General features: G+C 36.2%; 1 protein-coding gene across 1 annotated transcript; it reads right to left on the bottom strand.

Moving 5' to 3' along the window:
* Positions 1 to 10,606: 10,606 nt before the first annotated feature.
* LOC113614839 (sodium/hydrogen exchanger 2-like) lies at positions 10,607 to 36,985 on the bottom strand. Its single transcript, XM_027096691.1, is given in 5 exon segments — positions 10,607 to 10,681; positions 13,538 to 13,624; positions 32,519 to 32,773; positions 33,294 to 33,757; positions 36,811 to 36,985. Coding segments are annotated over 5 exon segments (1,056 nt in total).
* Positions 36,986 to 70,671: the final 33,686 nt, after the last annotated feature.

The following is a 70,671-nucleotide window of genomic DNA, read 5'->3' as shown; positions in this document are numbered from 1 at the left end:
ATACTATAACAAATACACAAAAGACAAAGAGAAGAGAATCAAATCATATCACTACAAAAAATTGTCAAACCACAAATAAAGACAGCAAAAGAAGAAGAGAAGAATAAGAGAATTACAAAGCAGATGGAAAATAATTAACAAAATGTCAATAGTAAGTCCTTAACTATCAATAATTATTTTAAATGTAAATGGGTTAAACTCACCAATCAAAAGACATAGAGTGGCTCAATGTGTAAAAAAAAGACCAAACTATATGTTGTCTATAAAAGACCCACCTTAGATTTAAGGACACATATAGGCTGAAAGTGGAAGGATGGAAATATATATTGCAACTCTTAACCAAAAGAGATATGGGGTGGTTTTACTTATATCAGCAAATATAGACATTAAGTAAAAAACTGTCACAGATACAAAGAAGTTTATTACATAGTGACAAAAGGGTCAATTCAACAAGAAGATATGACAATTATAAATATATATGTACTCAACATCAAAGCACATATGTATATAGCAAACAGTGACACACCTGAAGAGAGAGAGTGACAGCAATACAAGAAAAGTAGGAAACTTCAATTCAATACTTACAATAATGGACAGATCACTGAGACAGAAAATCAATAACTAAACAGCAGACTTGAAAAATACTATAGATCAAATGGCCCTAACAAATATATACAGAACATCCCACACAAGAGTAGTAGAATACAACTTCTTTTCAAGTGCCCATGAAATATTCTCAAGGATAGATCACATGCTAGATAAAAAAAACATGTCAACAAATTTAAGAACATGGAATATATTTTCAAGTGTCTTTTCTGACAACAAGGAAATAAAACTAGAAGATTATAACAAAATAAATTGGACTATACCAAACAAAATGGTATATCTGACAAGGGGTTAATATCCAAAATATGCAAAGAACTCATGCAAGTCAGCATCATAAAAACAAACAACCCAATTAAAAAAATGGGCAGAGGACCTGAATAGACATTTTTCCAAAGACAAACAGATGGCCAATAGGCCCATGATAAAGGTGCTCAACATCACTAATCATCAGGGAAATCTAAATCAAAACTGCAATGAGATATCACCTCACACCTGTCAGAATGGCTATTATCAAAAAGACAACAAATAACAAGTGTTGGTGATGATATGGAGAAAAGGAAATCCTTTAGCACTGATGGTGGGACTGTAAATTGGTGCAGCCACTATGAAATACAGTATGGAGATTCCTAAAAAATATTAAAAATAGAACAACCATATGATCCAGAAATTCCACTTCTGGGTATTTATCTGAAAAATAAAACACGAATACAAAAAGATATATGCACACCAATGTTCATTGCAGCATTATATACAATAATAAATATATATATTGCAGCATTATATACAATGGAATATATATATATAATGGAATATTGCTTATCCATTAAAAAGAATAAAATCTTGTCATTTGTGGCAACATGGACGAACCTAGAGTGTATTAGGCTAAGAGAAATAAGACAGATGAAGAAAGACAAACAGTGTATGATTTCACTTATATGTGGAATCTAAAAAACAAAACAAATGAACAAACATAACCAAACAGAAACAGAGTCATAGATACAGAAAACAAGGTGGTGGTTGCCAGAGGGGAAGGAGATGGGGGGAGGAGAGAAATAGGTGAGGGAGATTAAGAGGTACACACTTTCAGTTACAAAATAAATGTCATAGGTATGAAATATACAGTGTGGGGAATATAGACAATAGTATGTAATTTCTTTGTTTGGTGATAGATGGTAACTAGACTTATAATGGTAATTTTTTTTGAAATGTATACACATATCAAACCACTAATTTGTGTATCAGGAACTAACATAGTGATGTAAGTCAATTATACTTCAGAAACAAACAAACTTATAGAAAAAATGATCAGATCTGTGGTTACCAGAGATGGAGGTGGGAGGAGGGGGAATTGGATGAAGGCAGTCAAAAAGTAGGAACTTCAGTTGTAAGGTAAATAAGTACTAGGGATGTAATGTACAACATGATACATACATATTGCTGTACCTTATAAAGAAAAGTTGCTGAGAGACTAAATCCTAAGAGTTCTCATCACAAGGAAAAATATTTTTTCTATTTTTAATGTAGTATCTATGTGTGATAAAGGATTATTAAACTTATTGCACTAATCATTTCATGATGTACATGTCAAATCATTATGTTGTACAGCTTAAACTTATTCAGTGCTGGATGTCAATTATACCTCAATAAAACTGGAAAATGAACTATACACAATTCTTTAAAATGAGTCTGACTTAATGAAGAGTATAGACAAATTTGTTTACAACACAGTGAACGTTATAATTACTTCATACTCTAATGTAATAGGTAGTATTTAAAAATAAGAAACCCAGGGAACAAAGATATTACATTGATATGCCAATTTGAGAAAATAATTTGGATCATGTGCAAGCTTGTGTTAAAAGAGTAATATTCATTTGTTATTATTAGACATTTATTGCTCTAATTATTTTCCAGCTTTTTCCTCAAGAGCTCAAAGTGCTTTTCATATCTATTGAGCTTTATTCTCTAAGACTCTCCACCACACAGTAACTCTGTTATCCAGCATACTACTAAACAGAATGCTTTTGACATTTATGTTAACTGGCATTTCCATTACATTTCTTTTTACAGGGTTGCAAAATGCACACAGGCAAAAAATTGTTTTAACATCAATGACTTAAAAATATACAAGTTTAAATTGGGCTGTTTTTAACCTAAAAGCCAACTTTTACATTTCAAAATGAGATTGCACATACTAATCTGCAGACAAGATTTTTTTTCATTGAATAAGGAAAAAAGATAGGATTCTAATGTGCTTAGAAATTTTCAGATTTCTGAATTATTCAAGGAATATTACATACTCTCAATCTAGATGTATTAGGTCTATTTTATCATGTCTAAATTGTTTAAAATTTGGAATTTGGCAGCTCTCTAGTAACGAAAAATAATTTGCTAACTAAAATACCCCATTTTTGTAATATGCTAAATAGAATAGGGTTTACTGTCAAAAAAAAAAAAGTATACTTAAGAAAATGCCATCATCTCTCAAGACTCTTGGACATCATGTAATGCACTGCACTGGCAATTAAATAGAAAATGTTAAAGGACTTTCCTATGAATAACAAGTTGGAATGTGACTTAAACACTGACCTGTCATTTCGTTTACCCTGCTAATATTTCTGTGACATATATGGGGGCAAGTTTCATTTGGAACTATAAAATGAAAAGAATATAGATTTATTCCATTTGTGTGACAAATAAAGTAGTATGTACTGAAAAAGATCTTACCACTCCTTGATTTTATAAAGGTTTATGGTCAGTATTTCTTGAATATTATCCATAAGATCTTGATCCAGAGGTGTTGGGGATGGGGCTGACTTGGCTGTTCCATGACTGTGGCTTCAAGAAAATGTACCTGGATTTATTATGTGCATGCAACACATAAATATAGAAATTCCATAAATGAATTCATGAAAGCTAAACTATCAATAGATGCATTATGAAGGTGGTCTGAAAGGCTAATTGAAGGTGGAGTGGAGAGGAAGGGTGTAGAAAGGCTCATTGTAAAGAAGAAATCTGAACTTTAAGGGTAGCAAATTCAGACATTCAGGGAATTTCTAATTTTAAGTCCATTTATCTCAATATTGGGCTAAAAATATTTCAAAGGACAGTTCTCTTTTTGAGTACTAAAATTTTTATAATTCATACCTCTGTTTACTCTATATACAACTACATAAGTATTTATACAGTATTGATAGTACTTCCTCAAAATGGCTTTAATAAAGATATAGATTGAACACCTGTTGAAATTTAAGTTAAAGTACTTATTCAATCATTATGCAAGGAAAATGGTAAATCAGTTTAACTTATGATGACTGAAACCAGGCATCAGAATTACGCTGTTTCATACTAGCATTTCAAATGGCTTTTGAGATTTTTCTTTTACTTTTTTCATTTTAAGCAGTTTTAAAGGTACAGTTCAGTAGCATTTAATATATTCACAGTTTTCTGCAACCATCATCACCATCCATCATTAGAAATTTTTCATCTTCCCCAACTGAAATCGTACCCATTAAATTATAACTCCAGATTCTCACCTTCCCCTAGCCCTGGAAACCACCGTTCTGCTTTCTGTCTATGAATTTACCTATTTTAGGTACCTCATATAAGTGGAATCATACAGTATATATCTTTTTGTAACTGGCTTATTTTGCTTAGCACAATGTCTTTGAGGTTCATCCATGTTGTAGCATTGTTAAAATTTATTTCCTTTATAAGGTTGAATAATATCCCATTGTATGCATATATCACATTTTGTTTATCCATTCGTCAATATCCACTTAGGTCACTTCTACATTTTGCCTACTGTAAATAATGCTGCTATGAATGAGGGTGTACAAACATCTGTTCAAGTCTCTGCTTTCACATCTTTTGGGTAAATACCCAGAAGTGGAATTGCTAGATCATATGGTAATTCTATGTTTAATTTTGTTGAGGAATCACTGTATCATCTTCCACAGCAGCTGCACCGTTTTACATCCCCAACAGGAATGTACAAGTGTTCCAATCTCAGCACAATCTGGCCAACACTTGCTATTTTCTGTTTATTTATTTATTTATTTTTAAATAGCCATCCTAATGGGCATAAAGTGGCTTGAGATTTTTCTTAAGTATGCTACCATCTATTAATAATTGAATTGACTTTTCCTATATATACAAGCCTACAACAATATTTTTATGATAATTATGCAATTAAAACATTAGTCTCCATCTAAATTCTGACATATTATCATTAATAAAGGCTTATAAATTCTTAAATATTTAGTATGCTTCTTATCCTAATATTAATGCCAGATTTATACTATTACATCAAAGGGAAATGTCAATATTTCTGTGGTCATTTCAGACAATGATGAAAGCCAGTTTGTGTGATCTACATAAAATGAAATTCACATTTAGGGTCCTGAATTCATCAGAATTGCTATATATATAACTCAAATATATCAAATTTATACTTAGCTCTCAACTTTGTTTTGATTACATATACCTGGCTTAATAAAAAATTACTAACTTTCCTAATAGGTCCAAAGCCTACTCTATTCAAGGATTTACAGCATAAAATTGTTACCCATCTATCTGTCCTTCTCTGTAGCCAGTATACCCTTACCTGATACAGAAGATCCAGCTAATAGCAGAAATACTTTATAGCAGAAAATACTTCAGGAGGCCATCTGGTGCAGTTCACTTTAAAAAGTCAAGTCAAAAACTCAACAATAAAAAAAAATATGTTCTAATTAATAACCTTTTTTTTTTTTTTTTTTTTTTGGTACGCGGGCCTCTCACTGTTGTGGCCTCTCCTGTTGCGGAGCACAGGCTCTGGACGCGCAGGCTCAGCGGCCATGGCTCACGGGCCTAGCCGCTCCACAGCACGTGGGATCTTCCCGGACCGGGGCACAAACCCGTGTCCCCTGCATCAGCAGGCAGACGCTCAACCACTGAGCCACCAGGGAAGACCTCTAATTAATAATCTTTTAAAACAAAATTATTTTGTACTATATTTTGATATCCTATTCCAGTGTTTATTTGCTAACTTATTCTTGAAAAGGCATCCCTTAAATTTAGTCAATTGTTTGGAACCCAGAGGATTTGCATTCTTCAACTGCGGAGTTTGGGATTTTTTTTTTTTTTTTTTTTTTTACCTTAAGTTCTGTTTTGCTTTTGATTTTGAATTTCCTTTCCTGGATGCCTTTACATTTTTTTTCTGGTTATAAAATTAATAGATACATACACAAAAAATATAAAGATAATACAAAACTCAAGTAATTACTTAGAGACAATTACAATTAACTCTTGGTGTATACATTTTTAGAATTTTTATGCACATATACAGATGGAGGTATATAAATTATATTTTCTACAAAAAATGGTCATGCTATACTTTCTATTTTTCAACCTTCTTATTCTAACCAACATTGTGTCCTGGATATAGTTCCATGTCAACACATACCATATATATCTAAGGGCTGCAATAGTGTTCTAGCTAATTACTATTAAACAGTGGCTAAACTTTGAGGCCTTGACTTCTGAATGTAGAATAGAGAAATGAGTTATCCACTGGTGAAATGTATTCCTGTCAAATCAAGCACTTGCTGATTGAGAATGATGGGTCCAAGCATAAGTTAGTTAATCTTTTTGTCCTAGGCTAAATACACAACTACAGTTACCTCTTACCCATTAAAACAAATTATTCTGGAAGGATTTTTAAAATTCTATAAAAATTTAATAAAAAGAACCTCCCTGCCTCAAAATCTCATGATGCAGGAAAACACCAATTCCTACTCAAACACCAAATACAGTAAATAATTATTTATAGTAACAATTTTTCTTCCTTTATTACTTTCCCTTTGTTATATTTTCCCTTTCCAAGATCTCTCTACAATTGTCTCCTAACAATTGTCTGAAGACCTACATCAAGGAAAACTCCAAATTATATTTTTGTGTATTGACTTTCCCCAGCAAAATAATAATAAAAAAACTAAATACATTTTAATACTCAGTTCAGTCCTTAATCAACAAAAGTTAATGATAAATTATTTTACCTAACACGAGTCTTTAAATGAAATAAAAATACAAATGTACTTCTTGGAAGATAGATAACTTTTTTAAACTTTTAGAAACTAAAGTTTCATAGACAGAGTTTATTTAAGTTTCACAGACAGAGTTTATTTCATTAAGCTTTGTTCACCACTGTATGCTAAACAATGCAGCCTGTGGTACTCAAAGAAATGTTCTCCATTGTATCTAAGCTCTTCTTAATATTTTCCCAGGAGGTGATGCAAGGAAAGACAACTGTGCTTGAAAGGGAAGGAACTTTAAATAATTCTGTAATTTTTTGTGATATCTCATTAAACAAATGAAGACACACAAACATGCACAAACACATGGGTGTGCACATATACACACACACACACACTTACAGAAAAGATGTACTAGATGGTGTGTATATTAACTGGCCTGTTTCTGCTAGTTCAATGGCATGTTTTCTTTCAAGCTTTTCATAAAGAAGCACAATGCTTGATTTGGGCTGGTCATATTATCTGAGCAATATCTTCTGCAGATACTTGCTGTTGAAATACTCCAATCAGTTCAAGAAGCATATAAAATAAAAATTCCAAAAAATTACTGCCATTTTTTTCAGTACTTTTATACTCTAGCTAGAAGGTCCCAGAACTGGTTCACCCACTGCCTATTCCAAGTGTGCTTTGTTTAAATGGAAAAAAATAATCTATGGTGTAAAGAGAAAATAACTTATAAGAAATTTTTACTTAATTTCAAATACGTCTTTATTAGGAAATTGAAATTTTAGGTTTATCCCATTAATGTCAACCAAGCCAAGGGAAACACAGACTATGAAGATAAAACATTTGCACCAAAGACAGAAATATTGGCCAAGTAGGGTCTATATTTCAGAGAAGACCATTGAAGGAAGAGGGCTTATATAGTTCATGTCAATGAATGGGAAAAGGAATAGAACAACTGTGTTAAATGTTTGTTTAGGGAATCTGAATTTAAACTCACACAGTAAACTCACAAAATGAAAAATAAATCATGTTAAACCACAGTTTCATAACACCTGAGTGAAAATGTTCAGCTAAATATAAACTTATTGTCAATAAGTTGATATTTTAAAAAAACATACACCATAATCTTGAATACTTTCCTGAGGTCTACTTCTTTTTCAAATGTTTACATATTAAAAGGCACTTTCTCTGCACTCTTATTCTATAAAAACAGAAAAATTGGAAACACTCATAATGCCTAACAATAAAAAGTGGTTAATTAAGTGCACTACAATTCCTTCATGTCAGGAAATATTTTAAAACCATTTAAAATGATTTTCATTAAGAGTTTTAAGAATTTGTCAAAATGTGCATAACTATTCTAAGTGAAAAAGAAAAGCAAAATTATATATATGGCATGAGCATAATAATAATAAAATAAGCATAGGCAAAAAGACTGGGAAGTATACCAAGTGACTGTTACTTAAAAATAAGACGATATTTTCTACTTTTCTGAATTTTTAACATTTAAAACAACAAATCATATTTTATTTCTATAAAGGGAAAAATAAACTGTATTACATTTAAAAAAGGCACTTTCTGATGCTCCAGGAGTTTAAGGTCACCTTGACTCTATGCTCAAGTTGTCAACCTGAAATTGGCTCAAGAAGACAATAGTTGGCAGTATCAGAAAAAAAAAAAAAAAACTGTAGAATGTTAAATAGCAATTTTTATCAATGAAAAAAATCAGACCCAGAAATTTATGGAGCTTGGTAGAGATGCTATTTTAGAGGAAGAGGATATTTGTGAGAATAGGTGAGAGCAAAGGGAAGAAGAAGGAAAGGAGATGACCAAATCTATGTAACCATGAAGTTTTTTTTTTTTTAACATCTTTATTGGAGTATAATTGTTTTACAATGGTGTGTTAGTTTCTGCTTTATAAAAAAGTGAATCAGGTATACATATACATATATCCCCATATCTCTTCCCTCTTGCATCTCCCTCACTCCTGGCCTCCTTATCCCACCACTCTAGGTGGTTACAAAGCACCGAGCTGATCTCCCTGTGCTATGCAGCTGCTTCCCACTAGCTAGCTATTTTACATTTGGTAGTGCATATATGTCCATGCCACTCTCTCACTTTGTCACAGCTTACCCTTCCCCCTCCCCATAGCCTCAAGTCCATTCTCTAGTAGGTCTGTGTCTTTATTCCTGTCTTTCCCCTAGGTTATTCATGAAGTTTTCAAAGTCTGTGTGTGTAGCTCTTCCACAGACAAAAGTCACTGCATAAAACCACATGGAACATAAACAGAAAGCCAAGTAATTAGCTCAAACTGTTTACTGTAAAAAATATTTAATTGTTTGGCCATTTGAATTATCAGGAAGTACAAGACAATAAGTGTAAATAGTTCCATTCATGGTTTACATTCCTTCTCTGTGATCAAAAACAAACATCCAAATCAAACATGTGGAAAAGACCGATTTTTGTTAGATCTTTTGCATTTATAAGAAGGGTAAATTAATCTATTCTTTATCAGAGTTTAAAATAAAGTTGCTTTGGGGGTGACCACTATTATAATTTATCTTGGTTCTCTGACATTAACTTCACCTTAGAAAACATCTTTCCTGGATGGTGACATAAAAGGATGTTGACAAAGTATCAACTCTACCGCTTGTGCCAAGGGTTTGCTGCTAAAACCGTATCTGCCAAGCGTATAGTGGATAGCTAGTAGGAAGCAGCCGCGTAGCACAGGTAGATCAGCTAGGTGGTTTGTGAACGCCTAGCGGGGTGGGATAGGGAGGGAGGGAGACGCAGGAGGGAAGAGAAATGGGAACATGTGTATATCTATAACTGATTCACTTTGTTATAAAGCAGAAACTAACACACCATTGTAAAGCCATTATACTCCAATAAAGATGTTAAAAAAAAAAGTATCTGTTGTTTTACACAGCTCCTTCAAGGAATCTAGACTGAAGCAGCAGATTTAATAAAGGTTGCTACCAGGGCACTTAGGAATAGATCATAATTTAGAATAGTTTAAACATTTGGATTTAAAATCTAGGACTAGATTTAATATCAACATTAAAAATATCCCTTTTATAATTCATTTAGTCATTCATTCAAAAATATTTATTGGATACTTACTATGTGGAAGGAACTTTTCTAAGTGCTGCAGTTACAGAACTTAGTGCAGACAAGGTCTCTGCCCTTTTGCCACTTACATTTTAGTTGGAGAGAAACATACAATAAGAATAATGATATATTTATAAGAATTATATTTTTCCAAATTAAAATAAAATTTTATTTAATAAACAAGATAAGACATTAAAATATTAGAGAGTTATATGTTATTCAGATAATTACAGTACATTGATATAATAGAGAATTATTGAGTAACAAGGAAGAACTCTTTGAGGAAATGAAATTTTAGCCAAGGCTTAAATGACACAAAGGTACTAGGCATGCAAAGATCAGATAGAAGAGCATGCCAGACAGATGGAACATTACATAAAGGCTTTAAGTTAGAAATGTGCTGAACTTAATGTGTTAGGAAGGACAACATGGCTACAGTGTAGTATGTGGCAGAGAGAACAGAATGAGATGTGGAAGGAAAGCTAACAGTAGCCAGATTCGTAAACTGAGGTAAAAAGTTTGGATATTTTTTAAGTGACAAGATAATAGAAACCTTGATTAGGATAGTAACATGATCTGTTGTAAAATCCCTTTCTCTGGAACTGGGAATAATATTCCCTATCCCCAAAAAAGGGAGGTCTGAGAATTTTATGGCACACAATTTAGTTTTGGGGTCTGGACTTGGCATCAGTCATGTCCTTCATTATAAAAAGAAAAAGAAAGATCTTTGTCTTTGTTTTTTAGCTGCATCTTTTTTATAACATGTGGATGAATAAATCTCAACTATACCCAAGAGAAACATACAGAAAGAGATACAGGCTCACTTCCACTTTTCTATACATGTACATAAGCATACTTTTGGCAAATTTTCACTTGTCTTTCCAGTAATATTGTCCCCAGTGTCCCGATATGTCTTCTATGCCAGCCAGCAAATGATCAAATAACTGCAATAGAACAAAACATATGGCTAAATATACAGTATGCTTGAGGAACTTGGTCAATTACTACCAAATAAAAGAATCCATCAAAAGTGTCTTCGAAACTGTTGATTTCATCCCACTTGCTTATTTTTTTAATCTTAAGCTCTTTTCAGGGTAAGCATAAAAAGAAGCATCTATATATATATATATATGTAAGAATATCTGCAGTAATTCTAGTATAAGCATTGGAGACACTCCATTTAAAATTGAAAATGCACATATCAATCAGTATCATATGGTAGATTCATTCATCTACCAGAAATCTGGGTCTGGTAAAGGGAAGGAAATAAAAGTAGTAAAAGGCATGGCCCTTGCCTTTGAAGGACATAGAACCAAATTGAAGAGGCAAGACTTAAAGAAGTGGACAGGGATCAAAGCATGTGCAGGATAATACAGTTCAAACTTGGCATGTGTACATGTATAAATGCAACAAGAAAAGGAAAATTTAGGAAAGAAATAGAAAAAGATGGAGTTAGAGAAGGCTTATATGAAAATGTGCATTGTGAGCTGGCCCTGAAGAAATGGGGTTACATATGGAAAAAATAAATCATTCTATGTAATGGGAATATTGTGAGTAAAATGTATGGGAGAAAACAAGGAACTATATAAGAGATTTATGAGAAAAACAAGGTTGGATAGATGTAGGTCAAGGGTGGGGAAGAGAAAATAGTTAACAAAGGACTTTAAATACTAAGATTAAAAGTTTAATTTGGGGTTTTCCTGGTGGCACAGTGGTTGAGGGTCTGCCTGCCGATGCTCCGGACACGGGTTCGTGCTCCGGTCCGGGAAGATCCCAGATGCCACGGAGCGGCTAGGCCCGTGAGCCATGGCCTCTGAGCCTGCGCGTCCGGAGCCTGTGCTCTGCAACGGGAGAGGCCACAACAGTGAGAGGCCCGTGTACCGCAATAAAAAAAATAAATAAAATAAAGTTTGATATAACATCACAAAAAATAACCTGAATATATTTATGAGGAAATAATAAACCCAATTTGAGTGATATTCTACAAAGTAACTTCATGCACTTTTCAAAAATGCCAGTGTCATAACAAACAACAAAACGCTGAAAAATAATTTTAGATTAAAGGTAACTAAAAAGATATGACAACTAAATACAATGTATGATCCTAGATCAGGAGAAAACTACTATAAAAACATTATTGGGACACTTGGAAAAATTTTGAATATGGAGTTATATTAGATTACACTATTGTTTCAGTTTTAAACTCTGAATTTGATTTAAAAATTGTGATTATGTACTAGAGCGTCCTTTTACTTAGGAAATATTAATACATGCTGAAATATTTAGCAGTGAATAGTCAGCTGTCTACAACTTAATCTCAAATGATTCAGCAAATGACAATAATAATATATACATATATAGACAGAGTGGTAAAGCAAAGATGGCAAAGGTTACACTGAATCCAGGTAGAGGGTATATACATATTCATTGAACTATCTTTGAAATCTGTATGCTTGACATTTTTAAAATAAAAAGTTGGAAAAAAGAAAATAAAGTTTGACTCTGTCCTATAAATTGGTTAAATAAATTAAATTATGTCTTATCAATATAATATATATTATACAGTCATTAAAAGTCATCCATATGGTAGACATAATACAGTAAAAAATATGATTTCTCCCCAAAATAGCCTAAAAATGTAATTCCATTATAATAAAAACCCCAACATATTTTTTTTTTTTTACAAATTGGGCAATCAAGTATTAAAATTTGAAGAAAATAACATAAAATGTTGAATTAGTCACACTTATCTGTACACATTCTTAGGCACATAGTTATTAATAAAACTTAAGTGTTTTATGTATAGAAAGCCATTACATGTGCTGAAAATGTATCTCAGAAAATTATGAACTGGGCCACATTGAAGTTAGAAGCAAGGTAGACAAGCTAGCTCTTCTCCTATTTGACTAAAATTCCCAGAGCTTTTTCCACATTAATAAATCTAAGGGTATCTTGAAATCATTCTTAACATTCTCTATATTTCAATACTACTATTGTTATATTTTATAAAAGCCCACTTGGGATAAGCAACAATTCAAATTCTATTTCTATAAGAAGATAAAACCAAGTGATATAGAGGTCACATCTTTAAATTTCTCTGAACTTCTCCTTACTTCTAACGTAGAAATGAGTCATTTTCTTCTAAACTCTGTGTAATTTTGAAACCCTATTTCAAAGAGTATATTTTGCAATTTGAATATGGAAATTTTAACTTCCTCAATACTCGATGGTACAAAAAAAACTCCACCAAAGACTAAACTACCCCAAGAAAAATTTTCCAGCTACATAAGGATTACATAGGTCATCTTATAAGCAATTGCTTTATGATATCAAGTAGAGAATTAACTAAGTTACTGGATAATTTAGTCTAGTATTAAGAATTAATATGTTAAACCAAAAACAGTTATAATTTGAAGTAAAATAACTCATAATTCATAGATTATTCAACCTGGATAGGACTTCAGAGATCATTTAAACAACCATTTAAATTTACTGATTATGAAACCAAGGTCACAAAAAGTTAAAAGACTTTTCTAAGATAATGAGGGAAGTTGGATAGTAACAGAGCAAATGCTAGAATTCAGACTTCCATTGTTCTTACCTCTTACCAGAAGAACTGACTTATTGATTTTCAAATTACAGATTGTCACAGTATAACAAATACCTGTTCAGAATTCATAAAATCACGTCTCCTTTTATTAGAGAAATTCAAGTATAAGAAGACCTAACATGTAAGGACCTAATATACAAGGGTTAGTTCCAGTCGACAAAATGACCTACGTGATGTATAGACATCTTACCCGAATGAGAATTTGTTCGCTCACAGTTGGAGAAGTCTCTCTTCTAGTCACATCTAATAAGTCAACAAGAGGATGAATGGCCATCCCCTACAAAATGAAAAACAGAAAGCTGAATTTCTTTCATATGAAATTAGTGCTTGAATATTTCCCTGGTGTGTGTGTGTCTGTGTGTGTGTGTCTCTCTGCATGTCTGTGTGTCTATGTGTGAGTGCATATGCACATCTCTCTTAATCTGGCCATGATAGGAATTTAGAATATTCTCTTAAAATTCAGAGGCAACATTGGTCTAACACCAGAGAGACATGCTGTGGTTTTCTCTCACAAAGATCAATGGGGAATATATATATATATATATGTATTGTTTACAAATATGTGGGTCATTTAATGAATCCTAAAAAAAAAATCTGGGGCTTCCCTGGTGGCGCAGTGGTTGAGAGTCTGTCTGCCGATGCAGGGGACACGGGTTCGTGACCCGGTCCGGGAGGATCCCACATGCTGCAGAGCGGCTGGGCCCGTGAGCCATGGCCGCTGAGCCTGCACATCTGGAGTCTGTGCTCCACAACAGGAGAGGCCACAACAGTGAGAGGCCCCCGTATCACACACACACAAAATCTACCACTATATTTCAAAAACAGAAAGAAGTAGTCAAATCACAGAGCCAAAGTGCTGTAAGAGATTTTCATTTCAATTATTGCCAAATACCTCAGATATACCATTTTGTCTTTATTATTCATCATCCATTATATATGGGATTACAGTCCTCTCCACATGTTACTTTAAATTTTTCTTAAGAGGGATAATAAAAGAAGCAAACATTCTATATTAATAAATATTCATCGAGTTGTGCCACAATATTTATTGAACATGTATTATTGCCAAATTCTATATTAGACACTGGAGTTACAATGGGAAAGTAAAGTCGAAAGGGCCCATAGTCTTATGGAGGTTACAGTGTAGTATGTCTCAGGGAGAGAGCCATTAGTTTAATAATTGCATTAATGAATGAACAACTACAACTTGAGATAAGTGTTCTGAAGGAAATGAATCTGGTTTATGACAGAGTAACATAGTTTAAATTGAAGGATAAGTTTTTCCTAAGCTAAAACCTAAAGGATGAGCAGACTTTAGCTATATGAAGGGGAAAGAACCATTCCTGGCTCAGGGAATAATAACACTGATAACACTCCTTGGCATGGCATATTAGAGAAAATGAAAACCTTGTGTAGTTGGGTTGTAGAGTACAAGGGAGATCATATTATTATTAAGACTGGAGAGAGAGGCTGGGGTTAGACAATGCAAAGCTTTCCAGGCTGTGTTAACCATTTTTTAAAAATTCTAAGACTAATTGAAAATTGAAATGGCTTGACCAGATTTGTGCTTTAAAAAGATAACTAGCTGCAGTGTGGAAAATGTGTTGAAAATGAGCCATAATGGATATGAGGAGATGGTTTAGGAGACCGTTTTTTGTATTCCATGTTAGAGATGGTGATAGCTTAGACAAAGATGATGGCAGAGCAGATACAAAGAAACTGACTTAGTGACCAAATAGACATAAAAAAGGACAGTATGACAGAAAGGATGACACTAAGATTCCATGCTTGAGCAAAAGGGGTAGAGGATGGTAACACTAATCTAAATGAGGACGACTAAAGATAGGAACTAGATTGACAGGGAAAATCAAAAGTTTAATTTTAAACATACAAAACTTAAGATCCCTGTGAGATGGCCAAGTGAGGATGTCAAGAAAACTGTATGTTCTAGAACTCAGATATTTAGGCTGGAGATATAAATTCATAAGTCGTATGTATACAGTGAGTAAATGAAGACGTTATGTGGGTATGGATGAAATCATTAGGGAAAGAGTAAAGAGTGAGAAGAGGAAAGGCTCTACAGCAATCTTTGAGGAACTCTGATATTTAGTGATATAACAATAAGAATAAGCTTGCAAAAGAGACAGAGAAAGAGGAACCAGAGAGGTAAGAGGAAAATCAGAAAGTGAGTTGTCACAAAGCACAAAAAAGACAATATTTCAAGAAGGTGGAAGTTTGACTCATGTGGAATCCCTGTGAAGGCTCAAGTGAAATGAGGATTGCACATGCCATTAGTAACCTTAATAAAAGAGATGGGAGCAGCAAAGATTTATGAGGTCAAAAGAGAGAATTACTTTAGATTTGTAGTTGTGTTTTTTTTTTTTATTGTGGTACGCGGGCCTCTCACTGTTGTGGCCTCTCCTGTTGGGGAGCACAGGCTCCGGACACACAGGCCCAGCGGCCATGGCTCACGGGTCCAGCTGCTCCACAGCATGTGGGATCTTCCCAGACCGGGGCATGAACCCGTGTCCCCTGCATCAGCAGGCAGACTCTCAACCACTGCACCACCAGGGAAGCCCTGTGTTGTGTTTTAAATAGGAGTAACTTGAGCCTGTTTAAAGTTGATGGGAAGGATCTAGTTGAAAAGAAGAGTGTGAATATACATGAGACAAAATGAATGATTGAAAATGCAAGACAAGAAAGGAATAGATTACAGAGCATAGCTTGAGATACAAGACCCCAGCTCTGTAATAAGAAGAAAGAAAAGGCTAGGAGCAGATGCAGTTATGTTGGGATGTTGAAGGAGCTTCCATGGATGACTACTATAAAACAAGTTGCTCTTTGCAGAGTTCTCTTTTCTTAGTTTTGTTTTGTCTTTTTAAACAAAAGTATGCTTGAATGAAAAGTAAGAGAAGTTGAGATTTGCTCTAACATTTACACGTGGGAACAAGGACTTTAAGAAAGAAAGCTGTCAACTGAAGTATAAAACATGAGGTGGAATATGGAAAAAAACTGGCTGCAAATAAACAACAAAATCTATTGCTTTCAATGAACTTCCACACTACTTAGTCATTTTCAAAACACTTTGAAAATGCATCCCCATAAGGTTTCTATTTTCACCTTATTTCAGAGATGTGGAAAGAAGCAGGTAATAATTCCCATTAATGTTAAGGTTGAAACTTAAAAGAAACTCAGGGTGTCCTAGCTCTTCATCAGCTCTTCAGCACTGTTAAATGACAAAAATGTCTTACTTAGGCCCTGGTTTCTTTAACACACCAAATGAGCATGTCACCCCAAAAGCTTCCTTTACAATTTGGAATGCTGTAATTTTTTGCAAATGCACCTGAATTGCCCAAAGTCAGGAGATCGTCCTATTCATATGGTTTTCATAAGTAATTTTGTGTAATTCCCACTTTTTAGGTGACATTTGAGTTGTGCGATTCCACTAAATTCATTCTGACATTTGAAAAATCATCATACAATGCTTTCATGGGATAGAACTACATCCTTTAACAGTGTTTATCACAGGCAAAAAGCTTCCTAGTGTGAGCAGGTCTGTCTAATGACCTGGCATTTTGAAAGGTTGACTCCATATTTGCATTTTTAAACCCATCCATGCAACTCTCCATCTTCACTTACTTTAATTCATTTCATTCAGTCTACCATGGATAGATCAAAATTAATGCTTTTAAAATAAAGATGTCAAACCAACCTGACCCAGTGACATATCCTCTTATAACCCATTTTATGTATTTTGTACTATTATATTCTGGTCTTTTGAAGATGTAAAATATAGGTGAGAGACAAAATTTTATTCCACATTTTGAATCTCTGTAGCATAGCTGGTTAAATGAAGTCTTGAGTAAATCAATAAAAATCATGTTTTTTTAAAAAAATGGTCTCAAGTTCAAAGCTCTACTATATATGTTCATAATTTATATTCATACTCCAAATTAACTTTTATTTACTATTTATCCATTTATTTCACAGATATTTATTGCACATTTCATTGGAGCCCACACTAGTAGACTCTGAGTATATAGTGGAGAATAAATCATATATGTTTTCTGCATTCATGGAACTCAGCCTAGTAGAGGAGACAGACATCACCCAAGTGGAGAAGAAAATAACTAAAAGATTGATAGGTAGATAGATAGATACATACATACATACATACATACATATAGTGATACATTCTATGAAAGTGTTCAAAACAATAGGCCCAAAATGGAGATGCTTATACTAAGCCCTAAACCATCAAAACAAGACATAGTTTAATTACAGTTTCGGCTCTCCCAGAAATAAAATCAAACGCACTTACATAGAAGGTCTGGGAAGGCTTCTCTGAGGAGGTCGTATATAGCTGAGGATTAAAGGATAAAAGGAAGACAGATATGCAAGGAACTTAGGAGATAGTGTTTTAGGGAGAAGGAATGACCTTTTGGAAAACCCCAAATTGAGAAAAAGTTTGTCAATTTGAAGCAGTTAAAGAGTCTTTTAAAACACAGTGATCAAGAGGGAGAATGGCCCAAATATGTGAGGCTTCAAAGGTAGACATGAGCCATATTTGTCACAGCTTATAGTCATGTTAAGTGTTTTGGAATTTATTAAAAGTTCAAAAAGAACCAATAGAAGAATTTTGGAAAGTAATAAAATTTGTGTTTTAAAAATATTGCTTTTGATTCTGTGGGGATAACAGATTGAAAGGGGAAAGGAAAATGGAAAATTTTAAGGCAGTTCAGGAAACAGATGATAGTAGCTTGGACTAAGATAATGGCAATAGTAATGGAGAATAGCATAGAGATTCTACAAGGAGACAGATACAAGAATATTTTAGACAACACCATTTGTAAAAGCAAAAAAGAAAAAATATCAATTGAAAGGACAATGAATAAATAAATTGGTGTATAATCATAAAATGCAGTATTGTAGAACACTGAAAATGAATGAGCTACAACTACTCACAACTATGTGAATAAGTATTAGTAATAAAATGTTAATAGACCAAAAAATTCCAGAAGGCCACATGCAAAACATACACATACACCCCCCCCACATACACACTTTTATAAAGTTAGAATACAATTTAAACTGATCAATATATTGTTTATGTGTGTCTATGTGTGTAATATGTGATTTCAAAAACTATTTTTTAAAAGACAAGAGATTGGTAAATGATTCATTCAGGATATCAGTTACCTGTGAGAGAGAGAGAGAGATGAAAGAAAACAGGATAGGAATGCATTGCACGGGTTATTGTTAACTTTCTCAAATTTAGTACTGGGCTCACAACTGTTAGAAGTATTAACTGAAAGAATGAATGAATGAATAAATAAATGCCATGTATGGGCCAATGATTCTAGTGTGTCATAAATCAAAATATATTATTAATACAATTTTGTATATCTAGAAACTTTTTAAAAGTTAAATACATATACTGAAGATCTATTTTGGAGTTAGAAACCACAGGGTTTGACGTGAAGGATAAGTAAAAGGAAGTAATCAAAGATGTATTCTACATTTCTAGCCTTAGTAAATGGATGGATATCAGAGCCATTTACTAAGACAGAAGCAAAACAGATGAGGATCAGATTTATCCTCTGTAGATATATTGCCTGTGTGGACGAAAACAAATGTTGCCTGCCATTCCCATAGACAATGAATGTTGCCTGCCATCAAGCCATCAGCCACTGCAGCTACCCCCAAAGGTATGCCCTGAGAGGAATTCAGGATGGAGAAAAAGAGTACAGTGGCCCTAGAAAGTTAAGATGCATGTCTAAGGAATAATTTCAATGAGCTCAGACCCTTGCATCTTCCCATACATAGAAAAGCACTAAAATCATTAACTTGGGATGTCTGCTTTTTGTGATTAGCAGTAATGTTTTGATGTTTGACTACATTTTTTTTCAGCAAAAACTCCTATATATCCTGGCTCCTCTCTTACCTCTTTGAAATAGTTCCTCAGAGTTATCTGAGAGGCTGTTCCCAGGCTATAGTCCTCAGTAAGGTGCCCAAATAAAACATAACTCACAACTTTTAGGTTGTGCTTTTTTTTTTTCAGTTAACAGCTGTGATATTTTTGTGAGACATCCAAGTGTAAGTATGAAGTAACAGTTGAATGTAAACATCTAGATCTCAGAGTAGATAGCTGGACTACAGGTAAAGAGAAGTCATCAGAATTTATATTATGCTTGAAGCCATGAAAATGAATATAAACACCTAATGAAAAAGTATAGGGAGAACAGAATATTCAGGACCTAATACTGGAGAACCCTTACATTTACAGACCCAATAGAAAAGGATCAGCCTGCAAAGATGTCTATGAAATGCCCAGAAAGACAGAAACACTAGCAGGGTATGATGTCAAAAAAAGCAAAAAAAAAAAAGCATTTCAAGAAAGAAGTAGCCCACTGTATAAAACTGTGCTGACAAGTTTCATAATGTTAGGACAAAAGAATGTGTCCTAACTTGCCACTAAGGAGGCCAGCAGAGACATTTTGGCAAGAATAATTTTGGTGGAACAGTGAGGGCAGAATCCAAATTGTAGTTAAGTGAAACTGACAAGCTGACACAGCATGTGAAGATAAATTTCTTGAGTGTGCTCAGTCATAGTAATAATAAAAATAATACCTTATAAACACAAAATGCTTTTAAACTTATATTACTATTTGATCTTTATAACAAACAACCCTGAAAGATAGGTCCTGTATCCTCTTTCTACAAAAAAAGAGATACTGAGTAATCAGTAAAATGTCCAAGATAGAAAGCTCATCTGGAATAAAGTTGTGAATAGCACCCAGGTCTTCTGATTTTAACTCTAGTCCTCTTTTCCCCTCAAGAAGAATAAAGGGGTAAAAATGGCCAGATCACTACAGAGCATGTCCAGTGTATCACAGAAAAAATTTGAAAGACATGTTCTACTGATGGTGGACCAGGTACTCATTTGCATGAAGCACATCATGGCAATTTTATCAATCTCCAATAAGTAAAATATAACATTGTACTTTGAGGTTTTTTTTTCCCCCAATGGGTCTTAATTCTTAAATAAACTTTAAATTTCTGAAAATATTTTAACCACTAGATGGTGTTAGAATAACATGAGATGTCATTGTACAATCTGTCTACAATTGCAATCATCCAACAACACCTCCCCCAAACACCTAAACTCCCCAATCAGGGTCTTAAATGGATTACAGTATTAATCAATGGGAAAATGTAAATATCAAATGATGAAGTCTCTAGGAGTAAGATGCATTTGAACACCTGGAAGAAATGCAAAATTAAAGGAGAACATGAGTGTTACTGATAAATTATCAGAGACATTAAGAATTCTAAAAGATATAGGAATTGAAAGTTAATTCTTTAAAATGACTTTGCATTTTGAAGTAACATTGCGCTACATGACACATATTAAAGTGAAAATTAGTTAGTGCTTAGATAAAAACACAATTTGATTTGGGACTGGTTTAATACAATTCATTAAGTTTTAAATGAGAAGAAAATAAATGTTCAACCTTAATCAGTCATTTACAAACAAAATAAAACAAAACAAAAAATTCAAAGCCTAAGGAATGATCTCACCCATTCTAGAGAAATAATTATTTTGTTTAAGGGAAGCCTGCCAGATTCACATCTTCTGACTTGTCTTATTCCACCACACACATACACACACACACACACACACACACACAAATATCCACCATCATTATGCTCGTTAAAACATTTTAGCCAAAATTTGAAATACTATCTCATTAAGTTGCTGAATAGGTTTTTAGACATTATTTCAATATTCTTTTGCCCAGCTTTATAAAACTGAAGTGAAATGGCAATTAGAGGGAAATGGTGATATGGAGAGGATAAAGAGATAATTCAAGAGAAAAGCTGCCTTAGAATGAAACTCCTAAAGCATTATATTTATTTCCTCTTCTGTTCTCAACCTCAACCTTACCTTTTTTTTGTGTGTGTGTGTGGTAACTGGGCCTCTCACTGTTGTGGCCTCTCCCGTTGCGGAGCACAGGCTCCGGGCGCACAGGCTCAGTGGCCATGGCTCACGGGCCTAGCCGCTCCGCGGCATGTGGGATCTTCCCAGACTGGGGCACGAACCCGTGTCCCCTGCATCGGCAGGCAGACTCTTAACCACTGCGCCACCAGGGAAGCCCTCAACCTTACCTTTTTAAGTAGCTAAAATGCAGTCTTTGCTGTAAAGTTATTGGTGTCAACCACTTGAATAAATGGCAATTCTTCCATTCCCCTATTGATTTAAAAATAAATCTCATCTCAAGTTTTGCAAATGTTCTGTTTGAGTTATGGTAGAGACTATTTCACATGCTATAATTGTCTCTCCTAAATATACACTCATTTCAAGTTTCTGAAGGAGAATGTTGGCCCATTCATATCCATCTAAGTGTAAGGTTTCAAATTGCACTACTTTGTTTTGTTTACCTGAACAATAACGGTAAAGAGGATAACAACTGTGGTTGCTGCAATGAAGAGCTTCTTTCTGGAAAACTCTGGGAGCAGAAAATCAAGGGAGAAACAGATTGCTCCCCTCAGTCCTCCATAGGCTATAATAAATTGGTCCTTTCTGGTGACTGTATTCACATGACATTTGTTCACGAAGAAAATCAGCACAAGAACTCCTAAATTTTCCAATAAGTAGAATACTTGAGTAATCAACAGAAGGAAAATGCTACAAACATGTTATAATAAATTAGTGTTAAACTAGATTGGAATTCTAAGGATTTGTGATGAATAGTTTAAAAGCCTAAACTAACTAAACTATTTAAAGGTTTATTTCCTCAGAGAGATTTCTTTAAATAGTTACATTTTATTTTGGTTGTGCTTTGGTTTTTCCTTTGATTTTTCTGTTTTTTAGGATGAAAGCAGTGCAATTCCCTTCCTTAGGCCCATGTGGACTAATCTGGGGCATTCTGCAAAAATAGTCTCTACAAACAGAATGTAACTTCTCTTCAGTCTTATAAATACTAGTGAGGTGACCCAAGCTGGTGAACTAAAAGTTAAGTAATGTGACCTGTGTTGGTTTTAATCTTTGATGAGCCAGGATTCCATGTTCTTCAAGGCTTTGAAAAAAGGTTTCTTTTTACTCCTGTCACCCAGAGTCTAGAGTTCTGAGACTCAAGCCTCAGCCAAAGCTTTTTATTCCTCACATTTGTCTGTAGTCTCAAAAATGAGCCTTAACCACGAGAGAAGTGCTTGCTCAGGTACTAGTACTATTTGAAGGGCACCAGTTAAACCTTTGTCCCATAGATCTTACTCCCAGTGATTATGTTTCGAACATCTTATTGTGAATGAGTTTATCAGATAATTTACTTCAAGACCAGAAAGAGAATGCAAGGTTACTTGACAGATGGGCTGAAAGTGGGGATTCTTACACAAAATTTGAGCTGAAATAAGTTGGCTAACAGACAATTTAGCCAAAATTGATTTGTTTGGAAAATATATATATATGGCAATTTGGAGGCCGTGGGAGTAGTCTGGCAGCCTCTGTATATGACTAAGAATTTTGGTCCATATTACTGTTTTTAAAAACATTTTAATTCAATTTAAATATTTTACACAGTGCCAGAAAATGAAAACTTAGTCAAACTATTAGAGCAGTATGATTAAAATAATTGAGAGCTAAATCCACTGAAAATTTTAGAGCTTTTAATTTTCTTTTAAAAACTAAGTTTCTTTACCCTTTTAATTTTCTTTCTTATTACTACAAAAGCAATGGAAGCTCTTAGAGAAAAATACAAATATGCAAAGGAAGCATATAACACCCATAATCCCACCCATCCAGAGAGAAAATTATTGCTAACACTTTGGAACAAAACCTTCCAAAGCCACACATGACTTCATATTATTATTTTTCTAATAATAACTACTTCCCCACTGTTGAACATTTAAGTTGTTCCAATACTGCTTAAAGATGTATAATCAAATTTCCAATCATTCTTATGCTGTATTAAAATTACCAGAACTCAAAGTTAGCGACAGGGTATTCATTTGAGGCCAAATTACCATTTGGCTAAATGGAAATTCATCCAGAATACTTTGAGTCAAACTGCATTTTGGCCAGCTTAGGTGTATTGCTTCAGCAATATTGACATATTGCCAGAATGCTGACTTTTCAGTTTTGTTTATTACTTATCCTAAGTGGGTCCCCAAATCAAAAGAATGAGAATATTCTACAGAAATCTAATTTAACAGAATTGCAAATAAATATATCATTTAATATGGCTAAAATCCAAAGGGAAAAAATTCCTAGCCTCATATGGTCTGTATTCAGCTCATCTTTCCTATGTATATCTAGGCACAAAATTAAACTAAATTGTGATGCCAGGCTTAAAAGAGGTACAGATACCTCATTGACTATTTTATGATAAGGATCTTTTTCCTTTTCCCATACCAGATGTAGTGGTTATCTACACATTATAATTTAGAAATAAAATGGTATTGGAAAGAGGATTTGTTTCATCTCATGAATTTTCACACGAAACTATACATACAAATCTACAGAAATCCTTGCATTCATCTTTAACATTTGCTCTTGCTAGGTCTTAACATATTACTACTCTTTCTTTTTTTCAATTGAAGTATAGTTGACTTACAGTGTTGTGTTAGTTTCTGGTATACAGCAAAGTGATTCAGTTATATGTATACATATATATTGTTTTTCATATCTTTTTCCATTATGGTTTATTACAGGATATTGAATATAGTTCCCTGTACTATACAGTAGGACCTTCTTGTTTATCTAGTCTATATATAGTAGCTTGTATCTGCTAATCCCAATCCCTCCACTATCCCTTTTCGCCTTTGGTAACCGTAAGTTTGTTTTCTATGTCCATGAGTATATTTTGTAAATAAGATCATTTGTATCATATTTTAGATGATACATATAAATGATATCATATGGTATTTGTCTTTCTCTTTATGACTTACTAAACTTAGTATGATAATCTCTAAACCAATCCATATTGCTGCTGGAGAAAGTAGAGGGGGATATCATTGGAGCAAGTGCACACTCCTCAGTTGTGCCTAAGGAGTCAAAAGACCTGTATGCAGAATACTATAAGACACTGATGAAGGAAATTAAAGATGATACAAACAGATGGAGAGATAGATCATGTTCTTAGATTGGAATAATAACATTGTGAAAATGACTATACTACCCAAAACAATCTGCAGATTCAACGCAATCCTTATCAAACTACCAATGGCATTTATAACAGAACTAGGACAAAAAATTTCACAATTTGTATGGAAACACAAAAGACCCCAAAGAGCCAAAGCATTCTTGAGAAAGAAAAACAGAGCTGGAAGAATCAGGCTTCCAGACTTCAGACTGTACTACAAAGCTACAGAAGTCAAGACAGTATGGTACCGGCACAAAAACAGAAATATAGATCAATGGAACAGGATAGAAAGCCCAGAGATAAACCCACACATGTATGGTCACCTGATTTCTGATAAAGGAGGCAAGAATATACAATGGAAAAAAGACAGCCTCTTCAATAAGTGGTGCTGGGAAAACTAGACAACTACATGTAAAATAATGAAATGAGAACACTCCCTAACACCATAGACAAAAAATAAACTCAAAATGGATGAAAGACCTAAATGTAAGGCCAGACACTAAGACTCTTAGAGGAAAACAAGCACTCTATGACATGACTCACAGTAAGACCCTTTTTGACCCACCTCCTAGAGAAATGGAAATAAAAACAAAAATAAACAAATGGGACCTAGTGAAACTTAAAAGCTTTTACACAGCAAAGGAAACCATAAACAAGACCAAAAGACAACCTTCAGAATGGGAGAAAATATTTGCAAATGAAGCAACTGTCAAAGGATTAATCTCCAAAATTTACAAGCAGCTTTTGCAGGTCAATATCATAAAAACAAACAACCCAATCCTAAAATGGGCAGAAGACTTAAATAGACATTTCTCCAAAGAAGATATGCAGATGGCCAACAAACACATGTAAAGATGCTCAACATCACTAATTACTAGAGAAATGCAAATCAAAACTGCAATGCAGTATTACCCTCACACCAATCACAATGGCCATCATCAAAAAATCTACAAACAATAAATGCTGGAGTGGGTGTGGAGATAAGGGAACCCTCTTACACTGTTGGTGGGAATGTAAATTGGATACAGCCACTATGGAGAACAGTATGGGGGTTCTTTAAAAAACTAAAAATAGAGTTACCATACTATCCAGCAATCCTGCTCCTGGGCATATACCCTGAGACAACCATAGTTCAAAAATATACATGCACCCCAGTGTTCATTGCAACAGTATTTACAATAGCCATGACATGGAAGCAACCTAAATGCCCATCAACAGATGAATGGATAAAGATGTGGTATATATTTATAATGGAATATTACTCAACCATAAAAAGGAACAAAAGTGTGTCATTTGCAGAGACGTGGATGGACATAGAGACTGTCATACAGAGCAAAGTAAGTCAGAAAGAGTAAAACAAATAACGTATATTAACACATATATGTGGAATCTAGAAAAATGGTATAAGTGATCTATTTGCAAAGCAGAAATAGAGACTCAGACATAGAGAACAAACTTATGGATACCAAGGGGGATAAGGGGGGTGGGATTAATTGGGAGATTGGGATTGACATATATACACTACTATATATGAAATAGATAACTAATGAGAATCTGCTGTATAGCACAGGGAACTCTACTCAGTGCTCCGTGGTGACCTAAATGGGAAAGAAATCCAAAAATGAGGGGATATATGTATACATATAGCTCATTCACTTTGCTGTACAGCAGAAACTAACACAACATTGTAACGCTACTATTCTCCAATAAAAATTCATTTTAAAAAACATCTAAAAATAATTGGGCATCAAAAGCCTTAAGTGAACTCTCAAGTGCTAATTAATCTCCAGAGAATATATTTCCTTTTTATTTTCACTATGTTTAATAATTTCTTCCAATAAATAGCATTTGGTTACTTAATAATTATCATAAATTTCTTGTTTTCCGACCTGTTACATGAAGGTTTTATTCTGTAAAAAAAAAAAAAAAAAAAAAAAAGCAGCTCTATAACCACAAATGTCCATTCTCTTGGGTCAATTTGAGATTGTTTGAGAGAAATGGAATAATGAAATCCTCAGGGAGTAAGATTCACATAGATCATCTGCTGAAATTCCTGAAATACTACATGCTGTCTGGTGTCTTTCAGCACAAGAGAGTTCTACATTTGCATCTTAGAGGATCTTAGAGGTGGTAACTAATTAAAATATTACCCAGAATATATTATTGCCACCAGACATGCACTATGACCACATCTAAGGCAATTCCCAGTTGATACTGCTTAATATTTTCTGATCAGTATGGTGCATTGTGTGATTTCTCCCCCATACATAGTTCCTACTCTTTTTTTAATTGAATTTTATTTATTTATTTTTTTATACAGCAGGTTATTATTGGTTATCTATTTTATACATATTAGTGTATATATGTCAATCCTAGTCTCCCAATTCATCCCACTACCACCACCACCCCACTTCCCCCGTTTGGTGCCCATATGTATGTTCTCTACATGTGTGTCTCTATTTCTGCCTTGCAAACCCCTTCATCTGTAACATTTTTCTAGACTCCACATATATGTGTTAATACACAATATTTGTTTTTCTCTTTCTGACTTACTTCACTCTGTATGACAGTCCCGAGGTCCATTCACGTCTCTACAAATGACCTAATTTTCTTCTTTTTATGGTTGAGTAATATGCCATTGTATATATGTACCACATCTTCTTTATCCATTCATCTGTCAGTGGATATTTAGGTTGCTTCCATGACCTGACCTGGCTATTGTAAATAGTGCTGCAATGAACACTGGGGTACATGTGTCTTTTAGATTTATGCTTTTCTCTGGGTATAGGCGGAGTAGTGGGATTGCTGGGTCATATGGTAATTCTATTTTTAGACATGGTTCCTACTCTTAATCACTTTATGATCATAGGTAACATGAAGTCACTCTGACAGTATATACATTAAGCTAGAAATACAATTTGCATATAAACTGATTATTTTCAAAGATTGATTGTAATTTTTCTTTCTATTCTGTTTTCTAACTATAGAAAAACATACCTTCATACATCTCATAAAGAAAGACAATAACCAGATAAAAGATGAATGAAGTAGCTGTGGTTTTAAAGTACCCCTCCACAACACTTAGGTCATTTCTAATTCTTTTTTAGAAATGACACCAAAAAGAAGGTATAAAGAGAGGTGAGAGTGAAAGATCAATTATGCAAAACCAGAACTATAATTTGGTCATTTCTTTTAGCTAGGGTAAGAAGAGCTAATGAAGGTGGCAATATCAGGTAAAGGAAAAGCTATTTAAGTAAAATTTGGGGATAAAGCAGGATTAAAATACATTTTCATTTATTAACTATTAAATATAACACATTCCTAATAAAATGGTTAGAACTGCTAATATTGATACTGCTAATACATGATACTCACATTTCATGAATTATTCCATTTAATCTTCATAAACTCACAAAATACACAAAATGTAAATAAGTTAACTAACTGGCCCAATGTTAAACAACTAGTAAGTTGCAGAGCATATATTTGAACCCAACTCTGACTAATTCCAGTACTTATGGCCTTTCTATCACCCAATGCCACACCATGTTAAAATAGAAAAAATTATCCTGCATAGATCACTTATTTTTCATATAGTAAAATGTTATTAATATCCTTCTCATACAAAAAAAAGTTACTGTAAGCACCCCAAGACTGTGCTTTATAAGGAAGAAAAGCCAAAGATCTACAACACAACAAAATCTAGGTGGAATATAGGCATACCTCAGTGATATTGCAGGTTCTGTACCAGATCACTCTAATAAAGTGAATATTGCAATAAAGCAAGTCACATGAAGTTTTTGGTTTCCCAGTGCACATAAAATTATGTTTATTCTGTACTGTAATCTATTACATGTACAATAGCATTATGTCTGAAAATCAATGGATATACCTTAATTTTAAAAGTCTTTATTGCTAAAAATGCTAACCATCAACTGAACCTTCAGTGAGTTGTAATCTTTCTGCTGGTAGAGGGTTTAAAATATTGCAAGAATTATCAAAATGTGACACAGAGACAGGAAGTGAGCAAATGCTATTGGATAAATGGCACCGATAGTCTTGCTCAATGCAGGGTTGCCACAAATCTTCAGTTTGTAAAACATGCAATAACTGTGAAGTGTAATAAAATGAAGCACAATAAAGTGAGATATGCCTGTACTAAACTCAAAAATTTTCAGGTATTTTTTACTTCATAACTCTGCATACCTTATGATTTCTCTTTACATAACAAACTGTATATGGTGCAATAGTAAATTACTATAAAATTAAGTTGTAACTATTCACCTTTTTGGGTAATGGCTAGGACTAAAATTTACAGTTTAGAACACCTGTCAAAAAAGATCCATGTGAGACCTTTACCAGTAATAATCAAATATGGTTCCTGTAGCTCTCCATGCAAAACAAATCAAGCCTGCCTACATAAGTTAAATTTGTGTTCTTATATTGATAGTCTGGCACACCCCATGTGCTAATTTGGCAATAATTCTCACCTACTTTATAAGGTTTCCTGTCCCTACTTCTTTTATTTCTTTTCCCTTCACTATCAGCTGTCACCCAACAGACTTTTGGTCACCCATTTTTTCCTTTTCATTTCTTTCTCTTTTCACTGTACAAATCCAAAGTTTTAATTCAGCAAAACATTTAAAAAAGGGGAGACAAATAGTATTGTTTTGAAGTACAGCCACTTAGGAATCAAATTCTAATACTAGTTTTTTTTTTAAAAAAATATTATAACAAGGATTTTAAGGTGAGAACAGCTTTCTTTTTAGACCACTTAGACTATCAATTTCAAACTCTTATTTGCTTTCACCCTTACTATATAAAGTGTTGAAGTAACAGCAAGCTCTAATAATTAAAAAAGGGGTTGTATCTCTGTATACAATTTTTGTATGTAGCACCTAGCACTGTTACATGGGCTACTAGGTATTTAATACACCTATCAAATTGTAAGCAGCTCTTTGCAGGAAACAGATTTTTGCAGGAAGCAGCTCTTTGCAGGAGGCCCTTTGTCCCATCACTTTAGCAGCTGTATTTTAACTTAACCTTACACCAGGTGCCCCCATGCTTCACTAATCTCTGGCCCAAGCATATTTCTCAAATATTTTGATCACATAATGCCTTGTCTAACCTGTTGATTTTTTTTCTTAGACTGAAGTAGTAGGAATGAAGAATAAGTAATTAACCTATGACTAGATCTTTTCCCTATCTTCCCCTTCAGTAACCTCACTAGCAAACTGCATGAACAAGGTAGCATCTAAAGAAAGATCACAAGGAGTCAGTAAGTCTGCACACAGTGAAAGATGACCAAGATTCTGACGCCCTCCCCAAATAATTAATTGCAACTAGCTTCCCCTTTCCCCTTTAAAAACTTTCATGGCTGAGCAGAATCTGTGGAATTGGTTCTTGGTCCACCTTCTCCCCAGGTTGCCAGCCTCCTGAATAAAGCAACTTTTCCTTTTCCAACCAACACTTGTGTCTCCAGTATCAGCTTTCAAGAGGCAAGCAGCTGAACTTGAGTTTGGTAACAAAATAACAATATTTTTACCAGTCCCCAAAGCATTTTACCAGTCTAACTTTTCTCTAGGAGGCACACAAAAGTAAAGTAATAATAATACTAAATAAATAAAGTAATAAAACTTATCTTCAATAAATATTTAGCATCTATGGTATGCTAGTTAATTAGTTAAAACAGAAAAGTACAGAGGATATTGTCACTATCTTACAGGAGCTCACAATCTTTGGGGGTGGCGATGGATAAAACATGCTCACATATGCATAAGGTAAAAATAATTAAGTACCTTGTGGCCACTTTCTGGAAGATTTAATGAGTAGCTGGTTACAAATTGTCCTCACACTTAAGGCAGTTAATATGAATCAAAAACTGTGCAATATTTAATGGCACTAAAGATTAAAAGAAGTTATTATGGAAGGCAAAAGGAGGAAGCAGGCAGAAAATTCTATAGCCTCTAGGTCTTCAGTGTTGAGAGAGCCATGAAGCCAGCCTCCTCTTCTCCCTTTTCTACACCGCGCCCCCAACTCTTGCTTTTCCCCTAGGTCTCAGACCTTCCCTTCTCCACAAGGAACTCTGGCCCAGGCCCAGGCATGACAGCAGATAAGTGCTCTTCATTGTTACCGTACATTTGAGTATTTCCCATCTTTCTTTCTTGTCAACCTATTATTTCATGTGTATGTTTTTCATCATTAAGTAGATTATAAGATCTCTGAAGGCAAGAATTTAATTTTTTTAAAAAGTAACTTTTATCACTCCTAACAATGAGAATAGCACTAAACATACAGGAGCTCATAAATACTTGTCTGTTTTTTTTTGTTGTTTGTTTGTTTGTTTTTGCGGTATGCAGGCCTCTCACTGCTGTGACCTCTCGCGTTGCAGAGCACAGGCTCCGGACACGCAGGCCCAGCGGCCATGGCTCACGGGCCCAGCCACTCCGCGGCACGTGGGATCCTCCCGGACCGGGGCAGGAACCCGCGTCCCCTGCATCGGCAGGCGGACTCTCAACCACTGCGCCACCAGGGAAGCCCCTTGTCTGTTTTTTTAATTAAAGTGTCTCTCAGGGACAATGGAAAAAGATTGACTGGGATTCATTTTAACCTGAGAGACCCCCTGTTTCTTTCAGGACTCAACACAGACATGGCAATACTCTCCACGTTGCAAAGTTCTTTAAAAGACCAGGGTGCTCAAAAGAAGGAAGCCACTTAAAAGATACTGTATTCAAAGCTTTGGAAAATGCCCTGGATTAGAAGAATTAAATTTAAATTTCCTAATCCAATTCCTTTATTGGATTTTTTTAACATGTCTTTCATTAATAGGTAATGCAAACAATAAAAATCAAAGACAATTTAAGCACAAACTACATCCCTCAACAAGTTAAAATACAATCACCCAGACCCTAGATAGAATCCTTGCTTTCAACCTAGAACATTTTATTTAAAACAGACTAATTTCAAGCACTATACTGTGACATTTATCATGTACAGTAATTCCATTTAGAACTTAGAGCAACCTAAAATCAAATGGCATTAGTTCTATAGAACTTAATTTAAAAATCAATCTTTTCGGGCTTCCCTGGTGGCGCAGTGGTTGAGAGTCGCCTGCCGGTGCGGGGGACACGGGTTCGTGCCCCGGTTGGGAAAGATCCCACATGCTGCGGAGAAGCTAGGCCTGTGAGCCATGGCCACTGAGCCTGCACGTCCGGAGCCTGTGCTCCGCAGCGGGAGAGGCCACAATAGTGAGTGGTCCGCGTACTGCAAAAAAAAAAAAAAAAAAAAAAATCAATCTTTTCTCTTTTTCGTTTTAAGCTTTCAGAAAACATGCAACATTTGGAAAAAAAAAAGCATTCTATTCCTTTTAAAAACACAGAACGGGATGGTCTGTCTGAACCCTAGTACAAAAGCATTTTGGTGTTAATACTTACCATGTGGGCATTTAGCCTTACAAGCTAATTACTAGATATGAGGTACTATCATCATTGGTTAAATGCCAGTGATGGATACGAAAAAAAAAATAACATGCCATATGGTTTACAAAAGAAGTAATAAAATTACTTAATTGTTATGGCAGAAAGTTCATCTATACAAGGACTAATGCCAAGCTTATTTATATGCTGGGCCATCTAATTACTTACCACTGGAACGCTACTGGGCTCAGATAACTAATCCATTAGGAGAAATGATTCTCCCCTGCAAAGATAGAGAACTGCCCTAGGTAGTCCCATGCCAAATTCTCAGCATTTTTGTTATACAATGGAAGAGTCATACTGACCCCCGCCCCAAAATAGGCAAGGTAGTTGGGATGTAGTCATTTAGTCTCTACAGGGAGCCCATGAACTTGACCACAATAACACTTGCAGAGCTATGACTAAGTGACTATTAGAGATAACAGGAAACCCTAGAAGAACATAAAGGGAGGGTCCTTCTCCCATATCTAGGTAATGCAATTTCCTAGATTTCTAGTGGGAAATCAGACTCAATTCCTAAAAGAAATTCAATAAATCAAAGACTTTTCCAGATACTTATGCCACAATCCCTGAGAGATGGAACATTTCAGCTGTCAGGTAGGAGAGATAGCTATATAAGAAGATAAAGAGAAGTTTGATGACCCAGCTGGTCTTGGTAAAGTGTGTGGTAAAGGCAGCAACCATGCCAAACAGGAGCCCAGTGAAAATGCCTCCTATTCCAACCAAAACATATTTCCCTATCCCAGCCAAAATATCCAATGGTTTGATAGATGGCATTTCAGAGAAAGATTTGAACAACTTATAGAGCACCTTCATAAAAAAAGATTAGAGTGAATTTACCAATTAGAAAAGTCTCAACTTATGCCCTATGTATCCTTCTATTTTGAGGTTTCTCAACTTTGAAGTCCTCCAACTCCCCATTTCTTTCCCAACATGAGTTCCTAGAAATCTTCCCTACATCAAAAGATATTTCTACAAGTCAATATCAAATTATGTATGATTCTGTTTGAAAATTGTCTGATGGGCTGTGACTATATGCTTCATGGCTAAAATATTCTTATTTGACATGACTAGAAAGACTGTGGCCTCCAGAAGTTTTATCCTAGTTTAATAAACTGATACAAGATTAGTATAGTATCAAAAAAGCATGGTTATTTTTGAAAACATATTAATGACCAGTAAATCATATTCTCTCAATTCATAAACTTATTCCTAAGACTAAATTGCTCAATCATGGTCTAAACCAGAATTCAATTCTTATTTAAATTCCAAGGGTGACCATAAGAGAACCTAATTAATTACCATGAAAGCTCATGCTTCGGATACTTACAACAGTAACAGCATCATTAAGGAGGGATTCTCCAAACACCAAAATATGAAGCTTTCCATTCACATGAATTTCTTCAAATACAGAGAGTACAGCCACAGGATCTACTGCAGCAATCAAACTACCAAACCAAAAGTTATGGAGCAATGACACATCTTGAAGTTTGAAGTACTTCACCTGACATATGCCATAGAGGAAAAGGCCTATCCCAAATGCATTCCACATGGTTCCAACTACAGCATATGACAGAATGGTCCCTATGTTTTCAAAAAATGGCCAACTAGGCATAAAATATCCTGCATCAAGGACTATTGGTGGAAGTAAATACAAGAAAAATATATCACTGTTTATGACTGGTGGGGATTTGTCATTTAAACTGTAAATTAGTCCTCCCATGATGAGACCTACAAATATCAAGAGGCAGCTTTCAGGTACAACTGCAGGTAACTTATTATAGAGGTGAAATCCTAGAAGAGAGAAAAAAGATAGACTATTATAACATCTTTATTATCAGTCATCTCTATATGTCAGCCTTCTTCTCAAGCCTCATGATTTCAGGAAAATAGCTTCTCAGTCATTTTGCATTTTACATTTTAATAATGACTTGATAAAGATGCAGATGCATGAGTGGAGACAATTTTCTTTATAATGGAAAATATTTTTTTTCAGTGTCCACTGAATCATTTTCAAATGTGAGTACATGTTTTAAAATGGAAACAATGCATTTATCAGCTGGCAATATTCTTCTGCTCTTCTCATGATCATAGTCAAAGACATCAGAAACTTAAAAATATAGAAATGACAACCATAATTCAAATGTCTGCTTTGAATAATAAGAGTTGAAAAGGGCTTTAGTAATAATAACTAACTCTTCATTGATGAGGAATCACAACTACTTATAAGGAAATTGAGGCCAAAGAAGTAAAGTGACTTTTCATGGCTAAATGGTAATTATGTGGCAGAACTGAGGTGACAACCCAGCCAGGTCTCCTGACTTTTAGCTTAGTGTTCCTATAATTACCCCAAACTGTCACTTGGTCTGATTGACAGATATGGTCTTAACACTAATGCATGCTACTGAATTATCAAAATACAATCCCAACTATAAAGTTAGTTTTTTCTCATACAATGATATGAGTCTTTCATCCCACGAGGGAAATGCAGCCATATCTAGCAACCCACATAGCAGCAGTTCTCTGTTTTATCCTGTATTCTTTTACCTTTGCCCACATTATATGCCACATCATCATGCTCTAGCTTACATGAAGCCTATAAATAACGACTCTAATTGTCATCAATCCTCTCTGCTATAGAAAGGACCTTAATGGTCATCTGAGCTAATCCATCCCCTTCCTCTCTGCCCCAGTCACCACTAATACACTGCTGAGATCCCTTTCTAAAATATTTGCTAATTAATTTGACTACAACTTTCTCAAGGATTGAAGCTAGTTTTTACATTAATCCCCTAGCACACTGATAGCACATAGAAATAGCTCAAAAGATACTTATCAAATAAATAATAAATATATTTTTAGAAAAGAAAGTCAGTTGGTTCCTAAGCTAGACTTTAAATAGTTTCAAAAGTGCTTTCATGTATACTCTTCTATTTGATTTTCTCATCATACCAACACAGCGATGTAAATACTGTTATCCCCATATTAGAAATGATAAATATGAGGCCAAAGAAGTACTTCAATCATCTAACACATACTGATTGCCTATGTGCCAGGCACTGGCTCCTAAATTTGAGCAAATATTAAATAGCTCAAAGTAATCTTATCTTTCCACTAAACCATGCTAGGTCTCTCTTTATCCTCTACAGAACCACTTATTTCCTCTAGGCATTGAAATAATTTGAAAACTCCTCATGGGAAAGATGGGGTCTTATTCATCTCTGTAGCCCATGGGCCCAATATAATGCTCCACACATAAAATGTGCTCAAAAATATTTGTTGAATGAATGCTAACAAGGAATTTTTTTTAAATTTACATTCTCTTACAAGGTCACAGCAAAATATTATCTGTCAGTGATGGCTCAATAAAGTCCTACTTAAACACATTGGGATGGAAGACCTACTGGGAAGTCCCTTTGCCCTGTTATCCTGAAATTAACATTTAATTAGACTATTTATTACAATCAATATATCTAGTACTGAAAAAATAATTTAAAAGAAACCTAACCCTAATAACCTTAATTATTAACCCTAATAATTTAAAAGAATCCACAAGTGCTAATTACTATCACCCAAAACAGCATGTATTTCTAATCAAGGAAGCATGAGACTAGCATTCTAGTTCTGGTTTGTTGAACTTCACAAAGCATCTTCTCTCCCTGGGCCTCTGGATAAGAATGATTTCTAGGGTTTTTCCAGCTCTGACAATCTATCGTGCTATGAATCTATGGATTTTCTGTGTCATCATTAAATATTACATTTCATGAATGATAAAGCTTTGGTGTCTATAAAGTCACTTAAATAACACTTTGAAATGCTGAACATGATTTATTTTAGAATAAATTCATTTTAAAATGACAAAATTCTACAGTCTTTTATGTTTTCCTGGCATTGTTTTTGGTTCTCAACCTACTTAAAAATGTTAACTTCATCATAAATACTTTGAACTGTTAAAGGACTCTCATAATTTTAATACCACCAAGGCAAAGGTCTGATAAATTATTAAAGAACATAAGAGGAATAACTGATAATAAATCTCCTTAGGAGAATCACAACACTAGTAAATCAGGGTGTTCATAAAGGTGAAATAGTTAAAACATAGCAGCTCTTCTTTTCTTGCTGGATTTAGTCTTTGTGTTTCCACTTAAATTCTGAGTGGTGACAAAAAGGCCTATCTTTTAAAAAATAGGAAATGGACTTGTTCCACTTTCTCACTACCTGGCAACTATAATGAGCATCCTGTGAGGAAAAAAGGTTGCCTAAAGACTCAGATCAGCTAGAATCATTCTATTAAGATTTCTCTGTTCTCCCTTTTAAAGTTATGCCTCATCTTCTCAACCCTTGAACAGCTGGGACCCTTTGCAGTCTAAGTTCCTGTGCTGAGCCCATTAATTCCACCTCCTTCTGCTGGGAGACCACCAACATTTGAACATAATCACTGCAAGAGGGTTTGAGGTATGAAGATAAAGATCCTTGTGACAGAGCTCAGGAGGCAAATATTCCACTTTGCCTTTCTCTGGTCTATTAAGGAAAAGGTGCCTTTCTTAACATCTGGAAAGGCCCTGAAAGTCCCCTCCTCCATTAGGCAACTCCCTAGGAGAGCCTTGGGAAGTTTCTCAATTATCTTTTTTTTTTTTTTTTTTTTGCGGTATGCGGGCCTCTCACTGTTGTGGCCTCTCCCGTTGCAGAGCACAGACTCCAGATGCACAGGCTCAGCAGCCATGGCTCACGGGCCTAGCTTCTCCGTGGCATGTGGGATCTTGCCGGACCGGGGCACGAACCCGTGTCCCCTGCATCGGCAGGAGGACTCTCAACCACTGTGCCACCAGGGAAGCCCACTCACTTACCTATCTTTGCCAGAGAGGCTAACATAATCCAGAGTGTGATCTCGAAAGGAATTTGCACATGCTGGTAATACAGGGAAAAGAGGAGTGTGTGAGCAGACACCATCGAGGCATTTTCCTGTGTTCTTTTGGGTCCCCAGCTGCTATTTTTTGCCGTCTGGTCCCAGTAGTGCAGCATGTTACCCCCAGAGGTGCCCAGAAGCTGGGAGCAGAGCTGCCCCAGTAGCAGAGGTAAGAGGAGGCCCAGCCCATGGGCCACCACCAGCTCTGCCAGCTGTGCTTGCTAAAGTACTTAATCTCCCCCCCACCCCGCAGCTGCAGTTGCTCACAAATGCAGTTTGCTGTCCCTGACCCTTAGTCCTGCTGTCTAGCATTTAATGGATCAGTGAAAATTCCAGCAGCTCCATGGAGTCCTAGAAGAGAAATGCTGGGCTGTTATGCCCTGGAATGAAATTAGAGCCAGAGCCAGCAAAGGGAGGAAGCTGGGACAAATTCATTGATTGACATGGAATAGGATTTTACCCCCAGTCCTAACTCTCAAGGGAAGAAATTCACTGGGAACTGGATTCTGGCCACTTAGCAATCTATTTTCTTACTAAAGATAACTCCAATTCAGAATGGATATGGAAAACTATTCAAGAATAATTCCTAAATCTCCAGAGACTATCAAGACTTCTGCGTACGAGAATCCTAACTAGTATGCCAAATTCAAGCTGTCTTTTGGGGAAAACTCTAGAGGTAGAGCTCCTTATTTCCACAGAGAGGCGAAGGGGTCAACAAAATTAAATCAGCTGCTCCTGGAAATTCTAGGAGAAAAGTCTTTTCTTTTTTATGAATAAATGGCCTAGTACTTAAGAGGGGAATAGAAATACTATTTTTATTTTTTTACCATAATTCCTATCTTCCATGTGATATCTTTCAATAGAACTTCTGAAAAAGGACAAGCACCTTCTACTCCAACTTCCACTCCATGTAAATTATGCCTACTTTACTTGTTAATCAATTTTCTCAGGTTTCACCATGAAAAATATGTATTGATTACTTATAAACTCAGTGAGATTTCACTAGAGAGGCCAATCTCCAGAATAGTTACATATCCTTTTGTATCATTGTGCCCTTTTCATTTTTATTATCCTCAAATTAGGCATAATTTTAAACCTGGTGTCTTCTTTTCTGTTGCTGTCCTTTGTCAAACTCTTTAGAGGACATCTTGTTACATAGATTACCAAATAGAATAGCATCAAAAATTTAATATTTACATATTTATTTTGTTTGTGGCAATTGGGGAAAATGTAATTAAATGTGAAATGTGATGAAATAAATTTTCACATATTGAGGTATGGGGAAGTCATTCTGTCTTATACATAAGTAAACTTGAATTTTATGCTAATTAAAATAGGCTGTTTGTGGCCTATCAAACATACATTGTACATCTGCTTTAATTATTAAAGAAAAGGGCACATTAACCAGAAGTAAAGAATGTCCATGTTAGAAATAAACATTAGCCTCCTTTCCTGAACACTAATGCTGGTACTCCTTTGATGATAAGACTCCCTACCCAGGTGCCAAAGCCATAGTGACTCACTGTGTACGTGTAAATCTGCTTTTGTGAAACTTTGAAGGAATGTATCCCTGACTTGTTTAATGTTCTTTGTTCTGAAAAGATATAAAATTGTACTGAAAACCATGCTTTTCTGGAGCATTTCCTCAGAGTTATCTGAGAGGCTGTCTTCCAGGCTATAGTCCTCTGTTTGGCTCAAATAAAACTCTTTTCAATTTCTATTATAAATTGCTTATTGATTATTTTCATCAACAAATATATTGTGTTATTAGTTTCAGAGAAAGAATAGAGCCAATCTAAAAAAAGAAAAAGTTTTCTGAAATTTCCATGTGATTTCTTTCCCTGAACTTTCAATGCTAAGCATCCACATCACATTGTCCATATAACTAACTGTTAGTATGAATAATATACATATGAATCCTGTGACAAGTTGATAAAGATGGTGAATTTTCTCTACTATTGCATTTTTAACTACATCTTTGTATTTGTTCTGTATTATTATAAAATCCTTTATTAGTATTGTTTCTTAATTATAAATATTTTGTACTTTCAGCCTGTGAAATTAAATAGACCAGAATAGATCCCCATTTTCTCAGGGTAAAGACATTGCATTATAGACATTGCTTATATAAAGACATATGTTTATATAACAAAGCTTGCAACAGCTACTCAATAAAAATATTTCATGGGGGAAGGTGATAAGTCTATTTTAAAATGATGTACACTGAGTATTATAGCAAATATAAATATTTGTGATACCAAGGAAAATTATTTTTTCTTGTTTTCTTTGTGCTCAAAATACTGCAAAATTACACAGTAAAAGTAGAAAAGTATTTTCCTGGTAAATTCTTCTTTTTAATAATAATCATCCTTCCCTTTCTGACAGAAAGCAAAAACTATATATACATATACACACATAGAAAGGGAGGAAGGAAGAAACTAAGGAAGGCCAAAATAAGTAAATAAGTACTTCACAAAACAGGATGTAGGACTGCTATCATATTTGACTATTCACAGAGAACACAAGTAATTAAAATACGGGAGCCCTAGGCTATTAAATAAATCGATGACCCAATTTTTTTCTTAGTTGCTTAAACACCATCTATCCTAACAGCTAATGATAAATCAGTGACCCATTTTTCAACAAAAAGGAATAATTTGGAGACACAAACTCACCAATGCATAAGCCTTTGATATGTCAACAAGCAGTCTTCTTGAAAATAAATCTAATTTTTTAAAGTGGGGTATAAGTTAAAAATCTGACAACTTAAAATTTAATTTCCCTGTAAATTTCTCCATTTGCAATTTCATTTACCATGATCCTGTACACAGCATTTAGCTATTTACTTTGTTTTTAGATCAGAGACTGCAAATTTGACACTAACCACTATTCTCAGTAATTATTTTCCAGGTTTATGTTAGACCAAGTTCTAGAGTAATCATATCAGGTGTGGAATATTCAACATTGGTGTCCATCATTATCTAGGTCTAGATTTTTATATAAGAGGCATATAATGTGATTTTAGGATCTATGGAAGGTTATTCCATGAAAAGAAAAACACCTCTCCATTCTTTTCTCTTTTTATTGATTATAATTTATATTTAATAAAATGCACAGTTCTTAAGTGTTCAACTTGATGTTTTGGCAATTTATATACACCTGCATAACTACTACCCAAAGAAAGATATTGAACCTTTGTCTCATGCTCCTTTTCAGCTTATCCCCACCTTAACACACAGACAACCACTGTTCTGATTTTTTTTCAATAGATTAGTTTTTACCTATTATTGAACTCCATATGAATTGAATCATAAAATATCTACTCTCTTGTGTCTGGCTTCTTTTGATCAGCATAGTATCTGTGGTAATTATCCACATTGTTATATGTATCAGTTGTTCAATCCTTTTTACTGTCAAGTGCTGTTCCATTGTACAAATATCCCACAATTTGTTTATCCATTCTTATGTTGATGGACATTTGTGTTGTTACTAGTTTTGGCGACTGTGAAAAAGGCTGCTATGAATATTATTGAACAAGCTTTGTGTAAACACATGTTTTTATATATTTTGGGTAATTGTTTATGCATGTATTTGATAGGTATTTCCCTCCTTTTAAAAAATACAAGACAAATATTTAATTCTATAACCCATTGTTATTAAGACATATAATGTAAATCTGTAAAGAACATAATTATTAACTTAAATTCATAATATGTGGACTTTCCTGGTGGCGCAGTGGTTAAGAATCTGTCTGCCAATGCAGGGGACATGGGTTCAAGCCCTGGTCCAGGAAGATCCCACATGCCGTGGAGCATATAAACCCATGCACCACAACTACTGAGCCTGAACTCTAGAGCCCGTGAGCCACAACTACTGAAGTCCACATGGCTGAACCCATGCTCTGCAACCAGAGACGCCACCACAATGAGAAGCCCCAACACCACAATGAAGAATAGCCTCTGCTTGCCACAACTAGGGAAAGCCAGTGCACAGCAATGAAGATCCAATGCAGCCAAAAACTAATTAATTAATTAATTAATTTAAAAAATTCATAGTATGAGATAGATGACTGATCTCAGAGGACTTGGTAAATATAAAAGTGCAATAAACTATGAATTAGAAGACCTCGATTCTAGTGCCACCATTAGGTGCTAGTTCTGATTTCGGACGCACACAGCAGGAAGCAGCAGCTTGCAGCAAGCAGCAGTGAGTAGTAGCTGGAAGCAAGATCCTAGTTCCCGGGCCAGGAGTCCTAACGACTAGACCACAGAGGCCAGTGGCTAGCTCCTGGATCCCCCAGTTCTTGCCTGCCTTGTCAGGAAAGAATTTGGGCGAGGAGACAGAAGGTAAAGAGAAAAGTTAAAAGTTTATTGGAAAAGTAGAGTACATGTGGAAAGACACACGGGCAAACTCAGAGAGAGAGAGTCGCCCCTTTGGGAAGTTTAAATTCTTTATAAAGGGGTGGTTTGCTGGGTTTTTGTCTCCCATCTGGCCAATCATCTTGTTTTGTCCCCCTTGGCTAATTTGTCTCAGGACCCTCCCCTTAGGTGCGCACGCACCTCTCAGCCAAGATGGATCTTGACGTGAAAGGGTCTGGGAGAATCAAGACTCACTATGGCCTGGCAGTGTCCCCTGACTTTTGACCCCCAAGGACCCCTTCTGCACATGTGCAGTGTCTCTCTTATCTCAAGGAAGGGAAATATATAACCTCTTGATCTTTACTCAAACGGGGTTTAGCCCCTCTCTGTCCCTGCCATGACTGTTATCTTAAGGTGTCCACAGGAGACAAAGGCTGGCTATTTACTCTGTTTCTGTTGATACTTCCATTTTAGAGAGCAAACAGGAGGCTGATTGTAAATGCCTAACCTGGAACCCACCTATCTCCTGTCTCAGGAAATGCAAACAGGAGGTTAGTTGTAAGTGCCTGGCCTGAAATCCATCTTTTTATCACCCCAGTCAATGTAAATAGGAGGCCAGTTGTAAATGCCTAGCCTGGAGCCCATCTATCTCCTACCTCAGTTCTATGACCTTAGACAGTTTACTTAACCTTTGTGAACTTCTATTCACTCGTCTTCAAAAATAAGGTTTAGTGTTCTAAATCATTTGTATCTTCTATGCACCTATTATGCTATGTGGGGATAGAACTAGATGCTGTAGACATGAGGGGTAACACTGATTCCCTGCAATCAAGGAGCTTATGAGTTAGTGGGAGAAATAGACACATCGACCTGAAAGGTCATTAGAATATAATAAGTGAGATTCATTCAACAATAAGAATATAACCAATAGGTATCTATTGAGTGTATACCTTGTATTTCCTGCTAGGTATTTGGCATATGATGCTAAATACTTCCAATATAGGTTTGGCCTTTGTGGTACAGACTGATGGGAGATACAAATTAAAAATCCAATCCTAATGTAGTACAACTAGATACTGGGGGAATACACAACACATGGGAGCACAGAATCAAGGTTCTTAACCCAGACTAAAAGAAGAAAGAAGACAGAGAAAACGTTCTGGAAAAAATCTGAACTGAGACTCAAAGGAAAAAAAGTTGGAAATAGTCTGACAAAAAGGGATGTGTTTCACTAGCAAAGCAAAATAGAGACATAAACAACCAGAGAAAGATCATGGCAAATTCCAGGAATGAAAAAAAAATTGTGTGACTGCATCTTAATTGAGTGGCATGAATAAAGACTTTGAGACCGATTAGGAGATGACAGTAACCTGAAATAGAGACACAACAATGAAAACATAAAGTTAACAGATTAGAAAGATTAGCAGCAACAAGAAGCTGCTACTACCCCTAGGCTGAAGAGACAAAGAGAGGAGATGGAAACTTATCACAGAGGCCAGAATAACCTGGCAGAAGCTAAAACATTAGCAGTAATGTTCAGCGAGAGCTAGAGTCATGAACAGTTGCTGCCAGAGACCTCCCCAAGGAAAATAAGAGAGAGAGAGAAATACTCTGGCCTCTCTCTTCTCTCTCTCCAAATTCCCATCACTACCTACAATTGTACGAGTCCACCAGGAAGCCAGCTGACACAGGAGCCTGAGAAACACAACCTAGAGGAGTCTGCCACTCTGCAAACAGAGCAAAGCAAGCAAATGTCAAGGAATGGATCTGAGAGCAAACAGGTCCAAGACTGGCACACAGTTTTAATTACTATATACTAATACAAATACAAATACAAATACTAATACTATCTCAGCTGCATGTGAGAAAAAGAAGGAGACAAAAGAAGAGAAGACATCAAAAAAAGAGCAAACACACAAGAAGTGAAAGCTTTCAATCTCTTCACTTCTTTGAATAGGAGAGGCCTGAGTGTACCCACACATAGACTGAAATCTTTATTTCTACACCCAATCAGTTAAGAATATGACACATCCCATCAAAATGTGTGGCTCAGCAGAGTAGTGATTTGCAAACAAGGGAGTGGAGATGGAAATATTAGGTATTCCAGAGGTTATGTGTAGTTTGAAGTGCCTCCCCAGCTTTGATGAATGCTCTTACACACACACGTGCACGCGCACACACACTCAGAATCACTACACTTTTTTATTGATAACATCCACATTATTAAAGAGGTCCGTATCAGAAAATCCCTGCCTGTACTTTTTCAGAGTCCTTTTGTTATACCAAGAGATATTCCTGCCTGGAGAAATGACTCTTTTCTAAGAAAATAAGATGGAGCATCTATTACTGACAGAAATAGAAAAGAAGAGGAAATTGATAAGTAGTCACCCACAGGGGCATATCCCAGACATAGGAATGTACAGGCACTGGAATATCCCTAAAGCAGATGAGCTTTCCCAAGAAGTCACAAAGGGGAATAACCATGGAGAAAAAGTTTGCATTTGCACATATGACACACCATGAGGGCATTTGGTGCCAAAATACACTGGAGCATTCCAGTAAGATATATTTTCTTCCCCTCAACTCCCCTTCAAACACCAACCCTCCTGCATGAGCTAGAGGCAGCCAAACAAGCAGGGAAGAAAGGCATAAAAAGGAATTTAAAGGAATAGGAAAGAAGCCACCCACACATAACCTCCTCTCTACCACCACTTCTCACTGCAGGCTTCCAATCATGAGTCAGACCCAAATACAGGAAGAGAGAGAGAGAGATTAAAAATATAGTAATAGACTAGATTGATGTTTGTCATACTTAAAATTAGACTGTTGATCCCTGAAAGTGACCAGTAAAGCAATGAGATATGCCCAAGATATAAACCATAAGCAGAATATGGATATTCTACAGAGCTTAGTTAAAAAGTAATAAGGATAATAAAATAGAGGAAGAAAAATAGAGCAAAGAAAACTCAGTCAACCTAATGAAGATTGTCAACATAACAAAGATCAAAAAAGATAGGAAAAAACTCTAGAAACTGCAAATAGGAAGACACAAAATAACATATAGGAATAGGTCTAAATATAATCATAATGATAGGCAATGTAAGTGGGATAAACTCATTATTAAATGGCAGATGCTCTCAGATTGGAGTTGCTAAATCCAGCTATATGTTGTTAGCAAGAGATAAACCTCAAATAAAAGTTGCAAAGAAAAAGATAGAAAAAATATACAAAGCAAATTGCTTTAAAAATGAAATATAGCAATATTAATATCTCACAAAAGAGATTAAAGGAAAAAACTACTTGATATAAAGCTGGAGATGACACTGATATTGAAAGACATGAAATACTGTCATTGTTCTCTGAATAAGGCAGGAGCTTAAGGAGAACAGGATGATATGTGGAGTACTGGCCTAAGTCCATCTGAAAACGGGTCCAAATGTTCTATGGACCTACGTTGTTGTTATTTCTCCAGTCCCTGGGTAATAATTGGGTTGGGATATTCAACATTTGGCAGAAATCTTATATTGGATCCCCTTCCAATATAAAAGCAATGCAGTGATTGGTGGTCCTCACCGAACGTTGGATACAGTAGTATATCACACTTAGAAATATTGTCCTTACCCATTTATCAAGAGATTTAAAAAGTGCAGTTTTGAGTAGGGCTCTGAGCAGTAAGAGAGGGTGTTTTGTTTCCCATTCATCCCATTAGTGATAAACACCTTAGAGTTATGGCAATGACCAAAAATACAACAACCAACACTGGACAGATGAAATCAACAGCAGTTTAAGAGGCATATATACTCACAGCCCAGGGGAGGAGGACACCATATGCCACACAAGACTACCTGAGTGTTGCAATCTGGAATGGAGTGAACAAGAAAGGGCTGTGGAAAACAGGCTTTATAGTATCAAGAGAGTGAGGTGCTGCCTAGTTCCTGTCAGAAGATGAAATTGGCTTGTTTGAATAATTCTATAGGCTGGAGAAGAACTGAAACCCACTACCCAGGGATAAGCAGGAATTGTGCCTGGCACCCTTGATAAGGAGGGTGGACTAACTAGGAGACCTTATCCACAAGGCAGAATACAGAGGGGAACTTTGCATTTAAGCCAAAGGGGCCTTTCTGGTTTCAGATATCAAGGCAGCATATAATATTGGGCCTTAATTTTAGACTTTATATCACAGAAGCTATGAAAAAGATCCAGGTGAAAGCAGCCCTTTTCTCAGATCATATGATCTAGCAGATTTGATGGTGTGAGAGGTATCTGTAGTGGATGGGATGCTGTGTGCACTCTATAGCCCCAATTAGAGAGTTATAACACAGACTCCAGGGGTTATGGAACAAGGTCGTGCCTTCTGCAGCAGATAACTCCTTGATGTTTGAAAAGAAGACCTAGATGTGCTACTAAACCCTAGTAGAGACTAAACACATGACTAAGGGACATCAGTGACTACCACTAGAGCTGACCATCGTGAGCTGGTTATTATCAGATCCACCAAGTCAATAGCAATCCATCATTCAATAGACTGGTCTCAAAATAAGTTGCACAAACAGAAGGCCTAGACTTCTTGTCACTTATCTCTGTTGCACTGATGTCTCTCCCTTGTCTAGGGTACCCTATGACCAGCTGTAAAAAAAAAAAGACAGAGAGAGAGAGAGAGAATATTCCAGGGCCTGGTTCACATATGGTAGGCTCAGTATACTGTTGTAAACCAAAAGTAGCCTGTTACTGCATCTATCAGCCACATATATAAATGTCCTTAAAGGGGAGAAATAAATGAAAATCCTCCAACTTGGCAAAATTTTATATAGTATACCTGGTTATCAATTTGATGTGTATAATACATTAATTATAAAAATGTCTGCAATTCTTTATCCTGTTCTTCCTGACTTTTCAACTCCTCCCATTAAGAGGTAAAGTCTATTTCTCCATCCCTTGAGAATGGGCTGGCCTTGTGATTTGTCTGGCCCGTTGCATGAAGCATTAAGTAACAATTCAGGGCCTAGTACTCAAGAGGCTTTCTATGCTTCCCCTCTCTCTCAAAACCCTTATATGACTATATGAACAAGTCCAGGATAGTTTGCTGGATGATGAGTTGCATGTGGCCCCCAATTATCCTAGCCAATAGGCAACAAATTACCATACATGTGAGAAAAGCCCTTTTAGACCAGCCATCTCCCAGCTGATGTAGTAGTTGACCACAGATGCATGAACAAGCCCAGCTGAGATCAACAAAGCATGATCTAGAAAAACAGAATCATCCAGCTGACCAAAATCTCATGAGCAAAAATATATGTCTATTGTTTTAAACAGTTGAATTTGGGGGTGATTTATTATGTAACAATAGCTAACTGATACAATGTGGAAGGAGAACTAGATGGAAATGTGGATATCCATGGCCTTCTGGGCAGTGATAATGGCTTGGCCAGCTGGTCAGAGGCCTGGAAATAGCAAGATTAAAATATTGGAGACAAGGAAGTCTAGGGTAGAGGTATGTGAATGACACATAGGAATGGGCAAAACATGAAAAAGTTTGTAACACACATTAATGTTGAGGATGTCCTCAACATTTAAGTGAATTGGATAATTCACCCTATAGCTATCAGCCAACCTCTCTTCTAGGCTATCCCAGTGCTCTTGTAATGGAACCATGAATAAATTGGCTACAATAGTAGCACTGAGAGCTAAGCAAAGGCTTTTCTTAACTAAAGCTGATATAGCTACCTCTACTTCTGAATAACCAATCTACCAGCAGCAGAGACTGATATTGAACTCTTGATATAGTATGATCCCTTCAAAGAGACCAGCCAGCCACTGTTGTTGGTTAATGACATAATTCTTCTTCCATCTGAGGTCTACTAGTTCTACCGTATGTCACATCATCTGAGATCAGTCAGCCTAATTAAAAAGCCTAGTAGGTGTTCAATGAATGTTCCATTTGGAAAATACACCACACAAGGTTGTGGCACAATCCTCTAGTATAAAGCATATTCCTTGAACAAATAGCTGATATATGGTTCTTATCCTCAATACTAGAATAAATTGGTCCAGTGAATAATGGGATTGGCTCCTCTCTCCAACCCTTGTGGGCTGACTTTCTATTCTTAAATTCTTAGGCTCTGCCAGGTTCAAAGCCCTTGTTTCAACTGGGAAACAATGCTTCTAAAAAAGAGGAGAGTGTAGGGTGCCACTGAACATGAAACTACAACCCCCACTTAGTCAGTTAGGACTTCTGATAAAAGTAGACCAGCAGGCAAAGGAAGAATTTAACATTAATGGTGGAAATTGACCATATTACTATGAAGAGCTAAGGTTACTCTTATATGAGTGAGGTAGGGAGAAATTTCTAGAACCCAGGGAATTTTACTAGGGTGTCTCTTTGTGTTTCCACACCTCATAATAATGCTTAATAGACAATTACAGTTATTATAACCAGGCAAGGGCAAGTCAACTAAGGATTCAGACCTCTTAAGATTGAAAGTTTGGATAATTTCACCAGACAAGCAACCTATCCCAACTAAAATACTGACTGAGAGTGAGGGGAAAATAGACTGCAGGTGGAGGAGTGAGACAATAAATATCAATACGGACTTGGGACCAGTTGTAATGGCATGGACAGTAGTAGCATGTTCCATTAATCTCCCCCATGTATTGTCACTTTTAGAGAATGCAGTTGGCCACTGCATTAAAAACTTAAGGGAGAGACAGAGAATGCAAAGGGTGGACTCTATAGGACACATCTTGAGCACTATGTCACAGAATCTCACCCTCAGGTCTGATTCCAGCCACATACTGACAAAAAGTGTTTTGCAAGCTTTGATCCCACTTCATGCTGACAATACCTCATCTCAATAGAATAATCCTCAACTAAATTAGGACCAGGAGTCAATGGAAAGACGATACCCCTTAGACAGGTGGTCATTCTGAGGTGCGTTCTATATATCTCCTCAGGATGGTCTATAGATTGAATATCAACTATCCACAGTAGTAACCAACTTGATTCCACATAATTGGATTTTTCTCCTTCCCTGTTTTACTCTCTCTGGTTCCTCATTCTCACTGCCCAGAATCACTTCCCAAACAAACTATCTGCATGAAAAAGCTTTTGAATCAGGCTCAGCTTTCAAGGTAACCCAGGATAAGGCATATGTATTTCGTTCTTGCTGTATTTTTCCCTTTCTTGGTCCTTCTAGTCTCAGGGAAGTGTTGGAATTCAGTGTTAAACACAGAAGTTGCTTTCAGAAATTATAACATTCATAGTTTTTGTTTTACAGAAGCCTAAGTAACCTGAGGTAAGTAGGCTTGGAAACAAAAAATAAAATGTATAAATTTGAGGAGAGAGAAGCATAAGCAGTGAAAGAGAATAAAATTTCTCAAGACCAGAAAGGAATTATGGTTTGGAGTTCTATAAGCAGCAGAGGACTTATGCCCTGAATCTGATGCCTTAGAAAGATGCCATGACTTCTTGGGAGTAGCGGTGTGATAGAACAATCTAGGGAAGCTGTATCCTAGACAGGACAGCTTCCAAACTTGTCAAATAAAGTCAGGCCAAATCTTGACACAAATGCAACAGGTCTTCAAGGTATCATGTAGATTCAGATGATGAACAAGTCAATAACATCAACATTGCAGCAAAGACAAGATTTCCAGGAACCATATATAACCTCCAGAATTTTCTGAGATTCTAAAGAAGGGGAAAGGTCCTCAAACACACACACACACACACACACACACACACACACACACACACATTCATATATGCAAAACACAGTGACTGAGATTGAAACACCAGTTGATTAGTATGTGTCCTCAAAAATCAACTTTAGTTTGACTTTTTAAAGTAAGTAGTGTGACATTTATGGCATGCCCAAGACTGTATTTGCAATTTCACACAACTATATATCTCTCCTAGCTCAGTGCAGGGCTTAGGCCTTCTTTATATATGCTGTTTCTACAAACATGTGAACATGCTTCTGTACACACACACACACACACCATCTGTCCCAACCTTCCACATGGACCAAAAAGAAGTCTAAATGCATTCAAATGTTCCCCTTAAAAAGTATCAAGACTGAAATGGAAACATTTATATCCAGAGAGCTATATCACTTAAAAAAATACTCATTTCTTAAAACATGCTACAATGTTTATAAACTCCACCCTCCAACTCAACCTGTTCAGAATTGGATATATTACCTCATATTTTCTTACTCTAACCCAGATTTTCTTCCTGTATTCCCTATATCAGCTAACAGTACCACCATGTCAAACATGCTAGAAACCTGGGAGTTATTCTTTACATTTCTCCCTTACCTTATATATCTAACCTATTTCTCCCTTACCTTATATATCTAACCTATTACAAATCCTGTTAATTTCATTTCCTATCCGTTTCTCATATCTTTATCTTCTTCTCTATTTTCACTGTATCAGTTTGTGACCTCAACATCTCTCCCAGGACCAGTGTAATGGCCTCTTAACAGCTCTTCCTATATCTGGTCTCATCATCATCCAAACCATTCAATATATTGTTTGCCAAAATTATCTTTCTAAAATATCAAATTGATAATGTCAATCCCTGTCTAAAACACATCACTGACTCCCAACAATGAAAAGAATAAAATTCAAACATATGAAAAATATTGGTCATTACTTCACTCATACACAACTATCCACTCTCATTTGCTACCAATTTCTTTCTCTAATTTCATGCTTTAATGACACCAAAATATTTGTGGTTGCTTTCATAGAATATGGTATTCCTCACCTCTGTGCTGTGGTCATATGGTTATTTGTTTCCAGAAAGCCATTCCTACCTTTCTTCTCTGGATATTTTTTATTCCTCCTTCAAGATGTAATTCAGATGTCATTTTCTCCAGGAAATTAAATTGTATTAAGTACCCCACCTCAATGTCCCATATGACACCATGCCTCTATCACTGTATTTTATTTGCTATGTTGAAATTATTTTTATTCTCTACTGTCCCTTACACTATACTGCGAGCACCTTCATGGCAATAACTTATTAATTTATAGATCTCTTGTTCTTAGCATTGTGCCTGGCACATAGGAGTGTTTATCAATATTTACTGAACTAAATGGTTAAGTGACCTACTTCTCCAGACTTATGCTGTACCATCACTTTCAATATACACTGTACTCTACTCTTGATAAACTACTTTCTGTATTCTAGACTTGGAATACAGAGTATCACAAGATTCTGGAGCAAAAATTCACAAGCAGAAAACTTTCCTGGGGCAAATACCAGGGTAGGATATTTTAAACTTCAATTGACAAATTCCTAGAGGATCAGTGTGGATATGTTTAAAATTTTAAAACTCTTGTTGGGGGGGAGTTATAAAGGGGTTCCCATGATTTAACTCCAGAAAATCTACAAGGTTCTCACAGTGAATATGGAAGAAGAGAAAAATCCCCCTGTGCTACCTGCAGGGGGAAAGGGAAAAATAATCATTTTGAAATACACCAGAACATTCTGTTCTTTTAAACAAAGCCTGTCCTTAGGAGAAACTATTTTACCAAAGCCTAAGCTATTAGGAGACTAACTGACCTGGGGAAACTCGAGTCCTCTCTAGTCTTCCTCAAGGGGGAAGAGAAATACCCAACTTCTGCCCATGCTAGTTATCCTGTCCCATGTAAGAAGGAGAAGAAACTGATAAGTACTTGTGAGGTGCATAGCCCAGAGACACACACTCACTGAAAGACTGAAACCTAATCATAGAACTATAGACTGCTTCCCTCCCCCAATACCTTACCACTGTACCACCAAAAACCTATTTACCACAATGTGTTAACCCTAGTATATCATGTCTGGCTTTCAAAAACATTAAAAGACATACTAAAAGGCCAAAAACACAGTTTGAAGAGACAGAGCAAACATTAGATCCTAACTCAGATGTGGCAGGGATGTTGGAATTATCAGACTGAGAATTGAAAACAACTATTATTATTTTGCTAAGGGGGTTAAAGAAAAAAGTAGACAACATGCAAGAAGAGTTAGACAGTATAAGCAAAGAGATAAAAATTAAAAGAAACAATCAAAAAGAAATGATAGAGATAAAAAACAGAAATGAAGGATGCATTTAATGGGCTAATTAGTAGAATGAGCACAGCTGAGGAAAGAATCTCCGAGCTTGCCGATATGACCTCAATAGAAACTTCCAAAACTGAAAAGCAAAAGTACAAAAACTGAAATAAATGGAACAGTATATCCAAGAACTGTAAGACAGATACAAAAAAAAATGTATCATATCCATAACAGGAATAAAAGGAGAATAGAGAAAATAACATAAGAATTTTTGAAACAATAATGAAGAAGAAGAATGAATAATGAATAAATAAGAATAATGAAGAATTAATATCACACATTAATTCAATAGATCCATGAAGCACAGGGAATACAAAGGAGAATGCATGCCCAAAACCTAAACCTAGGCATAGAATATTCAAACTGCATAAAATCAAAGATAAAGAAAAAATCTGGGAAGAAGCCAAAGGAATAAAACATTTTAACTATATAGGAGCAAAGAAATAACAGGAGCATTACATCTTACTTCTCCTCAGAAAACATGCAAGCAAGAAGAGAGTGGAGCAAAATATTGTGTTGAGAGGAATAAAAAAACAACCACACACACAAACTTAAAATTCTGTATCCAGCAACATTATTCTTGAAATTTGAAGAAGAAATAATTTCTAACACAAATAAAAATTGAGAGAAACTGTTGCCAGTACACCTGTCTTGCAAGAAATGTTAAAAGACATTCTTCAGAGAGAATAAAATGATATATGTCAGAAACTCATATCTATATAAAGAAAGAAAGAAAACTGGAGAAGGAATAAAAGAAAACTTCTTTTCGTATTCTTAATGGATCTAATGGGTAAGAGTTTGTTCAAAATAATAATAACAACAATGTATTCAATTTTGTATGCTTATGTATATTTATATACCTATGTATTTTATGTATAAGTAAAATGAATAATAGCAATGATGCAAAAAATGAGAGGGAGGAATTAGGAATGTTTTTAAGTGAAAAAGGAAGTATAATTAATATGTTAAGAAAGGAAAGTAAATGGAATCATACAAAATTTTCAATTAAAACCCACAAAAGGCAGAAAAAGAGTAAAGAGTGAAAGACAAAAATAAGAATAAAGAACAAAGATAATAAATAGACAACAATATTAAATATGGTAAATATTAATACAGATATATCAATAATCATTTTAATGTTAATGGTCTAACACACCAAATAAAAGATAGAGGTTATGAGAGTGGACCAAAATGAAGATCCAGATATATGCACCAAACAGAGCATCAGAATATGCAAGAAAAAAAATGATAGAACTGAAAGGAGAAATAGCAAAATTCACTATTATAGTTAAAGACGTCAGCGCCCCTCTATCAGAAATGAACTGATCCAGGAGGCTGAAAATCAGTAGGGACATAATTGAACTCCACAGCACCATCAATCAACTGAATATAATTGACATCTATAGACTACTTCATCCAACAACAGCAAAATACACATTCATCTCAAACTCATATGGGACATTAATCAATATAAACCACATTCTGAGCCATAAAACATACCTTAAATATTTTAAAATAATATATATAATACAATGTCTGCTTTTAATCACAGTGGAGTTAAACTAGAAATCAATAACAGAAAGACAGGTGGAAAATCCTCAAATAATTGGAATTTCAAAAACACACTTCTAAATAACACAAGTCAGGGGCAGAGTCAAGATGGCAGAGTAGGAAGACATGGAGTTCACGTCTCCACACAAGTACAACAAGAATGCATCAGAGCAATTCTCACAGGACACCTACTGGACACTTGTGGGGTACCTCAGACACCTAAGGGGACTAGAGGAATCCCTGTGTGACCAGGTAAGACATGGGAGGGAAGGTGGGGGGTGAAAAGTGGAAGCAGGATGGGACTGGTGACCCTCAGGGCTGGCTGGGGCAGAAGAGGTTTTCCCACACTCAGAAGGGCCCACTCATGGCAGGGGGGATCAGCAGGGATGAAGAGGAGCCTTCAGGGGATCAGAGGGAATATGGCTGGGGTCTCCCCTGCCCACTTGGGCTCTGGCGAGGCTGCTAGGGTCCTGGGCCTAAGACCCCAGGCCTGAGCTCTGCCCCCACCATGGCCTCTTCCAGCCGCACAGGTCCTAAGCCTGCCAAACCCCCAATGCCCCCTCTGGCCGCCCAGGTCCTGGGCCTGAACCTGGGCCCTGCCAACATCTCTTCCAGCCATGAAGGTCCTGGGCCTGAGCCACCACCCCAAGCCCTCCTCTAGCTCTGCAGCTCCTGGACCTAAGCCCCAGCCCTGCCAAAGCCTCTGTTGGCCACGTGGGTCCTGGGCATAAAACCCAAACCTGCCAATGCCTCCAAGGGCTACACAGGTCTGGGGCCTGAGCCCTGCATCTGCCAAATCTTGCTCTGGCTGCACAGGTCCGGGCAGCCTAAGGCTGCCCCTGACAGGGCCTCATCTGCCACACAGGGCCAGATGGGTAGAGTGCTTCCCCCCTCCGAGACCTCCTCAGGCTACACCAGCCCCTGAAGGCATCCCTGTGGAGGAATGTGCCCCAGCTAGCCTGCACAGTCACATGTGCTCCAGGCCACCTTCAGGAGCAGACGCTGGTGAGGGGAGCAAGCACAGAGGTGGGGTTGACACAGCGGGTCCAGAGACCTACCTAGAGTTCTTGGAGGACATACTGGGGAGGTGGGGATTGGCATTGGATCACCACAGAGGCAAGGAAACTGATATTGGAGACACCAGGGAAATTTTTATTTTTTTATTCTTACCTTTTAATTTTATTTTTTATTTTCTTGCTACTGTGGTTCTGTCTTGTTTTGTTGTTGTTATTTAATTTTCATTATTTTTCAAATATATTTTTTTATTTTTCCAATTTATTTTATTTGTTATTCTTTGTTAATTTTATGCTCTTTAAAAGCCCCCCTGACCCCTGGGGGATCAGGCCTGAGTTCCTGTGGTGGGAGCGCTGAGTCCAAGCTGTTGGACTAACAGAGACTTCAGGCCCCAGGGAATATTAATAGGCCTGAGCTCTCCCATAGGTCCTCATCTCAGCACCAAGACCCGGCTCCACCCAACTGCCTGCAAACTGCAGTGCTGGATGCCACAGGGAAAAAACCTAGCAAGACAAGAACAGGGCCCCACCCATCAAAAAAAAATGAGACAACAAAAAACTATGTTACAGACAAAGGAGCAAGGTAAGAACCTATGAGACCAAATAAATGAAGAGGAAATAGGCAACCTACCTGAAAAAAATTCACAGTAATGATAGTAAAAATGATCCAAGATCTCAGAAATAGAATGGAGGTATGGATCCAGAAGATAAAAGAAATATTTAACAAAGACCTAGAAAAACTAAAGAACAAACAGTGATAAACAACACAATACCTCTAATGAAAAATACACTAGAAGGAATCAATAGCAGAATAACTTAGGCAGAAGAAAGAATTAAGTGAGATGGGAGATAGAAAGGTGGAAATAACTGCCAAGGAGCTGAACAAAGAAAAAAGAATGAAAAGAAAAGAAGACAGTCTCAGAAACTTCTGGGACAACATTAAAAGCATTAACATTCGAATTATATGGGTCCCAAAAGAAGAAGAGACAGAGACAGGATCTGAGAAAATATGTGAAGGATGATATTTGAAAACTTCCCTAACATGGGAAAGGAAATAATGTCCCAAGTCCAGGAAGCACAGAGAGTCCCGTAAAGGATAAACCCAAGGAGAAACATGCTGAAACACATATTAATAATAAAATAAAAATTAAATGCAGCAAGGGAAAAGCAACAAATAACATACAAGAGGATTTCCATAAGGGTATCAGCTGATTTTTCAGCAGAAACTCTGAAGGCCAGAAGGGAGTGGCATGATATATTTAAAGTCATGCAAGGGAAAAACCTACAACCAAGATTACTCTACCCAACAAGTATCTCATTCAGATTCGACAGAAATCAAAACTTTACAGACAAACAAAAGCTAAGAGAATTCAGCACCACCAAACTAGCTTTACAACAAATGCTAAGGAACTTCTCTAGACAGGAAACACAAGAGAAGAAAAAGACCTACAAAAACAAACCCAAAACAATTAAGAAAATGGTAATAAGAACACACATATTGTAAAGCAATTATACTCCAATAAAGATGTTAAAAAAAAGAACACAAATATTGATAATTACCTTGAATGTAAATGGATTAAATTCTCCAACCAAAAGACACAGACTGGCTGAATGGATACGAAAACAAGACACATATATAAGCTGTCTACAAGAGACCTACTTCAGACCCAGGGACACATACAGTCTGAAAGTGAGGAAATGGAAAAATATTCCATGCAAATGTAAATCAGAATAAAACTGGTGTAGCAATACTCATATCAGATAAAATATACTTTAAAATAAAAACTGTTACAAAAGACAAAGAAGGACACTACATAATGGTCAAGGGATCAATCTAAGAAAAATATATAACAATTGTAAATATTTATGCACCCAATTTATGAACACCTGAATACCTAAGGCACATGCTAACAGCCATAAAAGGGGAAATTGACAGTAACAAAATAATAATGTGGGAATTTAACATCCCAATTACACCAAAGGCCAGATCAGACAGACAGAAAATTAATATGGAAACAAAAGCTTTAAATGACACAATAGACCAGATAGACTTAATTGATATTTCTAAGACATTCCAGCCAAAAGCAGCAGAATATGCTTTCTTCTCAAGTGCACTCAGAACATTCTCCAGGATAGAACACATCTTGAGTCACAAATCAAGCCTCAGTAAATTTAAGAAAATTGAAATTGTATCAAGCATCTTTTCTGACCAGAAAGCTATGAGATTATAAAATATTTATAGGCAAAAAACTGTAAAAAACACAAACAAATGGAGGTTAAACAATATGTTACTAAATAACCAAAAGTTCACTGGAAAAATCAAAGAGGAAATCAAAAAAGTTCATGGATACAAATGACAATGAAAACACGACGATCCAAAACCTACAGGATGCAGCAAAAGCAGTTGTAAGACGGAAGTTTATAGCAATACAATCCTACCTCAAGAAACAAGAAAAATCTCAAATAAATCACCTATCAGTACACCTAAAGCAACAAGAGAAAGAAGAACAAACAAAACCCAAAGTTAGTAGAAGGAATAAAACTGTGAAATTCAGAGCAGAAGTAAATAAAATAGAAATAAAGAAAAAAACAGTAAAAAAATCAATGAAACTAAAACTTGTATCCTTGAGAAGTTAAGCAAGATTGATAAGCATTTAGCCACACTCAGCAAGGAAAAAAAAAGGAGAGGACTCAAATCATAAAATTAGAAATGAAAAGGAGAAATTATAACAGACACTGAAGAAATACAAAGAATCATAAGAGACTACTACAAGTAATTATATGTCAATAAAATGGACAACTTGTAAGAAATGGACAAATTCTTAGAAAGGCAAAACCTTCCAAGACTGAACCAGGAAGAAATAGAAAATATGAAGAGACCAATCACGAGTAATGAAATTAAAACTGTGATTAAAAATCTTCGAAACTGTCACTGTTTGCAGATGATATGATACTCTACATAGAAAATCCTAAAGGTGCCAACAGAAAACTACTACTGCTAATCAGTGAATTTGGTAAAGTCACAGGATACGAAATTAATACAGAGAAATCTCTTGCATTCTTATAGACTAACAATGAACAATCAGAAACAGAAATTAAGGAAACAATCCAATTTACCATTGCAGCAAAAAGAATAAATTATTTAGGAATAAACCTATCTAAGGAGACAAAAGATCAGCACACAGGAAACTAAAAGATACTGATGAAAGAAATCAAAGAGAATACCAACAGGTGGAGAGATATATCATGTTCCTGGATTGGAAGAATCAGTAATGTGAAAAAGACTCTACTACCCAAAGCATTCTACAGACACAATGCAATTCCCATCAAATTACTAATGGCATTTTTCACAGAACCAGAGCAAAAATTTTCAGAATTTGTGTGGAAACACAAAAGACCCCAAATAGCCAAAGCAATCTTGAGAAAGAAAAACGGAGCTGGAGGAATCAGGCTCTCAGACGTCAGACTATACTACAAAGCTACAGTCATCAAGACAGTAAGGTATTGGCACCAAAACAGAAATATAGATCAATGGAACAGGATACAAAGCCCAGAGATAAACTCACGTACATATGGTCACCTTATCTTTGATAAAGGAGGGAAGAATATACAATGGATAAAAGAGAACCTCTTCAATGAGTGGTGCTGGGAAAACCGGACAGCTACATATAAAAGAATGAAATTAGAATACTCCCCAGTACCGTACACAAAAATAAACTCAAAATGGATTAAACCAAAATGTAAGGCCAGAAACTATAACACTTAGAGGAAAACATAGGCAGAACATACTTTGATATAAATCACAGCAAGATCCTTTTTGACACACATCCTAGAGTAATGAAAATAAAAACAAAAAATAAAAATGGGACCTAATTAAACTTAAAAGCTTTTGTACAGCAATGGAGACCATAAATCTGATGAAAAGACAACCCTCAGAATGGGAGAAAATATTTTCAAATGAAACAACTAACTGAGGTTTACTCTCCAAAATGTACAAACAGCTCATGCAGCTCAATATCAAAAAAAAAAAGAAGTGATCCAATCAAGCAATGGGCAGAAGACCTAAACAGACGTTTCTCCAAAGAAGACATACAGTTGGCCAACAAACTGAAAAGCTGCTCAACAACACTAATTATTAAAGAAATGAAAATCAAAACTAAAATGAGGTATCACCTCATACCCATCAAAATGACCATCATAGAAATTTCTACCAAAAATAAATACTGGAGAGGGTGTGGAGAAAAGGGAACACTTTTACACTGTTTTTGGAAATGTAAATTGATAGAGCCACTATGGGGAAAACTATGGAGGTTCCTTAAAAAACTAAAAATAGAACTATCATATGACCCAATGATCACACTGCTGGGCATATACTCATAACTCAAAATGATACATACACTCCAATGTTCATAGAAGCACTACTTACAATAGCCAGCACATGGAAGCCACCTAAATGTTCATTGACAGATGAATGGATAAAGAAGATGTGGTATATATATATATATATATACAATGGAATATTACTCAGCCATTAAACTGAACAAAATTGGGTCATTTGTAGAGACATGGATGGACCTAGAGACTGTCATACAGAGCGAAGTTAGTCAGAAAAGAAAAACTAATATCATATATTAATTCACATATGTGGAATCTGAAAAAAATTGTATAGATGTTGTTATTTACAAAGCAGAAATAGAGACACAGACATAGACAACAAACATATGGATACCAAGGATGAAGGGGGGGCGGGTGTAGAATGAATTGGGAGATTGGAATTGACATGTATACACTATTTCTTTTTTGAATTTTATTTTATTATATTTTTTATACAGCAGGCTCTTATTAGTTACCTCTTTTATACATATTAGTGTGTATATGTCAATCCCAATCTCCCAATTCACTATTGATACTATGTATAAAATAGATAACTAATTGAAACCTACTGTATAGCTCAGGGGACTCTACAAAATGATCTGTGGTGGCCTAAATGGGAAGGAAATCCAAAAAATGGGATATATGTATATGTATAGCTGATTCACTTTGCTGTACAGTAGAAACTAACACAATATTGTAATGCAACTATGCTCCAATAAAAACTTTTTAAAAATCTTGCAAAATACAAAAGTCCAGGACAAGATGACTTCACAGGCAAATTCTATCAAACATTTAGAGAAGCACTAACACCTATCCTTCTCAAATTCTTCCAAAAAATTGCAGATGGAGGAACACTCCCAAGCTTATCATGAGGCCACCATCACCCTGACAACAAAACCAGACAAATATATCACAAAAAAATGAAATTATAGACCAGTATCACTGATGAACATAGGCGCAAAAGTCCTCAAAAATGTACTAGCAAACAGAATCCATTAACACATTAAAAGGATCATACACCATTATCCAGTGAGATTTATCCCAGGGAGGCAAGGATTTTTCAATATATGTAAATCAGTCAATGTGATACACCATATTAAAAAATGGAAAAATAAAACCATATGATTATGTCAATAGATGCAGGAAAGCTTTTGACAAATTTCAACACGCATTTATTATAAAAACTCTCCAGAAAATGAGTATGGAGGGAATCTACTTCAACATAATAAAGGCCATGTATGACAAAACCCACAGTAAACATCATACTGAATGGTGAAAATCTGAAAGCATTTCCTCTAAGATCAGGAACCAGAGAAGGATATCCACTGTTACCACTATAATTCAACATAGTTTTGGAAGCCCTAGCCAAGGCTATCAAAAAAAAAGTAAGAAATAAAAGTAATCCAACATGGCAAAGAAGAAGTAAAACCATCACTCTTTCCAGATGACATAATATTATCCATAGAAAATCCTAGAGATATCACCAGAAAACTACTAGAGCTCCTCAATGAATTTGGTAAAGTTGCAGGATACGAAATTAATGCACAGAAATCTCTTGCATTCCTACATACTAACAATAAAAAATCAGAAAGAGAAGTTAAAGAATCAATCCCATTTACCATTGCAACCAAAAGAATAAAATACTTAGGAATAAACCTACCAAAGGAGACCAAAGACCTGTACTCAGAAAACTATAACATACTGATGAAAGAAATCAAAGTTGACACTAACAGATGGAGAGATATACCATGTTCTTGGATCAGAAGAATAAATATTGTGAAAATGACTATACCACCCAAAGCAATGTACAGATTCAATGCAATCCCTATCAAATTACCAAGGGAATTTTTCACAGAATAAGAACAAAAAATTTAAAGACCCCGAATATCCAAAGTAATCTTGAGAAAGAAAAAGGAGCAGAAGGAATCAGGCTCCCTAACTTCAGACTATGCTATAAAGCTACAGTCATCAAGACAGTATGGTACTGGCACAAAAGCAGAAATATAGATCAATGGAAAAGGAGAGAAACCCCAGAGATAAACCCATGCACGTATAGTCATCTAATCTATGAAAGAAGAGGCAGGAAAGTACAATGGAGAAAACACAGCCTTTTCAATAGGTGGTACTGGGAAAATTGGACAGCTACATATAAAAGAATGAAATTAGAAGACTCCATAATACCATACACAAAAATAAACTCAAAATGGATTAAAGACCTAAATGTAAGGTTGGACATTATAAAACTCTTAGAGGAAAATGTAGGCAGAACACTTTGACAAAAATTGCAGCAAGATCATTTATAACCCATCCCCTAGAGTAATGGAAATGTAAACAAAATAAACAAATGGGACATAATTAACCTTAAAATATTTTGCACAGCAAAGGAAACCATAAACAAGATGAAAAGACAGCCCTCAGAATGGGAGAAAATAATTTCAAATGAAGCAACTGACAAGGGATTAACCTCCAAGTATATACAAAATGCTCATGCAGCTCACTATCAAAAAATACCATTAATAAATTGGCAGAAGTCTTAAATAGATATTTCTACAAAGAAGACATACAGCTGGCCCACAAACACATGAAAAAATACTGAACATAACTAATTATTAGAGAAATGCAAATCGAAACTGCAAAGAGGTATCACCTCACACCCATCAGAGTGGCCATGATCAAAAAATCTATGAACAATAAATGCTAGAGAGGGTGTGGAGAAAAGGGAAACCTCTTACTCTGCTGCTGGGAATGTAAACTGATATAGCCACTATGTAGAAGAGCATGAAGTTTCCTTAGAAAACTAAAATTAGAGTTACCCTATGACCCTGCAATCCCACTCCTGGGCATCCACTCAGAGAAAACCATAATTTAAAAAGACACATGAACCCTAATGTTTATTGCAGCACTATTTACAATAACCAGGTCATGGAAGCAATCTGAATATCTGTTGACAGATGAATGGATAAAGAAGATGTGGTACATACATGCAATGGAATATTACTCAGCGATAAAAAGGAACAAAACTGGGTCATTTGTAGAGACATGGGTAGAGCTAGAGACTGTCATACAGAGTGAAGTAAGTCAGAAGGAGAAAAACAAATATTGTATATTACCACATATATGTGGAATCTAGAAAAATGGTATGGATGAACCTGTTTGCAAAGCAGAAATACAGACACCGATTTAGAGAACAAACATATGGGTACCAAGTGGGGAAGTAGGTGTTGGGATGAATTGGGAGATTGGGACTAAATGTACACTAGTATGTATAAAGTAGATAACTAATGAAAAACTGCTGTATAGCACAGGGAACTCTACTCTGTGCTCTGTGCTGACCTAAATTGGAAGGAAATCCAAAAATGAGGGGATATATGTACACATATAGCTAATTCACTTCACTGTACAGCAGAAACTAACATGACATTGTAAAGAAACTATATCCCAATAAAAAGAAAGAGAAGGAAAGAAAGAAAGAAAGGAAGGAAGGAAGGAAGGAAGGAAGGAAGGAAGGAAGGAAGAAAGAAAGGACATGTGAGTCAAAGAAGAACTCTGAAGAGCAATTTTTTAAATTTTTTTGAAATAAATAACTATGAAAATAAGCTTACCAAAATTTGTGGGATACAGTGAAGGCAGTGCTTAGAGAAAAATTCATATCATCAAATGCATATATTAGAAAATTAGAAAGCTCTAAAATCAATAACCTAAGCTTCTACCTTAGAAAACTAGAAATAAAAGAGCAAATTAAATTCAAAGTTATATATATATATATATATATATATATATATATATAAATTTTAAATGTTGGAGTAGAAGCCAATGAAATTGGAAAAAACTAAATCAATATAGTAAATTTAAAAAAACCTGGTACTTTGAAAATATTATTAAATTGAAAAAGCCTCTAGAAAGACTAAGAAAAAAAATAAAGACACAACTTACTAATAATAGAAATGAAAGCCAATACATCATTACAGATCCTATGGATAGGATAATAATAGAATAACATGAACAACTCTATGACCACAGATTTGATAAGCTAGTTGAAATGGACCAGTTCCTTGAAAGACACAATATGCCAAAATTTATGCAAGAAGAGAGAGACAATCTGAATAAGTCTATATCTATAAATAAATTTAATCAATAATTAATAAGATTTCAAAACAGAGACCACCAGCCCCAATTGTCTTCACAGGTGAATTTTACCAAATATTTAAAGAAGGAACTATATCCAGTTCTTTATAATCTCTTCTAGAGGATAGAAGCAGAGGGAATATCTCCTAATTCATGCTGTGAAGCCAGTATTACCTTAATGTCAAAACCAGAAAAAGACATTGTAATAAAACAAAACTGGTGATCAACATATCATAAACACAGATGCAAAAATCTTCCATTAAATATTTGCAAATTGAATCAAAAATGTATTAAAAAATATACAGCACAAAATAACAAGATTTTTTCCAGATACTCAAGCCTTGTTCAGCATTGGAAAATCAGTTAATGTACAGGCATACCACTTTTTATTGTGTTCACTTTACTGTGTTTGCAGATATGTGGCAGCCCTATTTCAAGCAAGTCTATTGATACCATTTTTCCAACATATTTGCTCACTTTGTATCTCTGTGTCACGTTTTGGTAAATTTTAAAATATTTCAAAGTTTTGCATTATTTTTATATTTGTTATGGTGATTTGTGATCAGTAATCTTTGATGTTACTATTTTAGTTATTTGGGGGTGTCATGAACCATGCCCATATAAGCTGACAAACATAATAAATGGGGTGTGCATTCTGACTGCTCCACCGACCAGTCTTTCCCCCATCTCTTTTCCTATCCTCAGGCCTCCCCATTCCCTGAGACACAACAATATTGAAATTAGGCCAATTAATAATGCTACCATGGCCTCTAAGTGTTCAAGTGAAAGGAAGAGTCACACATCTCTCACTTTAAATCTAAAGCTAGAAATTATTAAGCTTAGTGAGGAAAGTATGTCAAAAGCCGGTTTTTTTGTTTTCTTTTTCAGATTCCATATATATGTGTTAGCATACGGTATTTGTTTTTCTCTTTCTGACTTACATCACTCTGTATGACAGACTCTAGGTCCATCCACCTCACTACAAATAACTCAATTTCATTTCTTTTTATGGCTGAGTAATATTCCATTGTATATAAGTGGCACATCTTCTTTATCCATTCATCTGTTGATGAGCACTTAGGTTGCTTCCATGTCCTGGCTACTGTAAATAGAGCTGCAATGAACGTTTTGGTACATGACTCTTTTTGAATTATGGTTTTCTCAGGGTATATGTCCAGTAGTAGGATTGCTGGGTCATATGGTAGTTCTATTTTTAGTTTTTTAAGGAACCTCCATACTGTTCTCCATAGTGGCTGTATCAATTTACATTCCCACCAACAGTGCAAGAGGGTTCCCTTTTCTCCACACCCTCTCCAGCATTTATTGTTTGTAGATTTTTTGATGATGGCCATTCTGACTGGTGTAAGATGTTATCTCATAGTTTTGATTTGCATTTCTCTAATGATTAATGATGTTGAGCATTCTTTCATGTGTTTTTTTGGCAATCTGTATATCTTCTTTGGAGAAATGGTCATGAAGAACCTATGGGCAAGATGGGAATAAAGACACAGACCTAATAGAGAACGGACTTGAGGATATGGGGAGGGGGAATGGTAAGCTGGGACAAAGTGAGAGAGTGGCATGGACATATATACACTAACAAACGTAAGGTAGATAGCTAGTGGGAAGCAGCCACATAGCACAGGGAGATCAGCTCGGTGGCTTGTGACCAACTACAGGGGTGGGATAGGGAGGGTGGGAGGGAGGGACACACAAGAGGGAAGAGATATGGAGACATATGTATATGTATAACTGATTCACTTTATTATAAAGCAGAAACTAACACACCATTGTGAAACAATTATACTGCAATAAAGATGTTTTAAAAAAAAAAGCCGAGGTATGCTGAAAGCTAGGCTTCTTGTGACAAACAGCCAAGTTGTGAATGCCAAGAAAAATTTCTTGAAGAAAATTAAAAAGCCCTAACTCTTTCAATTCTATGAAGGCTAAGAGAAGTGAGGAAGATGCAGAAAAAAGTTTGAAGATAACAGAGGTTCGTTCATGTGGTTTAAGGAAATAACCCATCTCCATAACATAAAACTGCAAGGTGAAGCAGCAAGTGCAGATGTAGAAGCTGTAGCAAGTATCCAGCAGATCTAGCTAAGATAATTACTGAAAGTGGCTACTCTCAAAGATAAATTTTAAATGCAGATGAAACAAACTTATATTGGAAGAAGATGCCATCTAGGACTTTCTTAGCTAGAGAGAAGGAAATGTCTGGCTTTCAAAGCCTCAGAGCACAGGCTGACTCGCTTACTATGGGCTAATGCAACTGGGAACTTTAAGTTGAAGCCAATGCTCATTTACCATTATTAAAAACCCTGAGGCCCTTAAGAATTATGCTATATCTACTCTGCCTGTGTTCTATAAATGGAACAACAAAGCCTGGATGGCAGCACATCTGTTTACAACATGGTTTATTTACTGAATATTTTAAGCCCATTATTGAGACCTACTGCTCAGAAAAGAAAATCCTCTCAAAATATTACTATTCATCGACAATGCACCTAGTCATCCCAGAGCTCTGATGGAGGTGTACAATGAGATTAATGTTGTTTTCCTTCCTGCAAACACAACTTCCATTCCGTAGTCCATGGATCCAGGAATAATTTTGACTTTTAAGTCTTATTCTTTAAGAAATACATTTCATAAGGCTATAGCTGCCATAAAGTAATTCCTCTGAGGCACCTGGGAGAAGCAAGTTCAAAACTTTCTGGAAAGGATTCACTATTCTAGATGTCATTAAGAACATTCATAGTTTATGGGAAGTGGTCAAAATGTCAACATTAACCAGAGTTTAGAAGAAGTTGATTCCAAACCTCATGGATGACTTTGAAGGGTTCAAGACTTCAATGGAGGAAATAACTGCAGATATAGTGGAAATAGCAAGAGAACTAGAATTAGAAGTGGAGCTTGAAGATGTGACTGAACTGCTGCAATCTCATGATAAAATTTTAGTGGATGAGGAGGTGCTTCTTTTGGACGAGCAAAGAAGTTGGCTTCTTGAGATGGAATTTACTCCTGGTGAAGATACTGTGAAGATTGTTGAAATTACAGCAAAGGATTTAGAATATTACATAAAGTTATTTAATAAAGCAGCAGCAGGTTTTGAGAGGATTGACTACAGTTTTGAAAGAAATTCTACTGTGGGTGAAATTGTACCAAACAGCATTGCATGCTACAGAGGAATCATTCATGAAAGGAAGAGTCAATCAATGCAGCAAAATTTATTGTTGTCTTATTTTAAGAAATTGCCACAGCCACCCCAATCTTTAGCAACCATCACTCTAATCAGTCAGTAGCCATCAACATCAAGGCAAATCCTCCACCAGCAAAAGGATTATGACTCACTAAAAGCTCATATGATAGTTAGCTTTTTAAGCAATAAAGTAGGTTTTAATTGAGATGTACATTGTTTTTCTACATAATGCTATTGCACACTTAATAGACTACAGTATAGTATAATCATAATTTTTTATGCACTAGGAAACCAAAAAATTCATGTGACTCACTTTATTGCAGTATTTACTTTATTGTGCTGGTCTGGAACCAAACTTACCATATCTCCAAGGTATGCCTGTAATCCATCATGTCAACAGGTAATAGAAGAAAAATCAAATGATATGATCATTTGACAAAATGCAGATGTGGAGAATTCATTTGGCCAAATCCAACACCCATTCATGATAAAAACTCTCAGAAATCTAGAAATAGAGGGCAACTTTCCTAACTTAATAAAGAATATCTACAAAAAACCTAGTTAACATCCTACTTAATCATGAGAAACTCAACTCTTTCCCACTAAGATCAGGAGCAAAGCAAGCATATCCCTCTCATCACTTTTCTTCAACACTCTATTGGAACTTCTATCTAATGCAATATGACAAGAAGAGGAAATAAAAGGTATACAGATTGAGAAAGAAGAAATAAAACTGTTTCAGTTCACAGATGCCATAATTGTCTGTGTAGAAAATCTAAAAGAATTGATGAAAAAACTCCTGGAACTATGAGTGATCATAGCAAGGTTGCAGGATACAAGATTAATATACAAAAAACAATCTCTTTCCTACTCTAGCAATGAATTAGTAGAATTTGAAATTAAAAACACAATACCATTTTCCTAAAAAATGAAAAAAGATACATATAAATATAACAAATTATGTATAAGTTTTATATGAGGAAAAATACAAAAGTCTGTTGAAAGATATCATAGAATAACCAAATAAATGGAGATATAGTTCATGTTCATAGATAGGGGAGACTCAATGTTGTCAATCTGCAAGCTCTTCCCAATCTGGTTGATAGATTCAAAGCAATTCCAACCAAAATTCCAGCAAGTTTTTTGATATCAGAAATTGATTCCAATGTTTATATGGAGACAAAAGATACAGAATAGTTAATACAATATTGAAGGAGAGTAAAGTTGGAAGACTGACACTACTTGACTTCTAGACTTAATACAAAGCTATGGCAATCAAGACACTGCGGTATTGGTGAAAGGATAGACAAAGAGATCAATGAAACAGAATAGAGAGCCCAGATATAGACCCACATAAATATAGTCAACTGATCTTTTGACAAAGGAGCGAAGGCAATACAATGGGGAAAAGATAAATTTTTCAACAAAAGGTATTGGGACAACAGGACACTCATGACAAAAAAAAGAGAAGAATCTAGATGCAGACCTTAAACTCTTCACAAAAATCAACTCAAGATTGATCATAGACCTAAATGTAAAATGAAAAGCTATAAAACTTCTAGAGGCTAACATAGGATAAAATCTGGACAATTTTGGTTATGGTGATGACGTTTTAGATATACCACCAAAGACACAGTCCATGAAAGAAAAAGATTTATAAACTGAAATTAAGTAAATTTAAGAACATCTGCTATGCAAAAGACATTGTCAAGAGAATAAGACAAGCGGGAGACTGGGATAAAATATTTGCAAAAGACATCTCTCACGAAAGATTGTTATCTGAAACATACAAAGAACACTTGAAAATGAGATTGAAGGAGAGGAGTCAAGATTGCAGAATAGGAAGATGCAGAATTTGCCTCTCCTCACAAGTACATCAAGCATACATCTACAAATGGAACAATTCTCACAGAGCTGAACACTAGTGAAAGACTTCAGACACCTAAAAGAACAAGAAAAATCCCCACGCAACTGGGTAGGATGAAAGAAAGGAAAAAAAGAAAAGAGGAAACCGGAAGGAACCACCACCCCTGGTGGGGACCTGAAAGTGAGGAGTGGTTCCTGCACTCAGAAATGCCCCCTCACAGCAGGGAACTCAGGTGGGAAAGAAAGGGACCTTCAGGGGATTGGAGGGGAACACAGCATCCAGTCTGTGGAAGGCAGGACAAAGTAAGAACTGCACCCATGGTCTGTGCCGCAGCCCTGTGCACCCCAGCCTGAGTCCTGTGTCTCCTGGTGAGAAGGGGGGCTGGCTGCTGGAAAGTGGGATTTGGAGAGCCAACCCAGTGAGGGGACAGCTATTGGCTGTGAAGAGACAGCCTGAAGGAACAGGAGTAAGGAGCTCCGCAACCAGGAATGTTTGTGGAAGAAGCCTGGGACACCATAGAAGCAAGGTGTCATTGTTGAGTAGTGCATAAGGGGTGGAGCTGCCTTTGCAACTCCCTTCCCCATCCTCTGGCTCCTGTTTCCACAGGCCCTGGGAGGAGCACCCATCTGAGCAGGCTTGCCCACCCTTCAAGCCAAACCTTCCTCAACCCATGCAGGCTCCAGTGTCATGAGGGCCACCACCACCAAAGCCTCCTTTGGCCATGCAGACCCCGGTGGGCCTGTGTGCACCACCCATGCCAAAGCCTCCTTGGGAATCAACCCTGGGTGCTCCAGCCGAGACAGGAATCTGTCAATGCTGGCAAGGGCTGAGTGCTAAAGCATGGGGTTGGGAGAGTAGATCCAGGGAGAGGACTGCTGTTGGCTGTGTGGAGACAACCTGAGGAGATGAGAGTGAGGGGCTCCATGGCCAGGAATGCTCCTAGAGGAGTCATGGTCTGCCTTGGAAAAGAAGCAGCATTGTTGAGTGTCATGTAATGGGTGGGGCTGCCATCACGACTCTCTCCCCACATGCCAACTTCTGTGTCCATGGACACTGGGAGGGATTCCCACCAGAGTGAGCACACCCCAGTCTGTTGCAAATTCCTGCCAGTCTTGCCACCACAGGCACTTTGCACATGCCCCAGTTGTGGCCATCTTAAACCTCCTCAACCTGAACGAGTAAGTGTGCACCAATCAGCTGCTGCTTTGACTCGCTCTCGCCTGGGTGGGGAACAGATGCCTGTGGGTGGCCCACATGCAGAGGTGGGTTGAAAACAAAAGCTGAGCCACAGGGGTTATGACTATGGAAGAGGAATGAAAATCTCTCTGTGCAGCGGCATGAGACATAAATTAAATCTCCGTGATCAGCTTGGTAGACCCTGTATCTGTGGAATATCTGAATGGATGAGTGCTCCAACAACTGAGACTGGTCTAGCTTTAGCAGCTGTGGAATTTGGAGGCAAGTACACATGGGAGTTGGGCCAGATAAGAGTCTAAGCTGCAACCACAGTGCCCATAGCAGGTCCAGAGACCTACCTAGAGGTATTGGAGGGCCTCCTGGGGACACAGGGATTGGCTGTGGCTCACTGTGGGGATAAACACACTGATAACAGAGGCCCCAGGAAGTGTTGCAATAACCATTATTTTTGCTTTGTTTTGTTGTGTTGTGGCTTTATTTTCTATTTTTTTAAATTTATTTTTTCTATTTATAATTTTTAATATATTTTTTATTTTTCTATTTTTACTCTACTTTTCTACTGTTTTGTATTGTTTTTGTTTCTGTTCTTTGATATGTTTTGTTTTGTTTTGTTTTGTATTGTTTGTTTGATTGTTTTTGCGGTACTCGGGCCTCTCACTGTTGTGGCCACTCCCGTTGTGGAGAACAGGCTCCGGACACACAGGCTCAGTGGCCATGGCTCACGGGCCCTGCCACTCCGCGGCATGTGGGATCTTCCTGGACTGGGGCACGAACCCGTGTCCCCTGCATTGGCAGGTGGACTCTCAACCACTGTGCCACCAGGGAAGCCCCATGTTTTGTTTTGTTATTATCTTTTTTGGTATGTTTTTGGTTGTGTTTTATCATTTGTCTTGAGTTTTGTTTGTCTGTTTGTTTTCTTTTCATTTTTTTGTCTCTGCTGTTTGTTTGTTTGTTTTTATAATTTTTATTTGTCTTGACATTTTTGTCAGTTTTCTTTACCTTTTTTTTTCTTCTTTTTTTGTGCTGCACAGCTTCTGGGGTCTTGGTTCCCCAGCCAGGGGTTGGGACTGAGCCTCAGGTGGGACTCCTCCAGTCCAGGACAGTGAACCACCAGAGAATTCCTGGGCTCAGGGAATATTAATCGTCATGAGCTCTCCCAGAGTTCTCCATCTCAACACCAAGACCTGGTTCCACCCAACTGCCTGCAGGCTCCAGTGCTGGACACTTCACAACAAACAACAAGCAAGACAGGAACACAAATGAAGCCATCAGCAGACAGGATCCCTAAAGTCATACTAAGCTCACAGACACCCCAAAACACACCCCGTGATGCAGCCCTGTCCATTCGAAGGACAAGACTAAGTTCCAATCATCAGAGCACAGGCACGAGTCTCTCCCACCAGGAAGCCTAAACAAGGCCCAGGACCAACCTCACCAACCAGGGGGAAGACACCAAAAGTAAGAGGAACTACAACCCTGCAACCTGTGGAAAGGAGACCACAAAGAGAGTAAGTTAAACAAAATGAGATGACAGAGAAGTATGTTGCAGACAAAGGAGCAAGGTTTTTACACAAGACGAAATAAATGAAGAGAAAATAGGCAATCTACCTGAAAAAGACTTCACAGTAATGATAGCAAACATGATGCAAGGGTTTCCCTGGTGGCGCAGTGGTTGAGAGTCTGCCTGCTGATGCAGGGGACGTGGGTTCGTGCCCCGGTCTGGGAGGATCCCACATGCTGCAGAGCGGCTGGGCCTGTGAGCTGTGGCTGCTGAGCCTGTGCGTCCGGAGCCTGTGCTCCACAACGGGAGAGGCCACAGCAGTGAGAGGCCCTCATACTGCAAAAAACAAAACAAAACAACAACAACAACAAAAAACATGATGCAAGATCTCAGAAATAGAATGGAGGCATGGATCCAGAAGATACATGAAATGTTTAAAAAGGACCTAGAAAAACTAAAGAATAAAGAGTAATAGACAACACAATAACTCAAATGAAAAATACAGTAGAAGG

Source organism: Aethalodelphis obliquidens, unplaced genomic scaffold (assembly GCF_003676395.1).
Source record: "Aethalodelphis obliquidens isolate GAN/ISIS:26980383/991018 unplaced genomic scaffold, ASM367639v1 scaffold106, whole genome shotgun sequence".
NCBI lineage: Eukaryota > Metazoa > Chordata > Mammalia > Artiodactyla > Delphinidae > Aethalodelphis > Aethalodelphis obliquidens.
The sequence above is the reverse complement of the archived record's forward strand: the minus strand, read 5'-3'. Positions and strand labels throughout refer to the sequence as shown.